The 72,089-nt window shown below is 37.5% G+C and overlaps 3 protein-coding genes and 1 pseudogene across 3 annotated transcripts; 2 read left to right on the forward strand and 2 right to left on the reverse strand.

Moving 5' to 3' along the window:
- Positions 1-4,432: 4,432 nt before the first annotated feature.
- LOC149820292 (AP-4 complex subunit sigma-like) lies at positions 4,433-11,358 on the reverse strand. The gene is made up of 4 exons (XM_089982722.1): positions 11,195-11,358; positions 8,376-8,462; positions 4,967-5,035; positions 4,433-4,868 (listed from the first exon to the last, which is right to left on the reverse strand). The coding sequence occupies exons 1-4, from the start codon at positions 11,333-11,335 to the stop codon at positions 4,734-4,736; spliced, it is 432 nt and encodes a 143-aa protein (XP_089838848.1). The 5' UTR covers positions 11,336-11,358; the 3' UTR covers positions 4,433-4,733.
- An 11,496-nt stretch (positions 11,359-22,854) lies between these two features.
- LOC149820293 (protein neprosin-like) lies at positions 22,855-36,309 on the forward strand. The gene is made up of 8 exons (XM_089981782.1): positions 22,855-23,118; positions 23,217-23,420; positions 25,249-25,419; positions 29,841-29,894; positions 30,111-30,251; positions 31,452-31,766; positions 32,600-32,661; positions 36,123-36,309. The coding sequence occupies exons 1-8, from the start codon at positions 22,855-22,857 to the stop codon at positions 36,307-36,309; spliced, it is 1,398 nt and encodes a 465-aa protein (XP_089837908.1).
- A 19,123-nt stretch (positions 36,310-55,432) lies between these two features.
- Positions 55,433-58,787, forward strand: LOC149820294 (protein neprosin-like). The gene is made up of 6 exons (XM_089981783.1): positions 55,433-55,489; positions 55,611-55,697; positions 55,820-56,029; positions 56,124-56,312; positions 58,134-58,277; positions 58,389-58,787. The coding sequence occupies exons 1-6, from the start codon at positions 55,433-55,435 to the stop codon at positions 58,785-58,787; spliced, it is 1,086 nt and encodes a 361-aa protein (XP_089837909.1).
- Positions 58,788-70,240: 11,453 nt separating this feature from the next.
- LOC149820295 (heat shock factor protein HSF30 pseudogene) overlaps positions 70,241-72,089 on the reverse strand; it is a 4,862-nt pseudogene continuing 3,013 nt past the window's right edge.

Here is a 72,089-nt window from a genome sequence, read left to right on the forward strand (position 1 = left end):
ATTTTAATCTCCATCCCCAATCTAAACGAGGCAAGGCGAGGTGGGGGCAGGGTGGTGTTTTCCCCTGATCCATTGTCATTCCTAAAAGAGGGCGAACTGTCGAAGGGTACTTTAATTATTTTACTAACAGGGATCGAGGATAGGGTAGGGAACGGCACCGACGGCGGTGGAGATGATCACGGAGAGCAGTCCCGCCTCCACGGCCAGGCCGGCCTCGAGCTCCCCAGATTGCTAGGCATCTACAATACGTCTGCACGCTCGCCATTCCAGCATACGACCCACCTATGGGGCGAATACGTACAGGAAATCCCGATGGCGAGGAGCAGGCATCGCGAAACCCGAATCCTACCGCCACCAAATCCCCGAAAAATCGAAGAGGATACAAGGGAATTGCAGAGGAGAAGAGGGAATCGAAATGGGGAGGTCGATTTCTGCTTCTTCCGATTCCTTCTATGAGAGAGAGAGAGGGCTTCGGAAAGGAGGGGATCGTTGGGGTGGGGTAGCGATCGTCGTGGGTTCCGTCGACTCTGCTACGGCTGCCCAGCCAAGGAGAACGAGAGGGGAGAAGAAATATGGATTTTTGGCTGAAAGGGTTTGTGAAAAGAGGAAAATAACAGAAAAAGGAGGGTCGGGTGCGTGAAATGCCCTGGGCGCAAATGCAACTAATCCAAACCGGGTCCCCATTTGGGTCCGGTTTGGTCCGGTATTATCCGAATCAAAATGTTAAATAAAAAAAATTAATAAAAATAAAAATATTTCGAACCTAAACTAATTAACTAATACAATTTATTTTTAAACAATATTTGTAAAAAAAAACACAATTAGGATAGCGTGAAATGTTCGTTTAATCACTTAAAACCCATAAAACTTTATGTTTGGTTCGATCCGATTGGATCCAACCCGTATAGAGTTCAGATCCATTTTAAATCCCAAAATTTTATTTTTGAAATAGTTTCTTACATTTATTCGCAATAATTAATCATCTAAATTTAAATAGTTCAAAGTTTGGTATTTTCTAATATAGAAATTTTATTGATTAGAGTATTTTTCATAAATTATTTTATGGCCAAAATACCCTTTATAAAAATTTCTTTCGCCACTAAATTGCATCTAGTTAAGTTCAAAAGACATTGAAAACACCCAGATGAGGTTGTGACTCTCAAACAATTACTTTTCATGATCATTTGAATATTTTAACAATATTTTATCTAAAGAAATTCTTGAAATAACTATTTTACCCTTTTTTGTTAAAAAGATATAATTAAGCGTATAAAATACCTAAATTTGACATTTAAAAGGTAGAAGCATATTTTTAACTTGAAGATAAGTCTAATCCTTTATTTATTTAATATTTTAAAAATCTATAGGTTTGAGAGAGAGAGAGAGATGCTAAATAGGTTTTAAAGGTTTTTCATTTTATATTTAAATTCCAGCCATATAGATGTGATCTATGTATTTGACTTTATAGGGATCAGCTCTTGAAGTATTCGATTCGACACATGGGTGGGTTTTTATAAAGTTTAAAAAATCCATAATCTAAAATCTTTGTAAATTTTGGACGCTCCAAATATCAATTTTTTAGGGTGAGGATTTCTAGTAAATCGACCATGCCCAACACATTTATGGGCTAAAAAACATGAAAAAAAAAACACCTAGAAAGCCAAAAAACCTTAACATGTTTCATTTAGCACATGCTATTTGTGCCTACAGCATGCCTATTGGGCTTTGAAAAGATTGTTTCTATTTTTTCTAAAATCTGACCATAAATATGTGATCTACACAGTTGATTTTACGGGAATCAACTTTTGGATTGTCCAATTCCAAGACCAAGTTAGGTTTTTATAAGATTCAAAAATCAACGGTCTACAATTTAAAAAATATTCAATGCTTAAAGAATCATCTTTTTTCTCAAAAAAAGTATGATCCATGTGTGATTTCCTAGCAAATTGATCATGCAGAATACATCTGTAAGGTCAAAAACAACCTGAAAACCCCCTATTCCCCGCTAGGCAGCGTCAGACACCTACCCATTACTCTCTCTCTCTCTATCTAGATATCTATCTAGAATAGAACATATTAGGCCTCATTTTTTCATTCTGACAGATAGTTTTGAAGTGTTTTATGATAGATTTGAACCATTAGATGTATTTAGCATGCTTGATTTACTGGGAATAGACTCTTGGATCATTTTTTGACTAAAAAACATGATTTTATGAGCGAATAAAAACTGGTACCTTCATAGCCATTGATTTTGGATTATCGAAAAATGTATACAGGTCAGATTCCGGTGATCCAAAAGCCAGTTCCCACTAAACAAAACCTATAGATTACATCTATGGTGTTAGATGTGAGAAAAAAACCCAAAAACGATATTTTTGAGTGGGCAGAATGAGAAGGTGGGCATGAGAAGCATATATATATATAAGAACTGAACATATGAGACCCCATTTTCTCGTTCTGCCCCATTCTACCCCCATAGTTTGAAGTGTTTTATGATAGATCTGAACTGTTAGATGTGTTTAGCAAGCTCGATTTAGTGGGAATAGACTCTTGGGTCATATTTTTTCGATGAAAAAATATATTTTTATGAGCCCGGAAAATTGATGCTTTCATAGCCATTGATTTTGGATCACCGGAAAACCTGTATACATGTCAGATTCCGATGATCCAAAAGCCGGTTCACGCTAAACAAAACTTATAGATCACATGAGAAAATTTTCCAAAAAACTACAATTTTGAAGGGGCTGAAGGATAAAGTAGGCAGAACCAGCGCATTACTCTCCCTCTCTCTCTCTCTCTCTCTCTCTATATATATATATATATATATATATATATATATCTCCTAGAGTCCATGCGATATGAGCAGGGATAATTTTCAATATTCCAAGTCATGTTTTGCAAATCTAACTCTACACCTATTGAGCAAGATCAAGCAAGGAAGCCCCTGCCAGCATAACACTTTCCCATGAAAAGCATCTGAAACGAAGGGGCACTAAGTCTTTCCTCTTGTAGAAAGAACTATGGGAAGTTTGAAACTTTGAATAGCAAGCATTTTACAGCCAATAGATTCAAATTCAAACTATCCTAACGAAGGGGTGTGGGTTCGAATACTATGAGGGTTATCCCCCATATGGCATGAAACTGGATAGTTTAGAAAACCTAAAAGGTGGGTTTCCAGGAGTAAGCTAAAAATCAAATTCTACAAGCAAACATCATGGTCAGACAATTGTGCTAGTTTTTCACGGAAGATGAAGAGCACTCCAAGACATGCACCAGCTAACTTTGCTGACAAGAAGCTGATGAGGTTGCTAGACATCTGATACAAGCCAATATAGCATTATGAACAGTTAAATCATGAAGGACCCTAGCAGTAATTTCAATCATATGAACAGCATTCATCCATTTTGAAGTTACAAATGCTTTAGGGAGAGTAGTAGGATAGGTTACATCTTGGAAAATGTACTTTTCATGCCTCAAATGCAAGATTGCCTAAAATGAAATTATTGAATATCCGTGGTGTATGTTGTTTGCTGATGATATTGTTTTGATTGATGAGTCTAGAGCTGGGGTTAATGCTAAGTTAGAATTATGGAGACAGACATTGGAAGCAAGAGGTTTTAAGTTTAGTAAGAGTAAGACATAATATATGGAATGTCGGTTTAGTAAGCAACGAAGTAGTGATGGGAGTGTAGTGAAGCTTTGTGAGCAAGAAATACTGGTGGATGATTATTTCAAATATTTGGGATCTAGCATTCAAAAGTATGGAGAAATTGATGGAGATGTAAATCATAGGATAAAGGTTGGGTGGATGAAATGGAAAAGTGCAACTGGAGTGTTGTGCGATCGTAGAATGCCATTGCGGTTGAAGGAAAAGTTTTATAGGACGATTATTAGGCCCGCTTTACTATATGGTACAAAATGTTGGGCTGCCAAGAGACATCATATTCAAAAAATGAGTGTAGCTGAGATGCGTATGCTTAGATGGATGTGTGAAAATACAATAAAAGATAAAATTCGGAACGAAGAGATACGTAATAAGGTAGGCATTGCACCCATTGAAAATAAGATGAGAGAGAATCGTTTACGGTGGTTTGGACATATTCGGCGAAGGCCTAATGATGCTCCAGTTAGAAGGATGGAGAAATGGAAAAATATATTAGTTAAAAGAGGTCGGGGTAGGCCTAGGAAGACTTGAATGGAGATAATATGAAAGGATATGAAGGCTTTGAACCTCACCGAGGACATGGCATTGGATAGAAATGGAGGAGAAGGATTCATGTGGAAGACCCAGAATGATTTTTTTTGTTGGTTCATATCGCCGACCCCAATTGTTTTGGGATGAAGGCGTAGTTGTTGTTGTTGTATCTATGTAGTAATGAAAATAAAGTTTGCTAGCTCAAGTGACACAGATAGATACAATGAGTCAGTAGGATACACGAGTTTTAAAGCCCCAAGGCAACAAGTTTCAATGAGTTCAAACCATGGTTGAAAAATGGACAAAAAATGTACAGAAGTAGAAAAATCTGTCCATTACATTTAATAAACATCATACATTTCCAATTGGTCCAACTATGTGCACCAAACATAGTTGCCAAGAAAATAAGGTAACTAATCATAACACTCCAGAATGATGAAGTCAAATCATCAACTCATCACATTTTTCACTCATCTTATGCTAGCAATGCGGCTTACAATCCATGGAACTGTCTTCTTTTATGGGTCTATGGAAATGTCTAGGAAGCTTTATCCATGAGCTGAATTGGTGCCAAAATGTTTGATTTGTTAGTCTCAACAATACAGCCATTCATGACCATCTCCTCAAGCATGAAATGAGCCTTCTCAAGGTGGAACATAATATCCAGTTCACACTACAGTTGATAAAAAAGAAACTTAGATTTTTAAGTATAGAAAATAGCTCTACTTAAAGCTTAGCATGGTGCATTTAAAAAAGGTTTCAGAATCATACCACATTACCAAAGTGGCGGTCCATAGTTTCCACTAGTAGGTGTATAAATTCCAGAATTGCCAGTTCGTTCTGTGAAAAAAACAAATCATCTCACCAGATATCTCCTCCAATAGAAATAAGCAGTGACAATATCCTCAGAGATGGCATTAATTGATCAAATCAATAAATAAACATTAAAACAGAAGAAAAAAACAGCATTAATCATCATCTTTGTGCATAGCCTGCACCATATATCGAGCCAAACTTTAGCAGACACTGTTTGCTTCTACAGCAGGTAAATGAGCTCGACATCACATAAGCAACTAGGGTTCAGGCTGTCTACCAGCCTGTTCAAGCTCAGACTCGTTCCCAATCTGGAGTATAGAGACAATCTGAGCTCACGTTTTATATGCACGGGGGTGCAATTCCCATTTTGCTCAAAGGATTTGAACCTGAGCAGTCACAAGCACTGTCCAGCCGAGCCTGCACATCAAAGCTCAGCACAGCTCATAAACCCTAACTATTTGCTTAGATGAAACATATGAATCATCAGCAGCAAATAAATAGCAATAACAATCATCCATAACTGCATCACAAATGCAACAGTGCATGGAGTTTGGAGATAATTGGTTTAGAGAAAAATAAAAGGCAAAGAAAACAAATGTGCAGACACCATATTAACAGTCCTGGCAATATCTTGGCAACACAATTTCTCATAATATTACAGGATTTTATATAAATCTTGGAAAAAATATCAAGAGAATTTCATTATAATTGGAAAAAATATATAAAATGCAAACAAGTTTTTGAAACATAGGAAAGACAGGAAATAATAAAAAATCATATTAAATTTCAAAAAGATTATAAATATAAATTATTGTGATAGTATAGTGATTGATATTTCAAAAGTACCTTGTGATAGTATGGTGATTGATATTTCAAAAGTATCGGCTATATCTATAACCATGACATGCGCATATGCATAGAGATACAGGCTCATATACACACGACGCATACACACACCCAGTACATGCAAGAGAACTTTTTTCTTTTGGAATGACATATAAGAAACTAGTGAATGCCAGCTGCCTAACACAATCAACAAGCAATGCAAGAAAATTATTGTTCATGGCAAGCTATTTAATTGGTTCAGTCTGATAATATGAAATTTTCCGTGCAATGCCGAACTATGAATCTGATTGTCACCGAAAAAAAGTAAGGAAAACTCAAGTAACAGGCAAGAGCTACAACAGATTATAAAGGGAACTTGCACTCACCAAAATAAAATTCTGTTACTTGACAAAAATGCATGCATATTAAATGGAAAACCATATCCAAAATGATTTGTCTGAACATTGTTCTGTGACCAGTCATTATCATCATTGGACTGCAAACCCCAGACATGTATGGACTAAGTATTAGGGATTTCTGGTACTACATTCAGGTTAATTCATCTCGATGTGTAATTACAGTGCAAGGCTGAAGCATGGATAGTACAATGAGTCTCTTATGTATTATCAGTTGATATAGCCCTTCAGCTAAAAGAATCATTGTCCCAAGATAGGCTACTGATGAACAACAGACAGTTAGAGCACCATGGAGACTGGTAACTGAAGAAGGATCGATGGAACATCAAGTGGTAACAGGAAAATCTGAACAAGCCAGTGGAATAGAAACATGAATTGACACACCCTTGAAATAATGGCATAATAAAATAACAAGGCATAAGGACAGAAGAATCGCAAAAAAGAAATTTCAAATTCAAGGAGGATGGTTGTTGTGAAAGATGGAAAGGCCAAATGGAGTGGATAAAGCCCACATGATCAAACAGTAGAACAAAAAATCAAACACATGCAGATTCAAAAGAAGACTCAAGAATATGACTTATCGCTGCACTTACAAGCACCAAAGCACCCAACCTTGAGGTTAGGTGCTCTACTGGCATGATATCCAATTCAAATGTGATTGGATATCAGCTTTTCATGTTGAAAATGTTTGAAAAGCAAGAACAATTTACATTTTTAGAAGTAAACATTGGATAGTATATTGTCACATTTTTGCAAGACATGTATAAACATGTTAATACAAACGGATAGCATGAAATAACTGGAAAACAAGTTTTTTCCGAAGATGGCAAATAAACACATTGCACAGTTCAAAGATAGCAAATAAACACCTCATACTGTGACATATAATTTGGAAACCTGAAGCTTACACTTCTAATTTTCAAGATAGAACAGGAAAGAGGGCATAATAAAATAACAAGGCATAAGGACAGAAGAATCGCAAAAAAGAAATTTCAAATTCAAGGAGGATGGTTGTTGTGAAAGATGGAAAGGCCAAATGGAGTGGATAAAGCCCACATGATCAAACAGTAGAACAAAAAATCAAACACATGCAGATTCAAAAGAAGACTCAAGAATATGACTTATCGCTGCACTTACAAGCACCAAAGCACCCAACCTTGAGGTTAGGTGCTCCACTGGCATGATATCCAATTCAAATGTGATTGGATATCAGCTTTTCATGTTGAAAATGTTTGAAAAGCAAGAACAATTTACATTTTTAGAAGTAAACATTGGATAGTATATTGTCACATTTTTGCAAGACATGTATAAACATGTTAATACAAACGGATAGCATGAAATAACTGGAAAACAAGTTTTTTCCGAAGATGACAAATAAACACATTGCACGGTTCAAAGATAGCAAATAAACACCTCATACTGTGACATATAATTTGGAAACCTGAAGCTTACACTTCTAATTTTCAAGATAGAACAGGAAAGAGGGCATAATAAAATAACAAGGCATAACGACAGAAGAATCGCAAAAAAGAAATTTCAAATTAAAGGAGGATGGTTGTTGTGAAAGATGGAAAGGCCAAATGGAGTGGATAAAGCCCACATGATCAAACAGTAGAACAAAAAATCAAACACATGCAGATTCAAAAGAAGACTCAAGAATATGACTTATCGCTGCACTTACAAGCACCAAAGCACCCAACCTTGAGGTTAGGTGCTCTACTGGCATGATATCCAATTCAAATGTGATTGGATATCATCTTTTCATGTTGAAAATGTTTGAAAAGCAAGAACAATTTACATTTTTAGAAGTAAACATTGGATAGTATATTGTCAAATTTTTGCAAGACATGTATAAACATGTTAATACAAACGGATAGCATGAAATAACTGGAAAACAAGTTTTTTCTGAAGATGGCAAATAAACACATTGCACGGTTCAAAGATAGCAAATAAACACCTCATACTGTGACATATAATTTGGAAACCTGAAGCTTACACTTCTAATTTTCAAGATAGAACAGGAAAGAGGGAATAATTGACTAGTACATGCTGCACATTACCTATTCAAATATGATGTCATACGGATATTCTGTTCTGGACAAAAAGAAAAAAAGACTGCTCACCTCATCATTATCTACCCCAACCAAGAAAAAGAGTGATGCATAGCGCCTGTAGACAACTTTATAATTTCGGTGCTCAACAAATGAACACTGCATTTAAAAAAGATAAAGCATATCAGAGATAAGAAGAGCCACTGACATATGCACATTCAGTCAATCAAATACGCAGACACACACATTTACACATAATATTACATAAGCAATCACATCAAAAGAGTGTTGATGATGTTACAGAAAGAGAACCCACCCCTCTCCGCCAACCTCAAAACAGAAAAGGAAAAATATATATACAAGTATACAAGTGATACGAATGATAGATCAACCACAAAAGCTTGTTAAACAAAACAAATCCAGCCGTATCTAATAAGTAAACGATATATCACCAAAAAAGGAACCTTTTTTCCTTACAAGACTATCTTAGGTTTTCACAAAACAAAGGAAGATACTTAATGATGTCCTCAATGATCGAAACAAAGACCCTTGTACTGCAAAACAACAAGCATAAAAAATATACAGATCCAAGGAGTTAAATAAATAGATATTGGATGAGTCGTATATCTATCAATGGAAAGGAGACACATAAGCATGAGTAATAATAGAGAACCACAGAAACCTAACAAATATAGAAGTACACAAAGCAGATCCATGGCTGGCTTGAACAAATTGATCCATCGTGCATGACTAATATTAAATAAATAGACATTGAATGAGCCATATATATATATATATATATATATATATATATATATATATATATATATATATATATATATATATATATATATATAAGGGAAAGGAGACACATAAGCATGAGTAATAATAGAGAACCACAGAAACCTAACAAATACAGAAGTACATAAAACAGATATATGACTGGCTTGAACAAATTGAAGCATCGTGCATGACTCAAAATGTCAGAAGAAGACTCTTTCTGTCAGAAACTTCTTCTGAAAGTAAGTTGTTTTGAACTCCACAAAGCGCTAAACCAGAAAAATTAATACAATTATATTGGCATATTTCTTTCACTTATCTGTAATCACTCTGAGAAACAATTGCTGTAAAATCTAGGTCAGTTATCTGTATAACAAAAGCCAAACCTATCTTGAGAATAAAATTCTAAAAAAACAGAAATTTCCATATTTAAAAAGAAAAAACTTAAAGAGATATAGTAAATAAAAAAACTCAGTGTTTATCTGTGACAGAATTAATTAAAAAATAAAAAACTTGATTAAAATTAGAAAAAATCAACTAATTCAACATATTCTACACACTGAGATTTTGTAAAAGAAAAAAAAACAATGCATATAAGAAATGAAGATCAGAGGATATAGAACCAACAAAATCATAGCTAATTAACATATTTCTATGAACTTTAGAATCAGGCAGCCATAATATCAAGTAATGGCTCATTTACTGGAAGGCAAACTGCAATGGATGCATTTAAAAAAATAACCAAAGGTCTATAAATATGAAGTAACGCATAAAGAGCATATTAGCCATTCGGTGCTGTATAAGCAATTTGCTCATTTCACAAAGTTACACAAATAAGGATCTAACAAAATATGACAGCATAATTTGTCCAGCATGAACCAAAGAAAAGCAATATAACATCATAGCAGACATGTAAATCAAACAATGTTAAATATAAGTAGCAACTGAAGATTATATCCGCAAAAAATGGTAGTTAACATTCATGATCAGTTCATCCATGATGATTAGGTTGTAAATCATGGTCTTGCTATTTTAATACAGATGAGGATGCTCCCATGAACTCCAAGATCTTAAAGCAACAAGTGAATTAATGTGAGATCTAAAAGCAATTCACATGACAGTAACGTGATGGAAAGTTACACATAGCACCAGGATCTTGATTTTTTTCCCCCATTTGTGTGATGGCCAAGTGGTTAAACTTTCTCTTCCTCTTTGAATTTTCAGATAAATTACTAGAAAAAGCTCATAGAATCTGTCAATGCCCAGAATTACCGATGTTCAAATAATAAAATTGATAAAAGATCCAATGCAGGAAAAGCTGGATGGATTCCTGCCACTTCAGACATACAAGTGATGATTAAAATTGAATGAAGCTTGTGATCTTGTTGAATGCCATCCAGTTCTTCAAGCCACAAACGTGGCCAATGATCCGTGCTGCAAAAGATCCTCACACACCGTGACACTTATTCCTCTATTCCCAAAAAACTAAGCTAACCTCTAAAACAAAGATCACCGAAAACTTTTTTCCAAGCACTCATTTCCCATCGTTCATGCAACATTCAATAGCTCTCAATTTCACACCATCCAAATAAGCCAATTGGACAACGAACTAACAATGACTTATTTACCAATTTCTTCAAGAATGAAGATTTTAGTCAACACCAAACATAAAAAAGGAGCCAAGAAATAATCAAAGTGCCAGAAATCCCCTCTCCTCTCAAGACCAACGCAAAATGACAGATACCCAACGTGAGGAACGGCGTATCTTCACCAACCATTATGCAATTTCCGAAATTTGAACCAATTTGTAACTCAAAAGGCAAAACAAATCACAATTTTGCATTCCCAAAACGAAAATTAAGCAATATACACCAAAATTATATAATTAATGCATCAGCAAACCAAAAAGAAAAAGAAAAGAAAGAAAAAATCATCAATAAACGCTACAACCCAAATTTTCGCATGAATTAACCAAAATTCTATATGAATCCTCTCCAAATTAGAATTCCCTGACGCACAAATCTAAACCATCCTAAAACGAGCCATACCATCTTCTTCAAAACGTCAATTAGAGAAGTGAGGAAAGACCAATAGGAAAAGAAAAAAGAAACCTGTTGTTCGGTGCGAGTGAGGCATTTCCTGACGATCTCTCCCTCGAGGGCCCTTCTCTCCTCCACGTTGAGGTATTCGTAGTATTGGGCGAGTCGCGTCTGCCCTTGCTTGTTCACCAGAAGGATGAATCGAATCCCCATCGCCGTGATCTCTCTCTCTCTTTCTCTCGGGTCGTCAAAGACATGGTTTTGTCCGGGGGGGCGTCAACGGGTCGGGTTTGGTTCGGAGCCAGGTGAGACCAAACTCATACTTGATTTGAGTTGCTGGTACCGGGTCCCGACTCCCGTCCGATCGAACCTACCATAAGATAATGCGTACCCGAATCCCATAAGGATTACATGAACCAGACCCAGACCATACCCGTTAAAGTAATATTTTTTAACTTTTTTTAGATTGAAAATTTGTGGATCTTAGTCGAAAAGGCTCGAGTCTGGTATGAAATTTCACAAACCATATCCGGATCCAAATATTAATAGGATCCTTTGACTCTGACCTGGATTCTAAACGGATCTCCTTGTTTATTACCAGAACCTGACCTTATAAAGTTTAGTACGGGTCAGGTCGGGGTAAAGCCCAACCAAATTGACACCCTTACCTGCTGGGAAGGATGTCAATGGTCCTTTTAGTCGGGTTAGGTAGAGTATGATTCAATTTGAGATTTTTACATCCAAATATGAATCTGAGTGCGAATCGAACCGAAATGTGATGGATATTTGAATCCCACTGCATAACCATTATCCGATTAACTATTTTAGGTCAATCAGATTTGGATTCAGTACTATTTTTTTTTTCTATCCGATGAAGTTCAGTTTCAAGAAGGCTTACATCTGATCCGAACCCACTCATTTCTTCATTTTGCTGAGGGTGCAGTGAGTTTGTGGACTGAAGCCAAGCCTAGAGCATTCCAAAATGCTCGAGTCAAGCAAATACTTATCAGAGCAAGAAGAAGCTTGAACACTTCAAACTCAACTACTTTTAGCTCATTTACCAGCTCTAAGCACAAGGCATGCATGGCATGTTTGGTAATGACTCTAGATTCAGACTCTCGTTCACATTGGCAAACCAAGAATTGGAAAATGAGTGGTGAGAAATTGTTGATTGGAAAATTTTACCAATAAGTTTTTGAAATATTTTGAAATAATTTAAAAAAAAAAAATATTAACTCGCCTCCATTTTCAAGATGATTGGATTTGCCCACTTTGTACAAGGTTAAGTCATTCCTTCCCAAATAACAAGGTATAACTCAATCAAGGTTGAGATCTTTTATACGAGAAAGTTATTTTTCAAGCCTTCTTTTAAACACCTTATAGAGCACGTGTAGTAAGCTTGGATAGTGGACCCTCCCAAGCAAAACCTAATATAAGAAAGTGTATGTTTGAATTAGATAAAGTGTGAAAACAACCAAAATTCTCATGAAAAATTGAGAAAGTAGGAGAGAGAACTTACAAACCATAGCTCCTTCTTTGGCATCGATCAGATAGCATAACTGCATCCTGGGATCGATCTAATGTGAATTCAATAGAGTTTATAGACTCTAAAGATTTTCTTATGGGAAAAGAATTTAAAGTGACACAAAGAAGCCCATGAGAACCGAAAAACTCGAGAGCGCCAAAACCAATGGATTGTTCGAGTGTAACATATTTGGATTGATTCCCTAGTGTCGAGAGATGTAGAATGGAACATTCTTCTGATCCAGGAGCATCTCATTTTGTACACTATTCCACACAGCCATCAAGATCGTTTCTTTCTTGTTGGGCCTTGGTTCATCATTCCATATAATCTCGAGAGGTGTATGAGGCAGATTTCAAGAAAAGCAAGGAAATATGGATGAAAATTGAAATTTAATTGGAAATTAAGATTTTTTTAAAATTTACCTTAATGCCCCCTCCCTGATTGCAATGGTTGTATAGGTTGGCTTGATCTGAGCTCCTTGGCGGCGCTTCGAGATAGTAGAATGAAAAGAGAGAAAATTTAAAAAGAGAGGGAAGAAAAATGAGGTTTTGGGAACCCAAGGGAATGATCAACCCAAAAACCTTAAGAAAAGCCCTTAAGAGAGTACTCAAGAGTTGATTGAGTTGATATGGAGTGAAATGGAAAAAATAAGACCACTTTATAGCCCATAAGACCCTCCACACACACACACACTAAAATATGCAAAAATGTGCAATAAGACAGATTTGCTGACACTTATCTATCGACAAGTATAAGACTTGCAGACATATGTGTGACGATGATATTGATGCCTTCTCCAAGCACCAGGCTGAGGTTGCCCCCGTCGTGTCAGAGATGGTACAAGTAGATCTCTCAATTGTTCACGTGCCAGATCTCGAACCGCTTGGCCCATGTCAAACATTTCTAGGGTTATAAGTGTCATTGTTGTGATAATATGATTCTAGTGGTTAGACACACCGTTGTTGTTACGATCCTCTATTCCTATCAACAAAATGACCCCGGTTAATAGGTATCTATCTATTGGAGACTTAATATTTTATTGAACCTATGATGAATGATGGAGTTTTTATGTCAACCAGGTTTTGATATCAATTTGTAACACCCTAATCCGGGACCTCTTGAGTCCGGGTTCGTATGTATTACTTTGCAGAGAGAAAAATTCAAAGTGAGCACAAAAGAACCATAGCATAATTTTTTTTCTAAGATCACATCATAGTTTCATAATCACAAGCCCTCTCAGGGGAGCATTATTCATACATATAAAGAGTTCAATAAAATAAAAACATAAATGAAAGTCTCATCTCAATCTAGCTGCCTAAGGACACCTTCTGAAATAGTGGCAACTATGATCACACAACTGAATCGGCCGATGTTTTGCGACGGATTGTAATTCGGCGCAAATCCGTCTCTACAATAGCGACAGACTTAACGACGAATGTGTATCTGTCGCTAAACCAAATCTCTGTGGATTAGAGCCGGCCTAACGACGGAACATAGCATTCGCTAATCCATCACAAATTAGCAACAGAAGCAGCGACATGTATATTCCGTCGCTAATTAGCGACTAGGAAATTGCGATAAAAGGTATTCGTTGCTAAACTGTTTAGCGACATATTTGTGATAGATTAGTCACAGATTACGTTCGTCGCTAATCGCAGATTTCTTATAGTGTCAGTCTTTGATCAATCACATGAAACCTACAATTTTAATTATTAAAAAGGGTGTGAGTCTACAACTCAGTAAGAATATTTATAAACGATTGAAGACTTTGAGTTACAACTATGGTGGGTTCCAAGCCCCTAGTCTTAGTTTAGTTTTATACCACATAATACACATGTTTGTTTCTTTTAAAACTTCTCCATTAATCTTCTCAAAACTCAAGCTAGCATCCACTCGATGCTAACTACTATACTAAATTGGCTATACTGATAATGACCTACTTTAAAAGTAGCAATTTGTGTAGAATACCCCAATTCTATGGTGTTGGCCAAACTATAAGCTACTCTTTGTGATCTCACGGGAGTCACAAGACACTGTAGTAAAAGGGGATACACTGGTAGCTAGCTGGAGAGTCAGACTAGAGAGCTATACCTGCTCTCCAAGGTTCGTGGTTCATGCTACATTCTGCTCTGCCTAGAGTCCCAATTATTGTATAAAACATATATCCTAGGATGTATCAAGCAACTCATTGCTTTCTCACATGAACTACCTTGAGTTTACTATTTTCTCTATAACTTAGCTAAGTTTCGCAAGTTCTTCCTAGGATTTTAATATTCACAAAAAAATTATGCATACAGATGATGTAGTGACACTACATCAATAAATCATCGGTGGCCCACGCTTATGATGGCTCTCACTCTGACGACCATCAGGTCATTCTTTTCATCCATCGCATCTTTTGGGATTTATGGGGTTAAATCTAGCATGCTAAGTTGACTTAAACTTTCAGTAACCTTAACTGAAAGAAGGGACTCCAAGGACTTTACTCAACAACTCAATTTTGTTTTCATGCATGTGGTTCTACATTCTTTATATGTATTTTTGTCTAAAATATCATAGCTCTTTAACATGCAATTTATATTGAGAACTTATAAATACATAAAATTATTCTTGGCATTATAAAAAATTCATATGTATTTATTTTATCTCTTATGTAGCATGAAACACATTCTAGAATGCAACTGAATCAAATTTAATATATAACTATGTTCTCAAACATATATGATTTCATGTAAGCTAGCTCATACAAGTAACAAACAAACTATGTATTATTAACTAAACATGTTTATAATTTTTCTCACCTCGAATACAATCACTGAACTTATAACCTGTAGTCGAGTCACTCATTGCGATATTAGGATATGTTCAATACATAAAGACTTACTTAATTGCTAAACATACATTTCTCAACTTTTATAAAATTATTAAACTACCCTCCTCAAGCATTGTCTATCAATATTCATTTTTTTGTGTTGTGTATTTGATCATGAAAACATGATAGTTACATTTATTTTTGAGTCCTAAATCCAACACACCAAACCTCATCTGATTCTGAGATCAGAAAGAAGGGTTATCTTTGTTTGATTGAAGTAGGTATAATAAGGGCAAAAAGGTCATTTCACTTTTTAAACGGGTCTGGATCCCCCAAATTTGAACTTTTCACTGAACCTAATCTAGAACTAGTCTGGCCTAAGTTTAATTCATACTGAACCTTCCTGGTTTTGTTCTTGATTGCCAAACTTGGATCCATATCCAAATTTACTCTATTGTGGATCCAAAACTGGATAGAGATCTAGTCTCTGTTTCAAATACTAGATTCAGATCTGATGTGACTAATCTGAACACGATTCACTTTGAGTTTGACACTAAATAGAACCAGACTGGTTCAGTTTGGGTTTGGGTCTGAACTAGATCCAAACCTGGTCCATTCTGGCTTGGTCCTATTGGATCCAAATTTGATAATTGGATTCAAACCTGATCCGGTCTTGATTTGGTTAATAAGACCCAAACCTGGTTCGCTCTGACTTAGTCCTAATGAATCCAGTTTATGGGAAGAGATTAAGACAATCTCTGTCTTTGTTTTCTTCATAACTATATATTTCTTAAAATTGCAAATGGTTTGAATCTCACCTAGACCAAGTTGGTCTGGGTGTGGACTCACCTGACTTGATTTGGGCTGCACCCAGCCTGGGGTCCTTGCTGACTTGGTCCGATCAAACCTGGAAAGAGTTGGTCCTAAGGCGCAAAAACCGATGCTCTGTCTCGTTTGATATGCTGACCAAACTCAATTTGTTCGACTACCCAAGACAGAGCCCCAACTCGTTTAGGGTGAACCCAGACCGAGTCAGTCTGGACGTTTCTAGCAGGGCTGAGATAAAGAGAAAAATCTCTGTGTCCCAACCTTCCAGACCAGGCTCGGTCTGGTTTTACCCAAACTGAGTCAGTCTGAGCCTCTTGGCTAGAACGAGATTGAGAGCTCAGCTCTCTGCCTCTTGGCTAGAATGAGATTGAGAGCTCAGCTCTCTGTTCTGTTTTCCCCCTTTTCAAGCTGAGCTCGGTCTGGGTTCACCCTGACTAAGTCAGGTGGGTGTTGGCTACTGAGTTAGCCTGGTGGCCGACTCTAACCTGGCCAAGAGAGAGAGAGAGAGAGAGAGAGAGAGAGAGAGAGAGAGAGAGAGAGAGAGAGAGAGAGATTTCTCTATCTCATCCCCCCATTCTGGTCAAACTTGGTCAGGCTGCAAACACAACGACTGAGATAGAGAACTCGTTTTCTGTCTCGCCATCTCTCTAAATAAGAAGAAGAAGAAACAAAAAGAACAAAATGGGTGATTGAGACCGGGGACCCATGGGAAATGAGGGTTTCACTCCCCATTACTTTCCCAATAACAAGGAACCTCTCCCTTTCCCCCACTACTCCATGCGTGGGGGGTGGGGAGGGGCAAGGGGAAGGTCTCATTATTGCCATAAAATTTGGGGGCCTTTCTCCTCCCCACCACTCAGTTACATGGGAGAGGGAAAGACACCCCTCATTGACCCAACCGAGAGTGGTGAGCTCGAGCCCACTTGGCCAGCTAGCTCATGTATTACACCACATTCCCAGAATTAGTACGGCCACTTTCTATAAATAAATAAATAAATAAATAATAAATATATATGAGTGTAACTGAGATGCATATGCTTAGATGGATGCGTGGAAATACAATAAAAGATAATATTCGGAACGAGGAGATACGTAAGAAGGTAGGCGTTGCACCCACTGAAAATAAGATAAGAGAGAATCGTTTGCGGGGGTTTGGACATATTCGGCGAAGGCCTAATGATGCTCCAGTTAGAAGGATGGAGAAATGGGAAAATATATTAGTTAAAAGAGGTCGAGGTAGGCCTAAGAAGTCTTGGATGGAGATGATAGGAAAGGATATGAATGCTTTGAACCTCACCGAGGACATGGCATTGGAAGGATTCATGTGGAAGACCCAGAATGATTTTCTTTTTTGGTTCATATCGCCGACCCCAAGGGCAGATTGAGACAATGAAGTGGATGATGCTCTGAATCTTGACGATGATTAGATTCATGTGTTGAATTTGTTGCACCTTCTTATTGTTTCAAACGAAACTCTTTGTACATGTTCACTTGTAAATAATTAGAACTTGGTGAGCATTATAGTGGATCGATAAAATTTTTCCCCTTGTAACTTATGTTAAATTTTTTCACCTGCTTTGTATGTGTATTTTTTATGTGTACTTTGTTTTTTATACATAGGATATATAAATTGTATAACGAGAAAATTTTTCTCTCTATTTATATTTCAAACAATTTTTTTTGCGACGGATTAGCGACAGATAATATTCGTCGCTAATTAGTATCGACCTCCAATTTAACAATGAATTAGGGATGGATATTTATTCATCGCAAAACTGAATCGGCTGATGTTTTGCGACAGATTGTAATCTGTCGCTACAATAGCGACAAAATTAGTGACGGATGTATATCTGTCGCAAAACCAAATCTCTGCGCATTAGCGATGGCCTCGCGATGAATCATGGCATTCACGGATCCATCGCAAATTAGTGATGAAAGTAGTGACAGATATATTTCGTTGCTAATTAGCGACTAGGAAATTGCGATGAAAGTTATGCGTCGCTAAACTGTTTAGCAATGGATTTGTGATGGATTACGTCCGTCGCTAATCCACAATTTTTTTGTATTGTACCCATGGTTAATTGCTTTCACATCTATAGAATTTTATTGACAAAAAAAAACTCAAAAAAATTGAAAATTCTATTAGGTGGATGTAGATTCATCCAGAACACATACATACAATCATATATATATATAGGAAGGAAGGGAGACTGTCCAATAAAAGAAGGTTCAAAATCTGCAACCAATGATGATTGGATGACTCAACTTCTTCAATGTTTGAGTGTTTTATCAACCAGACCTTACATATTTCTTTTTTATAAGTTTATTAGCAAAAATATGATTTACACGAAGTCCTTACGACATCTAAACTTGTTTTTTGGAATAAAAAAAATTGACAACTCACAATGCAGTTAAAACTTTGGGCCATTGATTTATAGTACATTTGAAAAACTGCTTCTGAATATCGAAAGTTCATAAACTAAAACATGTTGCTTACTAAATAAATGACAAAATACAATATGTAAATCACATTTTTACATAAAAAAACATGATCCAAGGCTTGATCCTTAGCAAAAAGACCTTGCTAAGCACATCTATGTAGTTAGATTGAGTCAATACAACTTGCACCTATATGCTTTTCAGCTCTTTAGTTTCGTACCTTCATTTGTAGTCAATATTTACCCATATATATATATATATATATATATATATATATATATATATATATATATATATATATATATATATATATCAAGTCTTCTTTCAGCTGTGCATTGCTTTCGTGAAGCCATATGCATACCACATACCAGAATCCCAACTAAAAAAATAATTATTATAATGACCAAAATGTTTTTTATGCCAGCTTTTTAATGCTTATAAAGCAACATTTTAGCTATTACCGTTGCATCAACTTAATATATGGTCTGGTTTGGCCACCTAATGGACCGGTCCAACCAGACCGTTCCCGGTGAATGCCTGATTCAGGCTGGTCCATTGGGAAAACCCTAACACTTGGCCTGCTCATTAAGCCCGTTAGCCTAAATTAGCCGGTTGGGGTCATTTTGGGCTTAACACACACACACACACACACACACACACACACACACACACACACACACACACACACACACACATAGATAGATAGATTGAGAGAGAGAGAGCATAGGTGCTTGAACATTAGGTGCTTGTGATACATGCTTGATGGGTTTTTTTGCTCTTTTGATATTTTTCACAGTTTTGACTCTATAAATATGTTGGGTATGGTCAATTTATGAGGAATCCACACATGGATCATGTGTTTTTGATGAAAAAAATGATATTTGGAGCCTCAAAAATTTACAAAGATTTTGGATTATTGATTTTTTGAACCATATAAAAACCCATCCATGTGTCAAAATTAAACATTTCAAGAGCTGATCCCTATAAAATTATGTACATAGATCACATCTACACCATTAGAATTTAAAAACAAAACAAAAAACCTAAAAAACCCATCAAGCACGTATCACAAACACCTAATGTTCAAGCACCTACCCTCTATATATATATATATATATATATATATATATATATATATATATATATATATATATATATATATATATATATATATATATATATATATATTAGGGGTGGGCTAGGACGGACCATGTTAGCCCGATACACAATGGTACCACCTCAAGTGACATATATGTTATTATGAACAAAAGAGCTCAGGCAGTCTCCCGTTACTCAAAGGTTAGGAGACTGGGTTATCCTTAAGATCTAAGAATTGAACTCCGCTACTGCAGTAGAATGATACATTTGAACTGACATAATGAGGTTTATTTTGTCATGAAAACTGCCATCCTACCATTAACAAGGTCATCATGCCTCTAGGGTATACAAAAATATATAGCATAATAAACCCCTAAATGATCGTGTTGATGCTAATGAATGGTTAATATCAAAACAATGCATTTTCTATAAGTACAATGATGAATGAATGAATAAATGAATGTGTTAGTGTTATTCATGCATCACCTTATAAAAGGTATTGATCTCGGTACATTGTTGGATCGATCGGGTAAAGGACCCAAATTGTATTTGTATGGCTAAGCTAAGCTCGAGGAGCTCTTGCTTCTATTCATGGGATAACAATACGCTAAGTTGTGGAGACTTAAGCTACGTTGTTTTCAACTGTGGCCCTAAAGTGGCTTCTTATGTTTTTAAGTATTATACTTATTAGAATTCGAATACTTTTTTACCAGACCAACAATGAATTCGACCCATTTTATGGGGGATACAGGTATTGAACCTGCAGTGTGATATACGGAGCAGGGCAACATCGAGATTCAAGGTACCTGTGACTTTCTCGATATCTTTTAAAACCGATGACTAACTATCATCTATTTTCGTTGTTAAAAATCTTTTAAATTTAACTGCAAAAAAAAAAAGAAATTCGTGAATTTTTTTACCAAGTTTTGTTTTGGAAAACCAGGGTATTACAAGAAGTCTCTTATTACAAACCAGATAAATGCCCCATGAAGCTCTCTAAGAGATCTTCTTGGCCCAAACAAAAATGTTTCACTGGTGAGCCAAGCCCTTCTTGTGAATAGAAGCCCAAATATCTTTTCTTGACACACTTTCAGAGCTACAAGTGCCTTTCCACCAAATCTGGTCCCTCCATTGAGATAAATTAAAAGTATAGTATCATTGCCATACGTTATCTAGAATAGGAAACGGAGCATATACAGAACTCCCAAACACTTCAAACCCATCTCTAACGGATATCCTTTTGATATTGAATAAACACATTTGATCTCTCTTAGATAAGAGAAATGAGTGGTGGGATCAGTCCAAAACTTAGAACAAGATCTATCAAAAACCTTGTAAGACAAAAAGATTTTGATCTTTAACTATCCTCATAATATACTTTTCCAAGCACCTAACCACTTGATGAACTTGCACCCCAAAACCTTTTGTTTCATATAATTTGCTCTCATAAATTCAGCCCACATGGAATTGCTGAAATATATATCTAACATGCTAGATATGCAATATTCTTCTCCTCAATTCTCCTAAACCCAATGCCACCTTTCTATTTTGGCTTACACAGGCCTTCCCATGAAACTAGGTGACTGAATTTGAGTCATGCCATAGAAATTTAAAAAAAAAAGAGATTCCAACTGATTCAAGACTTTCTTAGGCATTACTAGATAACGTATTCTAAATAAGCAAAATCCTCCCGGAATAAGACAACTTCGCCTTTCAACTTTCAATACGTTGTTGAACCTTGAAAATAAATTGTTGACATAACACAACATTTAATTAACTTGCCAATGCATAGAGGAAGTTTCAAATATTTAATGGGCAACTCATGTAGATTCCAATCAACTAATAGAGAAAGCCGAGAAACACTGGATTTATCAACATTAAATGGAATCCATACCTTTTAAGAGTATGGATTTGGTCCTCCCCTAGAGAAGAACATTACCAGCAAAAAACAAGTGTGATATATGTTTTTCATAATGCGAAAAGTTAATGACCTCCAGTTGTTTTTGGTCTATACTAAAATTCAATCTTCGAGATAATCTTTCCATAATCACCAAAAATAAATATGGAGAAATATGATCCCTCGGAATAATCCCGAGCTAGAAAACTTCTTCACAAGAACTCCATTCACCACAACCCAAAAGGAGACAGTCGTGACACATAATATAATATGGTGCACCCATGTAGGATGAAAGCCCAAACAAAGAAGGAAACTCTCCAGAAAACACTAAGAAACTCTATGGCTTTAGGCATAAGGTTGAAATCTTAAGTCTAGCAATAGAATTTACAATTTCATGAGCAAGTAAAATTAATACTCTCGGATATCCTTGCCTTTAAGGAAAGCAGCCTGATTTTTTAAAATAATTCTCATAAAAATACCACGCATTCGATTTACCTTTACCTTAGAGATGATTTTATATAGTAAGTTGCATAAGGATATGGGCTGAAAATCCTTCAACTAATCATCTACCCAAGCTTTTGGGGATGAGAGAAACAGGGGTGGAGTTCACATTCTTGACAATTTTTCTTTCACAAAAAAATCTTTTATAACACTAATGCCATCCTTTCCCATAATGTCCCAACACTTTTGGTAGAACAATCCTGAAAAACCATATGGACCTGGCGACTTTTCCCCATTAGCTTGGAAAATAACAATTTTTATCTCATCGTCAAAAATATGGGCCATCAAAGAATCATTCTCATCTTGGGAGGATAGCAATCTCCCTTGGAACAAGAAGACATCGATTTTATCTTCTTGACAGAGGAATGCACAATAACGTCATACATGGAGGAAACAAAATCTTATTGCCAGTTAAGCAAAATCTTATTTGCCTTTGAAAACATTCCATATATAGTTTATTTTCACCAGATGGGTCTGCATCCTGCACTCTGTACATATCCGCCCCTTTATTTCTGTGCAAAATCTTATTGCCGATCAATTGAAAACATTCCATACTTAGTTTGTCCATGATGGTTTTATGCATTGCCGCTGCAAGGCATCGAAGTTGTTTTTTGTCCTCTTATTTTACAGAAATGACTGTTCTTTTGGTGATAGTCTCTCTTCTTCTAAGTCATGGGGTAGATGGGAGAGACCCTCCTATCAAAAGCCACTCCCCCGTTAAAACCATTTATGTTAGTGTCATCATCATAACCATCATCATCAACATCTCATGTCTTATGGCTAATGGTGTGTATATGTTTGCAACGCAGAGCGAAGATGGGGATGTGATCGATTGTTATGATATCTACAGACAACCTTCACTGCAGGATCCTTTGCTTAAAGATCATGTCATACAGGTTTCTTGTATATCTTTTTTCTCTCATCCTTGAAATGGTTAAAAAGATTTCAAAGCCTATTTTTGTTTTCATTGTGAAATACAAATGATGAAATGCAGATGAGGCCTAGCTTTTCCACAACAGGAGCTGAACCTACCAAGACCAATGGAGCCCTCCAAGCGTGGTCCAAGAGTGTGAAGTGTCCGAGTGGAACTGTCCCCATCCTTAGACCTCGCGATAGTAAAAAGGAAAACAGTACTTATCCAACCACCAAAAAGAGTTATGATTCACTATCAGCTGATACCCGACAACCTGTTCGTGAGGTAACATCATGATGCGTGTGTATATGTGCTATATATATATATATATATATATATATATATATATATATATATATATATATATATATATATATATATATATATATATATATATATATATATAACTAGAATATGTAAATCACCAAAATATGTAAATTGGTATGCACCTAGATTTCTCATAGGGTTTTTCTATTTTTATGGGATCTAGATGCTTGGTTTTATAGAAACAGACTCTTGGATCATATGATTGGGATGTATAAGAAGGATATTTTAAGGTTTGAAAATCAACGGTTCAAAATTTCCGTAAATATTCAAGCATATATACAAAATCACATTTCTTGATCCGATTACTATGATTCAATAGTCTATTCCAGATGTCAAATTCATCTCTAGGGTTAGATTTGCAAAAAACCTATGAAAATCTCAGTTTATATATACTGGTTTGCACATTTTGCTGGTTACATATTCCAGTTTCCTATATATATATATATATATATATATATATATATATATATATATATATATATATATATATATATAGGGTAAAAATCTATGCATAAATGAAATATGCTAATTGGGTTTTCGGCTTCTTCTTTTTTTTGCAGTCCTGATCTAATAAACGTGCTGGACCTAGGAAACCAAACCTGAATCATGTGTTTTCAATGAAAAATTGATATTTGGGACCTCAAAGATTTACAAAGGTTTTGGACCGTTATATATATATGGAAAAATTGATTTTTCCTGTCCATATGGTGTAGACTGCTGATTACAATGTTCCAAGCCATGTTTGGCAAATCTGACCGTACAGCTGTGTTTAGCATGTTCTATTGGCTAGGAATCAACTGTTAGATCTTAATTTGTTGGTAAAAAATGAATTTATGAATCTTTAAATGTATAAAAATTATGAGCCATTGATTTTTGAAGCTTCATAAAAACTTGTTGACATATCATAATCAGATGGTACAAAAGCCTATTTACTAAATGTATCATGTAGATTTTATCTATAAGGCTAGATTTCAAGAAAAATAATTCAAAGGTGAAAATTAAGGTTGTTTGGAGGAACCAATCTCTCTCTCTCTATACACACACATAAATATAGCAATATAATAAAAAGCTTTGCACATGCAAAAATAACAGAAAGAAAAGATCCATCATTTAAAGTAACATTTTTGCATGTGTTTGCTGATAATTACCTATTTTAAAATTTTATTGATATTTTTGTATAGATTGAGCTATCAAAGCCAACTAGTTTCCAAGGATTTTGTAGGATTCTAGTAAACCCTTTGTTGCTTTAACATTTTTATTTATATACAGGTCTAGACCCTAGTGGGAACCATGTCGCAAAATATTGGCGACCATTTTGGAAATATCATGATATTTTCATCTTGAGTGTATCCCGATATTAACCTGATAAAAAGACTGTCAATATTTTCATATAAATACTTTTTTGCTCACAGTTTAACATATAGTTTTTTATATGTATTGATATTATTCTGATATTATTTTCCCAAAAGATCCAAAAAAATTAATTGATTGGGAGATTTCCCTCATCGAGGAAATTCTCGAGAACATTTATGACACTGATTAAGAATGTAGCCTGCACTAACATCTAAAACCATAATGACTTCAAGGTACATGTGAAGAACCCAAATGCAGATTAACTTTGGAGCTTTATGCTTGAATCTGATGGACCTCAATCTGCCTCTGTTTACACACACTTGTTATTTGCTTGTCATTTGCACAGAGCTACCTACAATGAAAAATTAATGCAGTTGGTTCAGTTCATATTTATCATTTCTCTAATTATTGTTTGGTTGTTCTTTTGTTGCAGTTCGCTACCATGGCACCCCAAAACCCTCCAAATTATGGGTACTTTGGAGCGCAAGCCAGTATAAATATTTGGCAACCAAGTGTAGCATCACCTAACGAATTCTCCAGTGCTAGGATGGCTCTCACCAACCGTGGTCCTGCAGGCGAAGATGCTATTTTTGTTGGGTGGACGGTCTCTCTCTCTCTCTCTCTCATTTACTTTTAGAATTAAAGCACTACCTTAATAATGCTTCATAAATGATGATTAGATAATGATTATGAATGAGTTTTCTTTTATTAATTAAAAGATAAGAATTGCATTAATAGTAATTTAAACTAATTACACAATGCGGCTAATGAAGAATCAGCCAAAAGAAGAAGAAAAATACACGGGAATCCTGAAACATCAGCCCCGGGTCTATGACAGGCAACCATGTGGAATCCGTTGTCGTGTATAATTGCTCATTAATGATTTAGACTGCTATATTAATCCAATGGTCAAATTATTCTTCTCTCTCACACACACATACACATGTGGGCATTGGGCCGGCCAGCCCAGCCCGCCATGGTCTGGGCCGGCCAGCCCAGGGCCAGTATATTTGGCCCTGGCTCGGCCCAAACCGGACCTCTGGCCCTGCCCCAGCTCGAAGCGTGACACGGGCGGCCCGGTCCAGCCCATTTTATATATATTATATATAACATAAAACATAAAACATATTACAATGCATCATATATAATATAATACTTTATATAAATAATATATGTTATATTTTATATAAAATATAATATATATTATATGTATTATATAATAGGCCCGGCCCATCATGATTAGGCCCATGGGCCTAACGGGCAAGCCATGGACCTGGGATTTCAGAACTGGGCCAGAACCGGGCGTTTTCCTTCTCCGTAGTTGATGGGCTGGGCCGTTGACCAGACCGACCCGGTCAATGGCCCCATCGGCCCTGTCAATTATGCTGCTGTATGTTTTCAACATAAGGGGGCCCTTTGGGGTAATGGTCTTCCAGCGCGTGGCTCTACCTTCGCTTGGTTAATTTTGGAGGACAAATTAAAGTTAAAACGGATTCGTATTTGAAGTCGAAGGGTTTCCATCTAACTAGCAAATGTAGGGTACGATAAGAGTGAAGAAACGATCACACATCTCTTTTTAGAATGTAAATTTATATCAGATTCACATTGTCTCATGTGGGGTGCGACTGTCCTACATAATGCCCCTGATACTTCCTTCAGGGATTTGATTATAGCAAAAGAACTCCTTGGGAAAGGTTCACAGTGGGTTTTTTAAGGGGTTGTTGGCTGCTACTTGTTTGGAGGGTTCTTTGGCTTGAGCGGAATGAACGGACCTTTCATGGAAGATTCAAAAAATTGGGGTCAGTTTTGGATTCAATTCGATGGGAGTTTAGGCAAAGCTGTAGGTTAAAATGGTCTGACTCGGATCTTAATTTGATGCATCTTCCTGGTTTTGGCCGTCAATGAAGATGGTATCTCCATTTCTTCTTTCGAAATTTAGGTGTACTGCTGAGATATTGGCATTAGGGTGACACCTCGTCCCAAGCACATTTATTGTAAACTTCTGTTATATTTCCCATCAATGAATTGTTTTCTCTAAAAAAAGAAAGACAACACAATAAAAATAAAAAATAAACTAAAAAAAACTCATTCCAACGTCATGACAACCTGACCAAATGTTTTATATATATATATATATATATATATATATATATATATATATATATAAAGGTAATTCATTCTTGCTAAATTGGTACAGTGCTAAATGAAACATGATATTAGATTTCTGGTATTTTTTTTCACAATTCCAACCTTATAGATGTGTTTGACATGAATGATTTACTAAAAATCTACTCTAGGATCATGCATTTTGTATGGAAAAAATTGTATTTGGAGCCTTAAAAATTGTATGTTGTTGATTTTTGAAACCTTATAAGAACACATCTACTCATGGGAATCAAATGCTCCTGAGACTGCTTCCTGCATTTCCAGATCTTATCACATGCGATAAGATTAACTTCAGACGACGGAATGGGTGCAGGTCATGCAGACTGTCCTTGGCTTGAAATTTAACGTGGTGCAAACCCCACACCACCGGTCACCAGCCTTGCCTGTACAGTTTTGGGCCTTACGAAGGAGCATTTTCAATGCTTTGTCTCTCCTGCTTTGTACCCTAATCCAGCCTGGTTCGGATTCGTTCAGCACCTGTTGTTTATCAAAGAAGTAGGGTTGAGTTGTGGCCTTGACCCCATTCACAATGAAGACCTCACGATGGATTTGTTTGATGAATACAGCTACAACCATGAGAGATAGCGCTCTGCTTCGCAATCAGGTCTGAAACAACTTAGAGAGGTCTCCGAAAAGCTCCAGGTTTAATGTTATCGGGGATTTGTCTAGCCTACATATTTGGTTTGTTAGGTGCAACATACCCCAGTCCTTCAAGGTTTTAAGTAGGCTTGCATGGTTTCAGTTGTTTACCCTCATATGATACGAGGGTGAGATACTCCAAACTTGGTTGGACCACAGCCCCTATTCCTTAATCGTCATCGGTAAGTTATGGGTCGAAGATTTCCTTCGGCAAGGCCTGTTGTACGATTCTTGCCTTCACAAAACGTTGTAGTTGTTTGATGAAGAAGAATGAGAATTCCAGACAACTCCCCACTCCACATTCATCCAACACCCTTGGTGGAACCATCCTAATGAAAGCATTTACCTCGAGAGCTTCCAGCGACTGACTGTCAACACAGTCTATCAATGTCCTTGCTAGGATCAGGAAGAGGTGTGTATCGAAAGACCATCTGTCATCAGCTCTGGAGTCCCAAATCTGCAGTTTGCTAGCCAGCTGCTTTAAGCAAGCACTGTTTACCCTGGGCTCACACCTCCAATGAATGCCAAACAATGCTCTGTTCGGCAATGGGAGCTTACGGTTTCCTCTCTCTCTCTCTCTCTCTCTCTCTCTCTCTCTCTCTCTCTCTCTCTCTCTCTCTCTGCAATCAACCTCACATGAAACCCTTCTCTATGTAATTATGTTCTTTCCCAACATAGAATAAGAAACTATTTTCAACATCCCGACCCTTTAACATCCTTAGATCGTTTGAGTGGGTGGTCCCTCTGTTATCTGGTGTTGCTCAAAGAAGTTTGAGGATCTAGTATCCGATATTGAGCTAACCTAATGAAAGAATGAACATATTTTCATCTTTGGGCTTAAACCTGGATCTTAAGATGTTAAATAAGTTTTACAAGATTTTATGAGGGCAATCAACGTGGTGGTTATGCGGTATGGAAGGGTTGTTGGATATCAGTTTTACGTGATTTCATGGGGGCAATCAAAGTGGAGGTTGCAAATGGGCAATGACAAGATTGCCCATTTGCAATCTCAATTGCTCCTGGGTCCTCATACCCTGAAGCTTCTGCTTGGTTGGACAAAGGTTTGGAGGTGGCAGCTGATATCAGCTTGGTGGCGGATTTGGGGAAGCACAAAATAATACTCTTCAGAGGGGAGAAGGTGTCGCTTGCCTCTTTGATACTGGCCATTCAATCAGACGTCCTTCTTGCTGCAAAGGATTCTGATTATTCCTTGATCTTTTTCAGAAATAGTACTTCTATCTCTACGTAAATGTGCTTCATTTTGTGCTGCAGTTTGACAATTTCTCGTCTTAATTCTGCTTTCTTCATTTAAATAAAGCTTTTATCTTTCTCTTAAAAAAAAAAACAAGATTTTGGAAGGATGTCTGGTTGGGTGAAACGACATTGAAGGATAAGTTTCCTAGACTATATTTGATATTCAGGAATATGGAGTGCATGATCAGTTCATTCATGTCATTGGAGCGTATCTCTGGGACTTCACTCTTAGATGCCATTCCTAATTTGAGTAAAGTTGAGGAGTGGATAGAAGTCATGAACTGTCAAAGATCAATTTGACTTGGGGCGGCTGATGACGCTTTTTTCTGTAGGCATTCTTCTCATGGGAGTGGGGCCTTCTCAATAGCCTCGTGTTATAGAGCCTTATGCCCGCCCATTTATTGGATGGCTGCCAACAAGGAAGCTTGATTTGCCGTGCATGTATACCTCCTAGAGGGTCTGCTGGAACAATGTTGCTCACCTAAGAGACTTACTGGTTGCCAAAGATCTGAGGAGGCTGGGGAAAATGTGGTATTTTGTATGGAGGTGTTGGTTGCTTAATTATTACTTAGAGATGGGTTTGTATGGAGGGTGATCATAGAATATTCAGATCCCTTTTGTCTTATCTGAACGCACCACTTTCGCGAATTAGATGGTAATTAAGCAGCAGAGCGCGTCTGGAATGGCCTAAAGACGGTCTTAAATGGATGGTCAATGCAAGGATTGGCCCTTGGTGTCATATTGTATTCGGATTGTTTGTGTTTTGTATGGAGGTGTTTCAGAAAACAAAATGTTGAATGATAAGACACAATGTACCTCAGAGACTATTTCAATCTTTTGAATGCATTTTTGTATTTTTAGCTGTATGTATGTATTCTGCGTGTTTCGTTAATTGCTAGTAGTTGGCTATTTCTAGCTGGGGCATTGTTTTTTCTTTCATGTTAATAATTTTTTTTCCATCATCAGGTACACCCCCATCATTATGGTGACCGTAATACGAGATCGTTTGTTTTCTGGAAAGTAAGCATCAACCTTCCTGCTGTTCATATTCCAAGTTGCCAGATTATATTGCATACACAGATATAAAGATTCTATGCCCAAAAGGGCTTGGCATACCTAGCTTTAACCACTGGAGGTTGGGCCCCACCACCACAATTGGGGTTTGCCCTCGTTAAATATTAAAAAAAAAAAAAGATATTGTGATTGTGCACTTATTCCAATTTACTTCCATGACAGGGTGCTAACAAACCAGGATGTTACAACTTTGACTGCCATGGTTTTGTTCAAGTAGATAATAGCTTCACCCTTGGCGCCCCCTTACGGCCGCTTTCCATTTATGGTGACGTTCAATATGAGTTTCATGTGCGTGTAGAAAAGGTGAGTGAACATCTCTCTCTCTCTCTCTCTCTCTCTCTCTCTCTCTCTCTCTCTCTCATATGTGGTAATATTTGTATTGGAAACAATAAAGGTAAGATACTAAAGAACATTTAAACTTGGCTTTGGTGACTTAATTTAGATATAGGATTTGGACCGAGTAATCAACAATATCCTTTTAGAAATAAAGGTCTTCGGTTCGACAGCTTTGCACTATTTAGTAGCTAGTTGTTCAGATACATTAATCATTACCACTCAAGTGTTAGGACAAATCTTGGTATCACTACTGCAAAAACAGGTTAGTGGGGGAGGCTATTTTTCGTAAGAAAAATCCATGATTCCATATAATCAAGGTTGTCTCGGTCCCTCCATTTCATTAAGGAAAAGCAATTTTAAAAATTCCATTCTACTTCCAATAACTTTTTTGGGTTATTTACAAGAGTTATATGGTTGTTATTTTAATTAAAATTCATACCTAAAAATTTGAATCACGGGCAGCTATCCTTATCAAAATTCATATCCCTAGTAACTATTATCCCTTAAAGTTTGATTAATAGTTACCACATATTCGAAATTATAGCAGTCTTACTCTCATTAAATTAATGTGTAAAATTGACTTTTTAAGCATTAAAAATCATTATTTGAGTAAAAATAGGAAAGGCTGACTTAGTAATTAGTATGCCTTTGGTTGACCATAAAATAAATGACGTATGCATTTGAATTACTAAACTTTTTGGGTATTATTCTGTATTAAAAAAAGTTTTGGCTATGTCTTTGTAAAGGGTTAATATTTGGTGTTATTGAAGGAACCAAATCATATGAAACTATTGAGCTGAAAATCATAGGTTGAAGCTTTTTTTTTTTTCCAAAGCATAATCTTGGATCATGCTATTTTCATCAAAAAATATGATTTTCTGAGTGATGGAATTTTAGTGCAGTGTAGACCCATAAATTTTTAATCCCTTAAAAAACCTACTTATGTATCACAATCATATGATTGAAAAACTCATTTCTCACTAACAAATATTGTTGATCACATCCATAAGATTTAATTTACAAAAAAAAAATCTAAAATCTTTGATTTTGAGCTCAATAGTTTCATATAATTTGGTACCTTTCAATAGCACAACCCTTTTGTAAATAACCCTAACCTTTTTGTTTTGCATAGAATACTGAAGCTTGTAATTTCCATTTCATTTACAGGACCAGATTACTAACAATTGGTGGCTGAGTATTGATGGCAACCATGTAGGGTATTGGCCAAGCACATTATTCAGTTACATGAATGGGTGGGCCACCCAAGTTGAATGGGGAGGGGAGCTTCTGAATACATATCCAGGAGGAAAGTTCACCAACAGTAAGATGGGCAGCGGTGAGAATCCATGGGGTCGCTGGAGAGGTGCCGATGATGGCGAAGTAGCTTACTTCAAGGATGTTGGATACATAAATGGTGATGGCAAATTTAAGTTTCCAAATGGAGAGCTCACTGACGTTACCACGCCTAGCTGCTATGGCTACGTGAGCTACGGGAATCAAAATAAAGTCCTTATTAATTACATTTTCTATTATGGTGGTGGTGGGTTTTCAGTCTATCCTTGCAACCCAACCTAATTACATGTTCATATTTATTTAGCTGAAACTTTTTCAATTATTTTGTCAAATGTTGTGGCTACCAACCAATAAAGCCAGGAATTCATCTCTAAACTATTTGTCGATGCTGTTTTTTTTTTTTTCGTTTAACCTTTGTAATATCTCATCACTCTTTGTCTTAACCTTATAAATCCATCTACACCTTATAATTTTTTTTCCTTTGGGTAAAGTTTGAATCTCTCAAGCGTTTAGCCTTTTCTAGAAATTCTAATTCACCATTCATAACTCTAAACCATTCTTGACTTTTAGCTTCTTTGTGAGATGAGAGTTCTACATAAGAATAAGAATGTATGGTCATAAGACAAGTCCTATAATTAGGTTCAAAAGAATCATAGGGCTTTTTTGAGATGGGAAGATATATTTCATATGAAAGGTATGTTGAGTTTTGTTTGAGAATTATGCGCAAACTTGGTCCGTGTAGCCCGTTTACCTAAGTTCACATTTTCGAGGACAAGGATCCCCTTTTTTAAGACTTTTGGTCCTATCTTATTCAAGGAGAGAAACCACGATAAGTTTATATAGCCTAGAGTCTCATTTTAAGAAAAAGATCTTTGGAAACATATGATTTGAACATTGAACTTTAAACATTAGACTTGGATTTCACGTTGGCTTTGGTTCCGGTACAAGCAAGCTCAGCATGAATTGGTCTTAGATAGGTTTGCTTTGAACTTGTCTTTTTTGCAGTTTGTTATGGTCAACAGCTGCAATTAACCACCTTTGTGTTTGACCATGATTTGGTCAAACATGACCATTTTGATGAACTGTCTTTACCTAGTCTAAGACCACATTGTTGGATGTCTAACTACGCCTGTGTATAACTGTTTAGTTATACACTGCCGGTCCCAAGCCCGGATAAAGGAGGAGGGTTGCGGTAGGCCTGTGACAGCCAGCATAAAAACTTTGTCATATCCTATGAAAATGAACCAATATGAGAATTTCGTTGGGGCGTTCCCTACTAAGCGACGCGCTGTACTCAATAGGCCCGGAGGCAGTGATAAATGGGCAAGGGTTGCTAGGTCGTCGCCCAGAAGCGACGCGTCACACCGACGCCCGGGTGTGGTGTCAAATAGGCAAGGGTTCCCTCACTTTGTTGGACGGGTGGGGGTAAAGAAGTTAGTCCAAGACCATAAAATTAGGTTAGCCACTTGGAACATAGGGTCTTTAACTGGTAAGTTGGTAGAGTTAGTAGATGTTATGTGTAGGAGAAAGATTGATATTTTATGTCTTCAAGAGACCAAATGGGTAGGTGAGAAAGCTAAAGTGATAGAACCTTGGGGATATAAGATTTGGTATACAGGAATAAATAGGAATAGGAATGGAGTAGGGATTGTTATGAGTCGTCAGTTTATAGATAATGTAGTTGAGGTCCGTAGGAAGGGTGATAGAATTTTACTTATTAAATTAGTATTAGGTACGGATATTATTAATATTATTAGTGTTTATGCACCTCAAGTAGGTTTAGATGATTCCATTAAGCATCAATTTTGGGAAGATTTAGATGGAGTAGTACAAGGGATATCTTATGGAGAAAAGCTTTTCATCGGCGGTGATCTTAATGGACATGTAGGCATTAGTAGGGATGGATTTGAGAGTATCCATGGAGGCTATGGTATAGGAGAAAGAAATGAAAGTGGGGAAAGTATTTTAGATTTTTGTTTGTCCTATGATATGATCGTAGCAAACACTTGGTTTAGGAAGAGAGAGTCTCATCTAGTAACATTTAAAAGTGGGGTTAATACAAGTCAGATAGATTTTTTCCTACTTAGAAAGAGAGATAGGGGTTGTTGCATCGATTGTAAGGTTATACCGGGAGAAAGTGTAGCTACACAATATAGAGTCTTAATTTTAGATCTTAGAATTAGACAATGCCGCAAAAGGGATAGACATAGGATAGATCCTAGAATTAAGTGGTGGTCACTGAAAGGAGCTAAACAAGGAATGTTTGTAGAGCAGGTAGTTAAGGAAGCTAATTGGTGTCTCGAGGAGGATTCAGAATCAATGTGGAATAAGATAGCGGGTGGCATGAGAAAAGTGGCTAAGGAGGTATTGGGTGAGTCTAAAGGCGGTGCACCACTAGGTAAGGATACATCATGGTGGAACGAGGATGTCAAATTAGCTATTAAGGTTAAAAGAGAGTGTTATAGAAATCTAAGTAAGAGTCGTGATAATGAGAATTTGGAGAAGTATATGATAGCAAAGAAGGAAGCTAAAAAAGTTGTTCGAAACGCGAGGGCTAAGGTATATAAAGAGGTTTATGACAAGTTGGATACCAAAGAAGGCGAGAAGGATATTTATAGGCTTGCAAAGATGAGAGATAGGAAATCGAAGGATTTGGGTATGGTTAGATGTATCAAAGATGAAACGCAAAGGGTTTTAGTCAAAGATGAGGAGATTAAGGAGAGATGGAAAGATTATTTTGATAAGCTATTTAATGATAGTCATACTCAAGATCTTGGAGACTTCTCCATTCCTTTTCATGAGATAAATTGTGACTTCATGCGCAAGATTCAAAAGAATGAAATTGCAGAGGCTTTGAAGAAAATGAAATCAAGAAGGGCAGTTGGCCCAGATGGTATACCTATCGAGGCTTGGAAATGCTTGGGAGAGAAAGGTTTAGAATGGTTGACAAAACTTTTTAACTTGATTTGGCGAACAAATAAGATGCCAAATGAGTGGAGGAAGAGTACTTTGGTGCCTTTATATAAGAATAAGGGTGATATACAAGATTGTACAAACTATCGTGGTATAAAACTCATGAGTCATACTATGAAACTTTGGGAGAGGGTGATTGAGTCTAGGTTGAGGAAGGTTGTCACGATATCGAAGAATCAATTTGGTTTTATGCCTGGTAGATCAACTATGGAAGCTATACATCTTCTTAGACAACTTATTGAAAGATATATAGAGAGAAATAAAGATTTGCATATGGTTTTTATTGATTTAGAGAAGGCATACGATAGAGTACCTAGGGACGTTCTCTGGTGGACAATGATGAAGAAAGGTGTTTCTTTCAAGTTGGGTTACATCAAGGATCTGCTTTAAGCCCTTTCCTTTTTGCGATAGTGATGGATGAGCTTACGAGATCAATTCAAGAAAATGTACCGTGGTGTATGTTGTTTGCTGATGATATTGTTTTGATTGATGAGTCTAGAGCTCGGGTTAATGCTAAGTTAGACTTATGGAGACAGACATTGGAAGCTAGAGGTTTTAAGTTGAGTAAGAGTAAGACTGAATATATGGAATGTCGGTTTAGTAAGCAACGAAGTAGGGATGGGAGTGTAGTGAAGCTTGGTGAGCAAGAAATACCGGTGAATGATTATTTCAAATATTTGGGATCCATCATTCAAAAGTATGGAGAAAATGATGGAGATGTAAATCATAGGATAAAGGTTGGGTGGATGAAATGGAAAAGTGCAACTGGAGTGTTGTGCGATCGTAGAATGCCATTGCGGTTGAAGGGAAAGTTTTATAGGACGACTATTAGACCCGCTTTACTATATGGTACGGAATGTTGGGCTGCCAAGAGACATCATATTCAAAAAATGAGTGTAGCTGAGATGCGGATGCTTAGATGGATGTGTGGAAATACAATAAGAGATAAGATTCGGAACGAGAAGATACGTAAGACGGTAGGTGTTGCACCCATTGAAAATAAGATGCGAGAGAATCGTTTACGGTGGTTTGGACATATTCGGCGAAGGCCTAATGATGCTCCAGTTAGAAGATTGGAGAAATGGGAAAATAGATTAGTTAAAAGAGGTCGGGGTAGGCCTAGGAAGACTTGGATGGAGATGATCGGAAAGGATATGAATGATTTGAACCTCACCGAGGACATGGCATTGGATAGAAATGATTGGAGGAAAAGGATTCATGTGGAAGACCCAAAATGAATTTCTTGTTTGGTTCATATCGCTGACCCCAATTGTTTTGGGATGAAGGCGTAGTTGTTGTTGTTGTTGTATTTTGGACCCATGGACTTATCTCTAATTGGGTTTTGGTCCATATATTACAAAGTCTACCTGCATTCTACTAATTGAGATCTCTCTCTCTCTCTCTCTCTCTCTATATATATATATATATATATATATATATATCAGCCGGCTATTATAAACATTCATAACATAAACAGTTCAAGCAACAAGTATTGATGAACTGATGTCACAGGGAGGTCAACGGAAGCAGATCAGGTCATGCTGAACATGAGCATTTTTTGCTCAATGGCAGTATGACCAGCCGCAACAAAGGAGTTAGCAGGGAGAGGGGTGAAACCCCAATTTTTGTACTACCTCCTTCAACCCGGGATGTCGCGGACAAGTTCCCTATTTCTGCAAGTCATCGCCGGCGGCATCCAGGACTGCCCGTCGAAGGCAACCGGCGGTGGAAGGTGTTAATGCAGAAATCAGGGAGCTGAGTTCCTTGATTTGCAGTCTTCAGCCACTACAACCCCAACCTCCACTGCAGACCTTCGGGCGGATGCTGTCGCTGGCAGACGGAGGTTGATGCTTTCCGTGGGACGCCGTCACTGACGGCATTCGAGACCGACTGCCAGAGGTAGCCGGTGGTGGTAAGCGTCACTGCAATAACAGGGAACCGAAGTTCCCTGCTTGCAGTCACTGCAACCGCCGGCGGACGACGGTGGCCGATGGTAACTGGTCGCCATCGACTGTAGTGGTCGACCGCTGATGGGGAAGGCAGCCGACGTAGGGAGGAGGTTGTCTGTTAAAAAAAAAAAGGGAGCTCCTCCTTACCTTCTTCACCAGGGCAGCTAGCAGAGGGAGACCGGCGATAGGGGGGGTCGGCATCGCCGACGGCATTTCGGCAGGGCACCGATGCTGGTGACCGCAGGTAAACGGAACGAGCGAGGGCAGCGTGGTTTGAGGGCGTTTGGTTGCTGTGTAAACTGAGCGCCGTCAGGTTCCCACTCTAGCTATCTATAGTGGAAATCCGATTCGACCCGGGCCCGATCCAGGACCCCGATCCGTTAGGATCAGGTTTGGACCTGATCCTCGGGACCCAATCTAGACTGGACCCATTTGCCATTTGGTGTTTCAGATCTAGATCTCACCTGATTTGGACCCCGACCCATTTTGGGTTTCGGGCTTGTGTATGACATGATTTAGACAGAATCCAGATCCAACCTGAATCCCATTTGGATTGGGTCTGGATCAATATCTGGTCAAGAATCTGGATCTAACCTGTTATCCGGTTTGAACATGGTCTGGATCATGGGATCCAACACGAGACCTGATCATGATCGGGTCTGGATATAGATCAAATTCAGATCGTAGGATCTGACCCAAGATCCATTGGAATAGGATCTAGATTCGGACTAGATCGGATCAAGTTTGAAATAAGGTCCATGTACTCACTACAAGAAAAAATCTAATTAGCGACGAAATTTTGTGATGGATTTTTTTTGTCGCAAATTTGAGACAGATTAGTCGTATTATTTTTTTTTGCTCAAACCTCGCACTGCATATGAAAAGATACACATTAACAATCCACTATCAATATACATTTTTTATAAGTTAAATATTGAACAAGTGACAATGAAATACTTATGGTCGACCATCGATATACACTATTTGAATTACTTGTCGTGGGTCACACGGAGAAGACCTTGCATCCGGCGTATGTGGGTCACGTGTAAGCAAAACAGTACCTACAAAACAATGAGTTAGAAATTCATATAATGTAAATTTCAACTAATCAAATATATAATTATTTAAATGATATACCTATCGAAGGAGCCCATGAAGATGAAGGCTCAGACTGGCTACCACTGGGTGCTCGATGACTGTGTCCTCCATGAACCATATTCTAACAAATTAAAATGTATTGGCAATACATTCAAAGATTGCATTACATTTCAATATATTCAAATCATTCTAATCATTCAGATCAAATCGAAAAAACTTTCATGCAAAACATTCAATAATTGCAACACATTTCAATATATTCAAATCAATACAATATATTTCAATACATTCAAATAATTCATATGAAATTAAAAAAACTTTATGCAAGACATTAAAACATTGCAACACATTTTAATATATTTAAATCAATACAATATATTTCAATATATTCAAATCATTCTAATCATTCAGATCATTCATATGAAATTGAAAAAGACTTCATGCAAGACATTCAAACATTGCAACAAATTTCAATATATTCAAATGAATACAATACATTCATATCATTCTAATCATTTAGATCAAATTGAAAAAACCTTCATGCAAGACATTCAAACATTGCAATACATTTCAATATATTCAAATCATTCAGATCATTCATATGAAATTGAAAAAAACTCCATGCAAGACATTCAAATATTGCAACACATTTTAATATATTCAAATGAATACAATACATCCATATCATTCTAATCATTTAGATCAAATTAAAAAAACCTTCATGCAAGACATTCAAACATTGTAATACATTTCAATATATTCAAATCATTCTAATCATTCAGATCATTCATATCAAATTGAAAAAAACTTCATACAAGACATTCAAACATTGCAATATATTTCAATATATTCAAATCATTCAGATCAAATTGAAAAAACCTTCTTGCACGACATTCAATAATTGCAACACATTTCAATATATTCAAATCAATACAATACATTCATATCATTCATATGAAATTGAAAAAAAAAATTATGCAAGACATTCAAACATTGCAACACATTTTAATATATTCAAATCAATACAATACATTTCAGTACATTCGAATCATTCTAAGCATTCAGATCATTCAGATCAAATTGTATTACAAGTTGTATTTCATTAGCTCATGAATGACTCATCATCACTTGTCTGACTTTCATAGGCTTCTTCCTCCTCCTTCTCTTCATCATCATCTTCTTCTTCTTCATTTAGCGTCCATCGACTTTGTGTATCATTTGGATCACATTCTTCCATGCATGTGCCATCAGCCAATGGAGATATGACATGCATACCATGTGCGGCATCGTGATCATAAAAGAAGTCATACATATCATCTGATTGATAGTATTCATCATCTGCATCAATCTTGTCTTCCTGTAACTGATCATACTCGAGGTATAGTTTAGACTTCACCTTACAAACTGCCCACCATTCATTTCTATCTGACTTCCTTGTAGTCGGATATGATGTATAGTACACTTGTTGAGCTTGTGAGGCTAATATGAATGATTCATATGTTCCAAACTTTGACTTACCATTCACCTCCATAATGCCTGAGACTTTGTCGACTCTAGTTGTTGTGGGATCAAATCATTGACACTTGAATAAAGTTAACCTGTTATTTGTGCCTAAGTAAGTCAACTTCATTATTTCTTCTATAACACCATAGTAGTCATGTTCATTTTCACTATAGCTGCTACCCTTGATGCACACGCCACTATTCATCATTGACTTGTTGATACCGTAATCTTTTGTATGAAAACGATAACCATTTACAATGTACCCGTTGTAACACTGCATAAGTTTAGACGAACCATTATGTAAATCATATATTCCTTGATCTTTAACATCATCATGGTGGACCTAGAAGCACAAACAAGAACTATGATCACGACAAGTATCTTATTGTTGTATAAAGAGAAAAATGCATACAATCGTCCTTACCAACTCTTTCAGTGAGTTATGAAATTTTTCTTCGCAATTCTAGATCAAATCATCTATACTTAACATAAACATATTTTACTGAACCATGTACACACATATAGAACTTAATGTTACGTATTAACTATACTTACTCATTGTATGGGTCGATTGCTGAGCAATTGAAAAGAATATATATTTATGTTGCGTCTTGCTCTTTATCTTTCAAGAGTCTTGACCGACAATTGCCAAATGCATGTCCAAGTGGTTAAAATATAGACAATTTGTAAGTTTCAGTTAATTGTTCTTCATCATCATTACGAGGTGGCTTGTTACCCCTTATGTTGAAAACCCTAGTTCAAAACCCCACGTGCACATATTTTTCTTTTATACACAAAGGTTACAATTTTTACTTTAGAAAATAAAATAAAGAAGAAGATGCTAAAAACGTGGGATCTTGGCCAAGCCTACTTCTTAGACCTTTTCAGCTCACTTTACCAACATTGGTGGGGAATCCCACCAAAAAGGAAAAAGGGTACCCATAAAGCAATCAAATGGGGAGGTTAGAGAAAATCTTGCCAAAGGAGAAGGGGGGCAATTCTGGAAAGTCGGTGCACCCACCAAAAACGTGGGATGGAGATGGAGCTTTGAAGTTTTAAAGTTTTTAACTCCCCTAATTAAGAGCAGTTAAAGGAGGGGCTCAAGGGAAACCGTGTAACTCTCTCTCTCTCTCTCTCTCTCTCTCTCTCTCTCTCTCTCTCTCTCTCTCTCTCTCTCTCTCTCTCTCCCTCTCCCTCTCTCTCTCTCCATCTTCTCTCCCATCGTGAGTGCAGACTCCATTGTTGGACGTGTGGACTCCATTGTTGAGGTGGTGTGCCGCTCCGCGAAGAAGAAGCGTCGCCTTGGTCGCTCGAAACTCCAACAAGAGGTAAGGGGTACTATATCTTTATGGGTGTGTTTGATGCCCTGTAGCACAAGTATATTGCAGCACCATGCACATCTATGAAAAAAATACATACATCCATTTAAAATTAAAATGACGAATGGGAGATCCAATCGGTCCTCGTTTGCCCTTCTAGGGAGATTATATACATAGTTTAGATCACCATGTCATAGACATCGTTTTTAGTTTGTTATATATATATATAACCCCGATTGTTTCTATAGCGGGTATATTCAATTACGTTTGGAAATGTTCATGCAAATACATTCTGGAGGAACCCATCACCAGTTTCTTTTTTATCATCAGAGTCTATACACTCTTATAATAGAATCGTGTTTATGTAAATACATTCTGAACGACCCCATCACTTGGCTTCTTTTTTTCACATGGGTCTAATCATATAAAATGTTCACGTCTATTGATTAGGATACATAGAAATTTAGCTTTTTTTGAATTTTTCCTAGGTATAAATAACCACGTTCATGCATATTGATCTGGTCATAAAGAAGAAAAAAAATCATACACATGAGCCATACACTCATGTCGTGGTTTGTGCCTTTGCAACCGATGATAGGTAGATACACACGTTCTACCCCTTGAGATTGAATACTTTGACTGCTGAAAATGAAGAAAAGAAAAACAAAAAATTTATTTTTTTCTTCATGTTTGTTGGTCTTGCCCCTATCGTGAGTGTTTGGAAGTTAATTTGAAACAAGGCAGGTTGCATTGGACATTAAACAATTATGCACTGGTTGCTGATTATTTTTTTACAATACGTGGCTGAGATTTTTCCTTAGTGAAACATGTTTTAAGTTGGGAAATAAAATATTTAGTGGGTAGTTTAGTGGTTGCTAATTAATTTTTGACAATACGTGGCTGACATTTTTCCTTAGTGAAACAACGTGTTAAGTTGGGAAATAAAATATTTATTGGGTAGTTTAGCGGTTGCTGATTAATTTTTTACGATACGTGGCTGAGATTTTTCCTTAGTGAAACAACATGTGTTAAGTTGGGAAATAAAACATTTAGTGGGTGATTCTCAGAGGAATATTGGCTGCACCCAGACATACAAAGGTATGTTTAAGAGTTTCAAAAAAAAAAAAGAAACAAGGAATGAAACTAACGTTTAGGAAAGACTCATATGCATTTTATTTTATTTTGAAACAGTACATGTGTTTCTTTGTGACAAAGCTATATGCTGTTTTGTTTAGGCATATATGAATTAATATCATGTGTTAGACGTTATATATGAAGATAATATTCTCGTATTGTGATTTGGTGATTTTTCTTTTTTGCCATATATGTACCTGTGAGTTTATTTGCACATTAATATAAATTTGAAAATGGTGTTGCATGCACCTACACACTTAAATGTGTTTCCAACATGTGAATAACTTGCCTACATGACGTGTAATATGGTGGATCTTGAGAATGTGATCTGAACCACCTGACCTGCACACACGTCATCGAACCGGTTAGAAAGGAAAAAAAAAAGTTTCCAGCATGTGAATAACCTACATACATGAGGTGTTAGTTGGTGGCTCTTGCAATGGTGCCGATGAGCCTACACGATATGCATGCACATCATTGAATCAATCAAAATAAATAAATAAATTCCAGATTTCAAATAGTTGTAGCAAGTGTGACTCCACTATGAACGAAAACCTGTCATGGGATTCATGATAGTTACATTACAACACATGTGAACCTACAACTGCCATTGAACTTATATAACTATCATGTGATAGCATATGAAAATTCTCGTAGTATCATATGGAAGCACTTATGAATATGTCATATGCCATGAGGGCGTACGAATAATAGGGTATGAAAGCGTACACCCTAGCCTAGAGAAAAAATAAAATACAGAATATCAAGCATATATATGCATATACTAGATAAAATACATTTATACAGGTCTCAACAGCCATTGCCAAGTTATCACAAACAGTGATTGTTAAATTGTCGCACGTGATTGAATATGCATACATATCAAGAATGTGTGATCTTGACCATGACACAAAGGATGGTGAAAAATATGATAGTATAGAGTATCATTTCAAGCGATGAATACAAATCTGTTATCTAAGTTATGACGGTCATATTGCCAATTTACTATGAACCTGAAGGTGTCATAAGATTTTCTTATGAAATATGTATTACATCTCAGATTCACTATTATGCACATACTCAGAGTGGGTCAGAGATTTTCTTTTAGGTATATACATCAACTATGGTAAAAGCACGTTGCAGTACACATGTTTAGATAGCATGATGATTTTATTATATGCTTATGAAAAGAATGTGATATGTTGATGAATGTGTCAAGTGAATGGGATATCCATGATGTTTTCATGTTGAGCATAGTTTTGTATGTGGTTGAAATATAAAGGTTGCGACAAATGTTTCAGTGCATGAATCATCTGTTGTTAAATGTATATTTTTGTTATAATTGCATAAAGAAGAAATATTACAAAGGCACGATAATACAAATTGAAACTGAGCATGTCAAATCCTTGTAGTGCCATATGGGCACATATGATACTAAGTGAATTGCATATAATTGAATCATGATTGCATGTAAATGTTATGACATGTCTTGTGCTGATTGATATATGCTTATTCTGTAAATATTTGCCTAATAAAAGGGCATGTGAAAGCTCAAAACAGAGCTTGCGGTCTTGCAAGGCCAATACAGTGTCATACGAGCACTTATGAAAAGTGGTACTTGAGACATGCCTTATGAGTGCATGATCAGTGGGGTACGAAACATACACCCGAGCTTAGAAATCAAACCTTAAGATGCTGAAAGTATAATTAAGTACCCGGCTCAGAGTTGAGCCAAAATTCTGAGAAATTTTGGTTGGTGCCTATTGGGCATTTGATGGGTAATGTGTATACACTGAGATCACCCAGAGTATGAGTTGGGATTTTGGAAATCCCCTGTGGTACAATGACTCGCACCGAGAAATAAATAAAATATGAAATATGCATATAATACAAGTGTGGGGTTTTGGGTACACCAGAAAGACGGTGTATGTTACTAGACCCAAACAAATAAAATGAAAAATATGCACACATTACATAAATATGGGATTCTGGGTATACCTGAAAGACGATATATGTTACCAGTTTCTAGGGATACTGGGTATACCTGAAAATAGTATATGTTACTACTGGTTTCCCAGAGCTCTGGGTATACCTGAAAGACAGTGTATATTACCGGACCCATGGTCTACCTTGGAGAGGGTAGGTGGTACAAGCTTCGTGGACATTCTTGTTTTTTTTGTGAGAGCTAAGCGTCTCACCCGGTCCCCAGTCCACGGAGTTAGGGGGCCAGGACTATCAATGTGTCCTAGGTGGTAGATCCAAGTCTTCTGCAGAAGTAAAGAGTGTATCCTAATTCTAGTTCTAGCCACTGGGGAGTACTCTCTCGGTCGTGAACCGTCCTCTTTGGATATTCGTACGGCTAGTCACACGAGTTATAAAATAATAGGCTCTCGTATGGTCTCGGTCCGCTACGATGTCGAATGCATGTGCGTACCCACAGGGTAATTAACAAGAGAAACATAAAGTCAGTACACTGTTGAAAGTCTTCAAGTATACACATATTGCTTGATGTTACATTTGTTATAGTATGATCGTTATTTACTCACATGATGCATAGCTTAACAATGCTTTACTTTACATTCAAATGTGAGAATCTAAATGTGATTCATTAATATGATATGACATTTATGAAGGTTTGTTCTTTATATAGTGAATCATGAAATACTTGCAGTTAGTGAACTGTACATTCAAAGCTTGTTCAATTACTGTTAGATATTATATTCATGTGTTGCACATTTACTTGTACACATGACACTAAGCACATTCATATAGATATTTTGCTTCTTACTTAGACAGGGGAGTCTGACCCCTTCTGAATTAATATTTTTCAGGAAACAAATAAAGTTGGGCAATTGCAGTCGTCGTTGCGGACGGACCATGAGACCATATCTTCTTTGGATGTCTTGAGGAACTCTGTCTTCAATAAATTCATTAAATTTGACATTTATGACTTGTAAAATTTCAAGGCAAGGTTTTAATTCGCCTAATGTTATTAAGTCTGTACTATCACCTGTAACTTGCCCAAAGTATTTGACTGATGGATTAATAAAACATTTCCGCTGTGGTTTTAAAAAAAAAATTATTCCAAAATTTTCAAGTTAAATATTTGGAGCGTTACATCCAAAGCGAAGTTCTGATGAGTACGATCAAAGTGTCTCCAAGCTTCTGCGTCAACAGGATGTGTGATCTTGTCTTCATCATGTCGAACTTTATTTGCATGCCATATCATTTGTTTAGCTGTCCTCAAAGACATATAAAGACATTGCAATCTAGGGGTGAGAGGAAAGTAGCGGAGTGACTTATACGACACTTTTTTTGACCTTGTGCTACCATTTTCCTTTATCTTTGGCTTGAACCAAGGATGTCCACATGATAGACATGATCTGCTTTTTTCTTGATCTTTAAAATACAACATGCAGTGATTGGGACAAGCATCTATCTTTTTATACCCCATACCCAGAGCATTGACCATAACCTTCACACGGTAGAGATTTTGTGGCAATTTTTCATCTTTGGGCAATATACTCTTCACAATAGAGCACAGACAGTCAAAACATGATTGACTCAAATTAAACTCACACTTCAAATTCAGTAGTTGAAGAACTGCATACAGGATAGTGTGACTTTCGCAACCATTCCACAGTGGTTCATCAGCAACTCTAAGTAAGTCATAGAATGTACTAGCTGCATCATTTGTTGCTTCTTCCTCTACCCCAATTGGTGTATCACTATGTCCCAAAGCAGAACCCATTTTTGATCCTGCGGCATCAAATATCAGGTCCACATATGGATTATCGTGCACCATATCCACCCTTGCGTCATAATTATTCTAAAATTCTTCACCATGAAGTGTTCAATTTTGATAACTACTAACAAAACCCTTCCTGTATAGATGATGTCTAACCCCATGAGGTTCTACAAATCGATTGTTCTTACACATAATGCAGGAACATCTAATCCGACTGATAGGATCTACTGTGCTGACACTTGCCGTTGTGAATTCAATAAAACTGTCAATACTATCCATATATTCATGTGATACCTCATTATCAACTATCCCACGATACATTTATTCACGGTTTGCAGTCATTTTATCCTAAAATATTACAGATATTTTCATCAATAGTTAAAAGAAAATCTTAATAATGCTATGATGATACAAATATATTCATTTGAACAAAAAACTCATGATACAATTTCATATAGAAGACATAATCAAATGAAAAATAACTTCATGCAAGCATGGATACATAAACATCAAATATTGTAATACATTCAAATCATTCATATCAAAATAATACCAAACATGTATCTACAGCAAACACACTCCAATATCCCACTAACTACTACCATGCCTAGCATGAAATTTGTACTCCAAAAATAAAAACACTTCTATTCTCATACATTAAAGTCATGCTCAACATGATCTCTAAACTCTATCAAAGCAGTCCTAGATATCCATAACTAAGTGAGTGTGTGAACAAAAAAGTGTTGCATCTAATAAATTAAATAACATGTGATGCACTTGCATCACTTACTCACCTCGGGTATTTACCCAATTTAAATTGCTTTTCATTGGAAATCCTTTAGAAGCACAATGCTCAGAGATCCTTATATTTATTGAAAAACAGTAAAAACCTGTTGAAAATCACATCAAAAACTTAGTTGAATGTTAAAATAGATTAAAACAAAATAATACAAAAATCGAGGCACCCCCTGCTTGTCAAAAACACACAGAGACAGGGGGGCTTTGTCCCTTGCCTGTCGAAAAACCCGTGCGGCAAGGGCCGAGCCCCCTACCAGACTGTAGGATACATGGCCTCGCCCTCCCTACCGAAAATCCTGAACGGTAAGACTGAAGCCCCTGTCAGACGGGAAAAGGCAGGGCCTTGCCCTCCCTGCCTCACGAAGGAAAGGGTGGCAGAGGCAGGGGGCGAATCCCTGCCTACCGAAAAATGAGGCAAGAGGAAAGAGGCAGGGGGCTGCTGAAAATCCAAAGGCGGCAGGGGGGCTCACCTCTGCATGCATAAGGAAAACAGATTCAGCGGCGAGGCCCCTACCAAAAAAATCCAGAGGCGGCTAGGAGGATCGCCCCTGCCAGATGAGGAAAAACATGGGTAGGGTAGGCCCCCTACCAGACATCCCAAGGTGGCAGGGGGCCTCACTCCTACTTGTTTGGTAAATAAGGGGGCAGGGGCCTCGCCCCTGCCGAAAACTGCAAAGGCGCCAGGGGCATTGCCCCTGCCTGCCAAAAAAAATAGAGACAGGCAGGGGCTCTACCCCTGCCTACCATAAAAATGAGAGGGGTAGGAGCATCACCCCTGCTGGAAAATAAGGCGACAGGGGCAAAGCTCTGCCTGATAGAGAGAAAAGAGGCAGGAGGGCTCGGCCCTGCTTGACTAAGGAGAAAGGCAGCAGGGGCATCGCCTCTGCCGGTCTGCTGAAAAATGATAGGTGACAGGGGCGATGCCCCTGCCGAAACAAGATGAAGAAGAGGAAGGGCGAGAAGGAGATGAAGAAGAAGAAGAAGACTGGGAAAGGGAGTTACCTGAGAGACTGAGGGGCGGTCGTCGGTAGCTGGAGAGAGGGACGAGGCGATAGCCGGAGGGCGGTCGCAGGTAGCAGGAGAGAGGGAGGGGGCGGTAGCCGGAGAGAGGGAGGGGGCGGTATCCGGAGAGAGGACGGAAAGCGACGCGGGTGAGAGAGAGAGAGAGACAGAGAGGCGCGGGTGAGAGTAAAAAAAAAATCGATTTCGTGCCCTAGGAAGATTTACATCGAAAGTTAGCGATGAAATATTTTCATCGCAAACGCCACCGCTAACTAGCGATGAAATTATTCCATCACTAAGTGCAACGTGTTTTGCGACATAAAATTTCACTCGTTAATCTATCGCTACTTAGTGACAAAGTTGACGATGAATGTTTTTTCGTCGCTAATTTTGTAAATATTTACAAGCGTAATGACGGATGTTTTTCTCTCGTTAATCCGTCGCAACTTTGCGACGGAAAAATTCTGTCGCAAAAGTCAGTCGCTATTTGACATTTTTGTTGTAGTGTATGTGTCATATGTACGGTGTGGAAACTTAAAACATATATACGTAGGTAATGATCTTATGAACTTCTAATATCATATCCTATGTGGGTAGAGATTTTACGAACTTCGATTCATATCCTATGTCAAATACTGACGGCGTTTTGAAAATATCATGATATTTTCAAACTCGAATGCATTCTTCAAAACATGCTATATTTTCATAATATCTATTATCCTGAACATATGAGTTATAATCCTGATAGAGTTTGTCAATATTTACATATATTCTTATACTTTTTCTTGACAGTTTACCATGTAGTTTTTTGTATGTACTGATATTGTCCCAACATTTTCCCAAAAAGAACAAAAAAATTTAATTGATTGGGAGATTTACATCAACAAGAAAATTCTCGAGAACAACATTTATGGCACTGATTAAGAACGCAGCCTGGACCAAGTTAGGTCCACAACCATAATGACTTCAAGGTACAACTGAAGAACCAAATGTAGATTAACTTTGGAGTTTTATGTTTGAATCTGCTGGACTTTAGTCTGACTCTGGTTAAACAAACTCTCATTCACTCCCTCCACGGCCTACCTGATTTGGACCTTATTGCTCTTGAATAGTACCAAGTTGCGTTGGGTAAAACCTTGTTTATTCAAATATTCGGGAGCAGTAGAAGGATTCTAATGCAAGGCAGCTGGTTGTTTCTTGCTTGTCACTTGGGCCCTAGTGACCACATCTTGAGCACTTTACTATGGCACCAAAGTACTGGCCCTCACTGTTGCTGTGGTTTCTTTGAGATCATCTAAACCTTCTCTCATAAAGTCCCAGAAATTCTGACTAGACAGGAAATTTAGTGCAGGTGGTTCGGTTCAAATTTATCATTTCTCTAATTATTATATGGTTGTTCTTTTGTTGTAGTACGCGGCCATGTGGCCCAGTGACCCTCCAGATTATGGATACTTGGTGCGGGAGCCGAAATAAATATTTGGCAACCATATATTGTAGAAGTACCAAACGAGTTCACAAGTGCTAGGCCGGCTCTCAGCAACCGTCCGGTCCTGCAGGCGAAGATGCAATTTTTGTTGGGTGGACGGTCTCCCTCTCTCTCTCTCTCCCGTCCTGCAGGTGAAGATTCAAAACCTGGTGCATAAAATCTTGGTAGATGTTTATGCGATCTTGCGTATGCATCTTAGTGATCTTCCACTCCCTCCTGCTGATTCTACCTATCCTTTGTCGTAATCTGGGCAGGCGGCTCCGGCGTGAGCCCATTTTATCTGTCTAATGTTCTTTTCTCTTGTGCTTTCTTTATTTGTTTTGGCTTTTGTTCTTGTTCAGTTCATGGGTTCACCATTTTGTTGATCTTCATGAGTGGTAATGTTGAATTACTTTCGGCTCTCTCTCTCTCTCATTTACTTTTAGAATTAATGCACTACCCTAGTGCGCTGCTGCACTTGATCACTCTAGAGGTAGGCAATGGGAGGGGCAGCCAGCGAGCTCACCTGCAATGGTCATGCCTTGGTTCAGTAAATTAGACCAAAGCTAGGCCCAAACTGGGCTACCAGCCTGGCTTGGGGAGCTTTTAATGGTTTTTTCTATGTTCTCCTTAAATCTGACCGTACAAATATTGTCCATACGCTAGAATTTATAGGAATTAATTATTGGATTATTTGATTCCCATAAGTTGTCTAAGATTGTCATAAATATTCAATGCTTAAAAAGTCATATTTTTTTATTAAAAAAAAAGCTACTATTTTTTTTGGCCTATATTTGATCCGGACATACAGGTAAGTTGTCTAAGATTGTCATAAATATTCAATGCTTAAAAAGTCATGTTTTTTTATTAAAAAAAAACTACTATTTTTTTTTTGGCCTATATATAGAGTAGAGCGGTAGCTGCTTGATCCATGCATGACAGAAACTTGACTTTGCTGAGCGCTCATCCCTTGAGCTATGGACGCTCAGCATTTTTCTGCAAAAAAATGAAAATAATATTTTTGGCGGGATTTGGCTGCACTTTAAAACGCCGCTAAAAGACCTTTTATAAAATGCTGGGTTCCATTCTTCAAAAGTGTCACTAAAGGCCCGTTTTAACATTTTTACGTGTTTTTCATGCTTTTTGCTTTTTTTGTCATTTTTGCATGCTGACCGTCCATCACTTGCGACGGTCAGTGTGATTAAACATGGGTTAAGCAGCTACTAATTTTCTTATATATATATATCGTTCTGCAGTTGGTCTTGACTGGAGCTTATTATGATTTAATTATTTTCAACATGCCATCCCATTTAATTCGCAATATGGTGAAAAAACATTAATGAAGGCGACAATGCTTAAAAATAGTCCAACGTATCATGTTACAGTCAACTTTTAACACATGCAAACGGCAGCAGATAAGGTCATGCTGAACATGAGCGTTTTTTCTCATGCCGACATCGTGGCCGTCTGTTTGCATTTTGGATGAATGCCACTTGGTTTTGTTGACTTTTGAGGATGTTGGCATGAGCAAAAACGCTCATGTTCAGCATGACCTGATCTGCTTCCCATGCAAACAGTAGAAATGATGCATTGAACATGATTCATGCATTCAGTTTTGCTTTTAAATGTCAGATTTATGCAAATCAAGAGTGTACCACCAGAAGCTATTGTTGGAAAAAGTTTTAAAGTTTTTGGTGATTTATTGTTTTTCATCAAAAGTGCTTCTTTGAAAATTTTAGTCTCATATTTAAAAGGAAGAAATTTTTCTAGTTGTTTAAATAGAGTGTTTGTCCTTTCTTCTATACTTTGGTAAACCTTTGTGTGTTATGGTGACTTGCTGCACTTCACGCATGAACGGATGTGCCGTTCGCATGTGGCGGTGTGTGTGCAAGGGTGTTTGAGGCATAATGTAGCATGCGTACTTTGGGACTTGAGGTACTATATGGCATTTTAATGGCACACTTTGCACTTTGCACTTTGCATGCTCTCAGCGATGCGAGGCATATATTAGATGCTAAGGTCCGCTTTGACCAAGCCGTTTTTTAACTTTTTATTTTTTGAATGGTTTGGCCATTTGAAAAACTTTAAAAATGCATTTATATATCATTTATAGGGCATTGTGACTGTTGGACAGTTTTGAAAGTCCTTGATCATTAGTGAAAGGTAGGTGACCATTCATGATCATTTTCGTCCAATTTTTAAATTGTTGAATTTATATAGCTTTTAATTTCATTTATCACAAAAACAACTTGACCTTCCTAAAGTCTATAATTTTTTTTTTCGTCTTTTGGTTTTTTATTCTTTTGTTCTTGATTCGGCTTGTCAAGATCAAGTGTGGGAGAGGTCACCTGATCTTGCAAAGCAGTAACTCTCTTGAGATTCAAGCCTAGTTGTATCTTAAAAAACTCAATCATAACAAACCCTTTTCGCATCTTCGAAATTCTTAAAGTGAGACGATTGAAGTTCTAAGGATAATGATCTTAAGAACATACCTCTAGGCTTGTGATCTCGATTTCCTAAATCATGCTTTTGGTCACCAATTGTTCAAACAGCTATAACATAGGCTTTTTTTTTAGGAGCTTACTACAAAAATATTAGGGTCTAATATGCTAAATTTCATATTATCCGTGAAGGTTGAAAGTCACAAAACTATTCTAATGGGTTTCTATTTAACAAAATTCAGACATTATCGGCCCCAATAACTTTAGATATAAGTTGGTGAATTTTTTACCATGCTCTTATCCTAATGCAAATTAGAGTTAGATTACCACTAATTAAGCTCAAACAGCACATCTCAAGCTTTTGCCTCATGATATACAGATAATAAGTTGCTAGTCCAAGTTTCAACCAAGTATCTTACATTTAACTAACCAAATGACACAAAATGAGCATATTTTCTTCTTGGACTTTTTCCCGAAATCTTAAAATGTTAATTAAGGCATAATGTACCTCAATGATCTTTTCAATCTTGAATTCTTTTTTGCATTTATAGCAGTATGTATTCTGCATGTTTCGTGTATGGCTAGTAGTCGCCTATGTCTATAGCTTAGGCATTGTTTGTTTTTTGTTTGTTTTTTTGTGTTAACAAAAATTGGTTATGTCGTCAGGTACATCCCCTGCATTATGGTGACAATATTACGAGATCGTTTACTTTCTGGAAAGTAATCAACAATCCTCCTCCAATTCATATTCCAATTTGCCAGATTAGATTGCACAGTTCTTGTGATTGCCCAACACTGCTCTAGCAAGGATCATGTGCAATCACTTTTTTTTTTTAGAGAAAGGTGCAATCACATTGGACACTAAAAGTGTGCCTCTGCACGTGATAGCCCACCATCTTGCTGTTTGGACCATGGCTAACAGGCTGCAGCTCAAGATAGTCAGCTCTCAGGTGCAGCATCACACCTTTAGTGCACAGTCTGATCCTCACTAAAAGGGTTCGGCATACCTAGCTAGGTGTGTCCACTAAAAGCACTCAAGCCGAAGGATGCCACCAGTTTGCTACCGGAGTGCACGTCCCTTTCTTTAACGTCAAAGTTGCAGGCCCTCTAGTTAGCAAGGGAGACATCTGAGGGGTTTCAATCTCTCTTGAGCCTCACCACCTGAATGGGAGGGTAGATCAGGTGCAATCACATTGCACACTGTGAGTGTGTCGTTGTACCTAACTGTCCTTCATCTTTTGATCAATTGGTTTCCTATGAGTCTGAAAGGAGAGACACTAGAATGGTTCACCACCCTGAACCTCTAGCAGGTCAGAGAGTTTAAACCAGTCATAAACCTTTTTATGAATCATTTTTGCTTTAATCTTGAAGTCCTCTCAATCATAAGTCAGTTGTATGACCTAAAGCATAAGAGAGATGAGAGTGCTCATGAGTTCATAAATAGCTGGTGGTTCACGGCCAATCAGATGAAGGAGACAATCTTAGACTCTCATGCCCTTATGATATTCATGAAAAACTTCTCTCAACCTCTAAGTTGTCTAATAGCATGGCTTAGGTTAAAATATATACCAAACTCATAAAAAAGGCTATCACCTTTGAGGTAGGCATTAAGATGAAAGTATATGGCAGGTTTATGAAAAACAACAAATACAACAACATTTATCGAAAGTCAGACTTATCCAAAGGTCAAGTCAACACTAACCAAACCTCAAGGCAGACTCCCTAGAAAAATGACAATCAAGGCACGAAGACAAACAACCAAAAGGTAGCCCTAAGGAAGTTGAGCTCTAATTTGAAAGGGTATGGTAGCAACTCTAAATGAACCAGGGACCAAATATTTTATGTATGAATTCAAGAATTTTAGAACTTTTTTTACTCCATGAAAAGTTTTTTGATAGAATTTTGCTTGAATACACACTTCACATTTATTATAATGATAATGCTTACAAACAAGAATTAATCCTAACTTACCCATTTTCTAAATGAAAACAAAATCTACATGACCAAGTCTAGCATGCCATACTTAAAGAGAGTTAAGCAAGTAAACATAAACAAATTTATTACATTTAGCTTTAACATGGCATCATAAACAAAGCTCTTTCTAATACGCACGCAATTGTTAGATAATATTAAATTGTCGAATTCAAGTTCAAGCTTAAAGTCGTGTTGTTAGTAGGAGTACTGATACGGTGTTTATAGCCATGGTGGGTACATGATAAAAATTTGTGAGGGTAAGACATTTTTTTTTTATGTGAATTAGAGTTTAATTATCACTTTTCTTTAACCTTCGTAGGATGAGAGTCTCTCATGTAAACTCGATTGTCTTTCTCTACGACATTGTATGTTTTAAAGATACTCTGGTCATTACAAGTATGAATTTTAAAATATGAATCCACATACCAACCTTTATCCATTTAAAGCATAAAAATAGAGCTTACAACAACAACTAGGTTCTCTTTAACAGCTTCTGCCTTGGTACCTCATTTTTTTGAGGTGACTACACTCTCTCACATAGTTCCCTAGTTTGCCATACATAGCAGAAAATAATCTCATGTTTGGATTTCTTAAAATATTTATGTTTCTTGTTTTTAGACTTCAAATTGAGCTTGAACCTTGGCCTGTGATCCATCATATTCACCTTGGTGCTAATTTTTAAACTCTTTTTTTTTATCTATATGATGAGCTTCTTCTTTATTTCGAAGATGAGAAAGAAGTTGATCCAAAGTGAAATCTTTATTTTTATGTTTTAACATGTTACAACAATCTTTCCATGATTTGGGTAATTTTTTTATTATTGCAGTCACTTGGAAGGACTTGTCAAGATTCATAACTTCTACCTTAAGTTGTTGAGCCAACAATTGTGTTTTATCAACTTAAGATAGAAGAGGCTTGTCATCAAAACACTTGAATTTCATATATTTTCTAACAATGAACTTATAATTTCATGTGTCTTCCTTATTGTATTTGTTCGGAAGAGCTTTATTGAGCTTTTGCGCAAAGTCCACTTCAGTGTAGAGATTAAATAGGGCATTCAGAATGTGCTGGCAGCACACATAGTTATCTTTTTCTTGCACTCGTGATGCTTCCTGTTCTCATCAATGATTTCTTCTTCTAGTTCAAGAGGACATGATTCAGTAAGCACGTACACCTTGGCCACTGTAAAAAAGATCATTACTTTATTCTACTAGTGCTTGAATTTGGTCTCATCTAATTGGGAGAGCTTATGAATCTACTAGTTCCTGACCATCACAATTGACACCATGGAGCTAGGTTGTCCCTTATAAATTGTGGATTTTTTGAATTTTTCTACTCTGCAGTAATGTTGCTTTCTTTAAAGTGATAGTTTTTCCATCGAGGTTGAAATCGGGTGCAGTAGAGTTGGACACAACATTGCTTATGAGATACACCCGCTTATGAGATACAACCAAGCCTACACCTCACATATAATAGCAATCACTTCTAGTACTGAGTAGCCACAATGACATGGTTAACCTTGAATAACTTCATAAAAAATAAGAGATAGAAAGAAACAGATTCAAAGCATGAAGAAGTAACGAGAAAAGAACTTAGTTTGCTTATGGATCTGAGTTGAGGCAAATGAAGGTTCATATAGACCCCAATATGCACGGATCCATAAAAGCTCATTATGGACCAAATGGGTAGCATGCATCCATTGGTCCAAACGGTCAACATGCACTCATTAGGGCTCAAACGACCACCCATAATGGGCTAACTACCTATGTCAAAGAAAAATAAAAGCTAATTAAGTGGTTTTATGAGGTACAAATTTGTCCAAAATAAGTGATAAAAAGTTTGGTCAAAGACAAACCAAAACCAAGTTCAATCTAAACCCGGGCCGGGTAAGAAACCAAGTCCAATGTCCAATCTCCAAAGTTTAATTGACAAGCCAATTAAGGACCTTGTCCCCTATGGCAATTCTGCACATTTTAAACTCAATGCTTTTTTTTAAAGATGTTCAATTTGGGACTAAACACTTTTCATGAAGTGAGCTTTTCCCTAAAAAATGTATTCTAAAAAAATTATGCAAAGAAAGGGTTATTTTGCCAAAGATCCTCGTTAAAAAAGGATATAAAGTAATAAGACAAATAAATGTTCAACACATCTTAATTTCCTTGCTATAATCGCATATCTCCTAATAAGTTTTGGTGATTGTAACTTCCAAATAAAGGTTCTAGCACATCTTTCCTTGCTATAATCGCATCACCTTTTAAGTTTTGGTGATTGTAACTTCCAAATAAACGTTCTAGCACATCTTTCATTGCTATAACTGCACATGGCCGGATTCATTTTAGGATCATCAAAATTTATTTTATATATATAAATCATAAGAATCAGCTCAGAACTTACCTTCGAGTCTGCACTACTTTTTCTCCTGTCGTATATCCCCTCTTCTTTCTCTTAGAGATGGCCTTTCTTTTACTAGTACTGGCACTTTTCCTCTGTCACGGAGCAGATGGAAGGGTCCCTCGCACTAGACTCAACTCCCCATTGAAAACTATCCATGTTGGTGTTAAATATAATCATCATCACAAAAATCTCGTTTTACTAAAGGCTAATATTATCTGTTTGGTTTGCATTGCAGAGGGAAGATGGGGACGTGATTGATTGTTATGACATCTACAGCCAACCTTCTTTACAACATCCTCTTCTTAAAGATCATGTCGTTCAGGTTGTTTCGCATATATAACCTTTGTCTTCCTTGCTCTTCCCTAAGCATTTTCCAGTATCTTTGCTCGTTTGTTTCATCCTAGTTTATCCTGAAATCATGTGTATGGGATTCATGAAATGAAGATGAAGCCCAGTTCCTACCCAGATGGAATCAAGGAGTGGTCCGAACAAACCGCCGGCGCCTCCAAACTAGCGGTCGACAGCACAGGGTGCCCTGATGGCGCTATCCCTATTCTGAAGCCTCGAGCACACGAAGGCGCAAAACCTTTTTATCCGACCACCATAACAAGCAACATGACCAGTCTGTCTAATGGCAAAGAAGTTCCTCACGAGGTAAACCTCTCTCTCTCTCTCTCTCTCTATATATATATATATATATATTGGGTTTTTTTGCACTATAACAGGTTTATGTGATATCTTGATGCAGTTTGTTAGTATGTCTCCAAGAAACCTATACCCAAATTATGGATACTTTGGAGCTTTGACCGCTTTGGAAGTATGGAATCCAACTACAGAAACACCTAACGATTTTAGCGCTGCGAGGTTGGTACTTATGAACGATGGACCCGATGGAGAGGGGGGAGGGTCAGCAGATGCTGTTTTTGTTGGATGGACGGTCTCTCTCTCTCTCTCTCTCTCTCTCTCTCTCTCTCTCTCTCTCTCTCTGATAGGATCAAATGGAGTTTGTCCATAAGTTGAAGCCTTAGCCTTGCAACACAAATTGACATGCATGAGTTGCTGAACTCTTAGATCTGATCTTCATGGTTTGTTGATTTAGATGAAATTGAGTTCTAGATCGTTGTTAGCGATGTGCATGCTGGCTTTTTAGGTGGCCAAAACTCAAAGGGTATAATATACCAAAATTTTTAGTAATGCTTTTTACGTCAAAAAACATTCGCATACAAATCTAAGAAGTGATCTCTAGCAAGCAGACCAAACTGGACACATCTATGTGGTCACATTGAGTCGATTCAGCTTTTGTATGACTTCTAATGCTATAGTTTGGTACTTCTTTAGTAGCCAATATGTCTCACACTCAAAACACATTTGGTACTAATGAAAGTAGGAAATTATTGAGCTGGAAATCCTAAGTGCAAGTTGTATGGACTTAATCAGATCGCATAAATTTGTTCAGCAAGGTTTGTTTGCTTAAGGCTTGTACTTTGGATGATGTTTTTGTGATGTACAAATGCAAGTTATTGAGTTATCATATTTTGGTACCGTTGATTTTGGAAACCCTTGAACCACGGCAGGGATCGCCCGCGCGGCCAGTGGGGTGATTGTGAAGGTGCTGAGATGAAAGCACTGGATCAAACCCCACTGGCACAAGGGTGTGTCCGTAGCTTTCAGAGGTGCGCCACGTAAGGCACGGTGCTCGTGGGGCCCCACCTGGGTTTTTTCTTGCTTCGGCGAGGTTTCCTTGTCATCAAAAAAAGATTTTGTAAACTCTTGAAAAACCTCTGCTTGTCACATTAACATGATTCAAACCCCATTTCTACTAAAAAAACCATGTAAACCATATCTATAGGGTTTGATATAAAAAAAAACTGAAAAATTATGGAAAGATCGGCTATTTATAGTCAGTAGCTCCATAACTTCATTAGCACCAATTATTTACCAGTCCGTATCTGTATGTTCAAGTACGTGTAGGGTTATTTACAGTCGTCAAGTGCACAGATATTAACCACATATTGGTTTGCGAGTTACTGTTTTTTTGTGCACACAATGCAAAGTAGTAAGAGCACATGTTTGGTTTGTGTTTTCTAAGACAAATCAATTACAATATATTCTGACAATGTGTATGAGTTAGTGATACTACAGCTTGCTTTCCTTGATCTCGATCCCATTCGCTCACCTAGCTTTAGTCTCTCAGTGGCATAGTCCAACCTAAAATCGTGTAACTGCCAGGTTGTTGTTGTTAAACAACAACCTGCCTTTAGTCCATATTTAATGAGCTTTATCTTCTGTATTGGCGTATCTTTTGTGTCCTAACATTCATGCCTCTGCCACATCTTCAGGTAAATCCAGCCCTATATGGCGATAATAAAACAAGGACATTCATTTATTGGACGGTAATTATCTAGTCTCCTCCAAACTTCTTATACAAGTCAGCATAAATAAATATATTATGATCAATAGAATTTTTCAGAAGGCAAAAATATGTGGGAAGTACAATTGAACCATGAGTTTGGTTGATTCTTTTGTAACTGATATGGTGGTATAGTTTTTTGAAACATCTTCCACATTTGGGAGATAACATGATTAAAATGATAGCAATAGATTTAGTATCATAAATAGCAACATGCCCTACGCATACTTCTCAATTACAAAGGAGACTGATTTTTTTTTTTTGAGCAATAAGGGGACTGGTTTTTTAATTCAACAACAGGAATACATTCTTTTTTTGTTTTATCTAATCAAAGTTTGTGCATAGCAGGGTTTCGATAGTAACCCAAACGGATGCTACAACCATTTATGCGCTGGTTTTGTTCAAGTCGACCCCACATTGGTTCTTGGGGAATCATTAGGTCAGAGACCTCCTGGAGAAGAGATATCTAAATTATATCTTGTAATACACAAGGTAGTGTACAAGCTCTCTCAGAGAGAGAGAGAGAGAGAGAGAGAGAGAGAGCTTAATCTTGCCAACATTGTTGGTTTCTCTGAATACATTATTTGCTGTTTTCTCATTCAGAGCCAGGACTCGAATGATTGGTGGCTGGGTATTAACGGCAATGCACACGTAGGATACTGGCCAGGCTCATTGTTTAGTTACATGAATGGATGGGCAACTCATGTGCAGTGGGGAGGAGAGGTCCGCAACACAAGGCCTGGGGGACACTTCACCAAAACCCAGATGGGCAATGGCCTTCAGCCTGACACAGAGAACAAATGCTTCGATGATAACGAGAGCAGAGTAGCAGCCTTCACTTACGTTAACTACCTTGATGGTGATGGCCATGCCAGGCAGCCAGATGGAGAAGTAGTAAGCACATCCCACCCCGAGTATTATTCCTATCGCAGCTGTGGGGATACCAAAACATACTCAAGGTACACATTCTTTTATGGGGGAACTGGGGGGACCTCATCTTAGTTAGGCTGCCCACAAAAGTCTTTTAGTCCCTTTGAAAATTGTTCACTCGAATTTCATAAATAAATTGCTTGCTATTCTCTGCTTCTCAAATGTGTATGTACATATATATATATATATATATATATATATATATATATATATATATATTCCGAGTTAATACTCTCGTTTGACAAGATTTATTTACTATGTCAATAGATTTAACCATTGCCAATATGCAGTATATGTTTCAAATTTTAAGAAGATAAAAGATTAATGGAATCACAGCTGATCAGGATACAGATGGTTTCAAAGTGGCTCAAAAGTTCATACTGGAGTCGCCTTTTTTGTTTATTTGGATAATCCAAGGTAAAAAAACTCCTCAATCACTAACCACATATTGGCTGGCCTCTTTTTGGTAAAACCCTGGAGAGTACACCCACCATGCCCCTTGTGGTAATTAGCGGCATCACTAGGGGGTTTCGAACTTGTGGCGTCCCGTCAACTTGGTGACATTTGCAAGCACCGCCTACCAGATGAACGGAGCCCTTGTGGGCCAAACTGCAGTCGCTTTTAACATATGGAAATAGGCAATTAACGAAGTATGGCAACACGATCATTTTCTTACTTTGGGAAAATTTTAAATACTCTCCCATTTTTTTTATTCATTTTTCTTTTTCTTTTTTTGGGATTGGCAAGCAGGGGTTAGGCAGACCCCCTACCAGTGAAACAGAGCCATCTCATAATTTATTCGGATAAGGAAACCACGTTCTTGCAAGGTTACAAGCTACAAAACTATTTATCATCTTTCTCTTGTCACGAACTATCCATACAATTAATATATTAAAACATGTATGTCTCTCACCGTGAATCCTTTTATCCAATTTTCTTTCAGAATGCTATAAAAATTCACTTTCACCGTATTTACATCCGGAGGGCCACCACCGGTTAGCAAGAATCCATCAATGATGAATTGATTCTTTACTCCCTTTACAAATACGCATCACATGGCCCCTAACTTCATTTAAAACTATGCAATTTGATCCTTGGAGAATCATATCAGCAACTTTTTTTTTTTTAACTCCAATTGTCAGTGATGGATATATCAATCATATCAGCATCTTTTTCATCACATGAGGTGACGTTAACCAAAGAATGCTTTCCTACCCAAGGATATCCATCCAAAAGTACACAGATTCTCCATTAGAGATCTTCCATTGAGCACACTATTCTATGATTTCAATGCTATAGTAGACCTCTCGTGTTATAACTGAACCAAATAGAACCACGTCTCTTGTATTTAGCCTTGACAAGCTGTACCCAAGGATTCTTCATACAGAGTTGCAACGGAGACCATCCCATCTTAGATAACATATATAGCCAAATTCGTGTCCAACAAACGCCTAGCTCCCAAGCCCAGCTAGCCCTGACAGTGGTTTTTGAGCCAAACTTTTCTAAGCTCGGGTCCTGACAGTGGTTTTTGAGCGGTGTTTCCGAGGATCCACATCGACCAGCTGCCATGCACTTGACGATGCAGCAATGGCCCAAGCCCTTCTCGATTTCTATTCAGGTTCAAATTTATGTTATTCTTTAACTTTTGGGTCATAATTAATTCAATAGCATCCCATTCGATTTATATTTAATGTTAGATCTTACCCAACATTGATGTAACCCGAATCCGAAGGATTCAATTTGACCCATGACCTCCAGGTCATTTTTATCTAAGCAAAGAGTCGAATGACAGTTCCCGACGACTTTATAGATGTAAGGCTGAATTTTTCACAGCCCGCACCAAGTTTGGATTCAAAGTCTGGTTCAACTCAGGTGCTCGACCCTTGTTTCGGGTCGTATCAGCCTTGCGTGTAGGAGCCCCATACCTATCCAACCGTGTGCACATTCAGTGCTACCTAGTGTTGTCCATTGGATTTCTAGTTATGATCCTATCAACCAGATCAGCCTCCAGCCCCCGTTAGTCTTGTGTCTTTCTAATGAGGGCCTAAGCCCTTCTTGAATCTATATATGTAGATTGTTCTCTGTCCTAGACCCGTCCATAACCTTGGATACCCGAGACATGAAGCAAGCATATGATAGGGGAGTTATGAACAAAGCTGCAGACTCGCATCGACGAAGTGGATGTACAAATCACCCAATTGACGCAGAGCCTAGACATGGTTCACAAGCAAATAAATGTGCTGAACAAGAAACTGGGCGAACATACCTCAAAAAAAAAAACATATGGTGTCAAGATCCAATACTAGAGCTGAATACAAGGCTATTGCAAATGCTACCGCTGATGTTACATAGGTACATTTTCTTATTCAAGAACTTGGAGTTGACTCTATTTCTGCTCTAGTTGTTTGGTGTGAAAATGCCAATACAACCTATCTTGTTGCATATCTCACATTTCATAATCGATGCAAGCATATTGAGATTGATGTGCATTTCATTCGAGGCATGGTTGCAAAGAAGAGTCTTGAAGTAAAAAATCTTTTATCCCAAGATCAAATAACAGGTATCTTAACAAAGTTTTCTGCTAGCCAGTTTAATATATTCTGATCCAAGCTCAATATCACTTACTAGACTTTTCATTTTAGGGAGGTCGTCAAAGACCAAGGATTCAGATACCATATGGTCGAGTTATCTAAGGCCAACCAAGGACGTGAAGGATCCAACTCATGAGTTGGTTCTAGAGGGCTGCCAAGATAAGGACTCAACACACTTAGAAATTCTAACGTGTAATGTTTTGTGTTTTGCAAAGGATTCTGAAATAATGAATCCTTCTTTCATTAAGCCTCTTCATAATTTTTGAAGAAAAAATAATCAAAATATTATTGAACATAAAGATAAATAATACATTAGGAATGATGAGGTGTCAATTCCATGAATGAGTCATGTGTTAATATCAAAACAAAGAGCAAATGGTTTAGTTAACTTTGGTCATTTGAAGAGAATCCATTGCAGAAGTTCTCGAAAGGCAACATTCGCCAAAACTATGGGGGGAAGCTGAAGTTCCATATGTCATCGAACATTCCTTTGGAGTGAAATAAGCCTCTAGATAATAAGCACAAAATATCTCTATAAAAAACTAGTTTTACTACCCCCACTCTTGATAAAAGGGGCAATCAACACATTCCTAGGTTTGCGAACACTTTTTCATAGATGATGTGGAAAATGTCACACCTCTATAGAACATTCTTTAACAAAAAAACCGCTCCAAAACAAGTGATTGACGTCTTCCTCATTGCATTTAATTACAAAGAAGCATTGGCTTGGCAAGGAGAATCATCTTCTCTTAAGAGCTTGGTCTATGACAAGTCGATCATGCAAAATCAACCATCCCGTAAGAGAACCATGGATCAAGAAGGCAAGGTCCCATAGAGACTTGTCAGGAAGCCATTGGACCATAGGTGGCCCAAGATATCGATAACTAGAATCCATGGAGAAGGTACCATTTTGAGAGAAGTTTCACATTGGAACATCCATATTGAAGGTGGGATGGATTGAAGACAACTTTCTCATAATAGACATCTATTCCTCAAACATTATTGGGGATGCTTTTTCCCTAAGTCGGATCTCCCAACCACAATGTTGATCCCAAAATGAGTGGATCATGCTCTCTTTGACTCTTGCAGCCCAATAGAGAGCCGAATAGGAGTCCTTCAAACATCCAACTCCACACCATTTATCTTTCCAAAACTTACAATAGTATTTTCCCCATTTTTCAATTAAATCTGAGTGGCTTTAAGGAAGATGGAAAGTAATTTGATCCAACTTTTCGAAATGCCAGATTCACTAACCTACTTTGCCCCACCCATCCATTCCCATGGCCAGCCCTTTAGAGAGTATTTGTGTTTAACCATCATTGCCCAAGAGACATCTACATTAATTAATAGTCATAACCATTTTAACAAGAGTTTTATTCCATCTTCCAAGTTCAAGAATTTTCAACCCTCCCTCGCCTTTAGTGCAGGTGATAGTATACCAAGAGATTAAGTACATCCTTTCTTTTTGAGCTTTTCCAGACCAAATAAGTTTGAAAGGCTCTATTGACTCTTTTTCTTGTGGCTCATAGAATTTGAAAATTTTGCACATAATGCAATAGGAAATGAGTGAGGACATTTTTTACAAGGGTAACTCTTTTCGCCAACGACAAATTGAATCCCGTCCAAGAATTAATTTTTGCCAAAATTTTATCTTCCACACCTTTGAAATACATATCTCTTGAGACCCCCAAATAAAGTGTCAAGCCTAGGTATTTAATAGAAAGCTCACCAATTTGACACTAAAACATGGTTGAGGCAAAGGAAGCCACGGATACATCATTCATAGAACATAAGGGTACAAAGGCGATTTTTAGACTTTTGATTGAGATACTGGATATTTCAGATAAAACCCGAATCAATGTCCATAATTTGGCAACATTCAAATGAGAGGCATGGCCAAAGATAATGACATCATTGGAAAATAAAATGTGAGAGAAGCTAGGATATCTAGGTATATCTACTGCCTCATATAACCCATTTGAGGTGACCGAGTCAAGCATAGAGGTAAGTGCTTCCATAACAATAATAAAGAGAGAGGATACCCTTGATGCATCCCCTTATTCAAGTTAAAATACATACTTTGAGTACCATTGATGCATATGACAGTGTTAGAGATGTGCAAGAGTTCCTTGGTCCATTGACACCACTTTCTTTTATGGTTCAAACCGTCCAAACATGCAAGGAGGAAGTCTCAATGAACCATATCAAAGGCTTTAGAGAGATACAAATGAGCAAAAAAGAATGTGCCTTTGAAATATGTATGGAGTGAATGACTTTATGAGCTAAAATGAATCCTTCATGTAGTCTTCTACCCATGATGAATGCATATTGATTGGGAAAGAATTATTTTTGCAATAACTTGTTGGAGTCTTTCGGCCAGCACCTTAGAGATAATTTTATAAACTACCTCACTTAAGGCAATAGGATGGAAGTTATCAATAGAATTAAGAGATCCATCCTTAGGAATTAGGACCGTCATAGATCTTCCCATAACTCTTGACATTTTGGCATTAGAGTGAAAGTCTTACAAAAGATCACATAGATCATCCTTAGATGCATCCAAAGAAACCCTAAAGAAATCGATAGGAAAACCAATACATGGAGTCTTCTCCAATGGCATGGACTGCACAACATCATGAATTTCAACTTAAGAGAAAGGTCTTATAAAGCACTTCTTTTAGGCCATTATCCAATGTCCAAAATTGCATGTCGCCCCCAACCTGCCAGCCTCATGGTTGACCTGTGCACTCAACTTCTTTCTGTTGCTCGACCAATTGCCTTAGGCCATCATTGCATCACCTCTCCTTGGGTCCAACGCATGTAAGTTTCTTAGGAAACACGACCAAGTCTCATCAAAGGCTTAAGTAATTAAGCCTTGAGAGGGTAGTACCATCCATGTTGCACTTCTTAATCTTTTGAAGGGACTAAGGTCGTCTCAACATGTCGCAGTGTGCTACTTCATCTTGGGCATGCGACTTTGCCACTTTGTTGCAGCCTCATCCTCGCTAGAACGCTCTGTGGGCTGACGATCTATCGCTTTCGAAGGTGTCGTGGCAACGTCCCTATTGTCATTTGTTGCGGGTGCACAACTCACCATAGAGCTGTAATAGCCACCTATTGTTACCTCATTGTAGGTGCATGGCTCGACGAATCACCATGTTACAAATTGCATGCTAAACTTGTAATTTTAATTGAGGTATGATGGATGTTGTAATTTAGTGTACCATATGTTATTTTAGATTTTTACTTGTTAAGAATTTTAGGACCATGGTTTTGTATTGCCCAAAGAAAGTTTGGGTTCTATGCATACTAGTAACCAATAAATTTCCTCCCTCTAATTCTGACCCCTAATAGTGCATCATCCATGGGCAATTTTTTTTTTAATTTCAAACCTCGCTTCATGACTACATATCTTGGGTATGCATGCATTATCTCAACATCATCACCACTACAGTAAAAGGGAAAACAACAAAAGGTCAAACCAAAGAAAATGAAGAAGAGAAAGGAGATATACAACGTTCCATAAAAGATTCTAGCAAACTGTTGCTAGAGCACCTCTTGAGTGACAACCCCAAAGTATCCACCTTTTTACACTCTTATACGCAGGCTCCATTCAATTGCTTACCTTAAGTCAAACTTTACAAGGCAAAGCCCAAAAAAATATAAGCTAGATATATGAAAGAAGAAACATAGCAAAAGCAAGCACTGAAGGTGCTACTTATCATGATTTCTAAAGATCATGAACACAACAACAAGATCACCACATTCACCCCCTGTATTGCTCATCATGCAGTATGTATTCACAGTTTCAGGAAAACAACCTAAAAACTAGAGACTAAAGTCACTAAACCACTGTCTACCACTTTGACAAGTGATGATGGCCCATGCATAGGTGGAAAGGAGTATCAATAATGGAACCCAAATTAGATTCTTATGCTTTGTATGCCATAAATTCTACTTGATCAAATAAGACCTTCTTGTTTGTGTCATCACCCCAATCAACACTAATCTCCACCAAGTCTTCCATCCCCACATTCATTTCTGGTTGGCCTTCCCCGTCGTACAGAAGAAATGATTTCGTGGTCAAGAGCTCTTCCCAAACATTATTATCGACATATGACCCATATCATGAAACCCAACAATTGATTCCTGCCACCCTGGCTAGAACTGTTGAATTTATTGTTAAGTGCAAAGAAGAGAGTTGCAATATCCATCGACCCCTCTGTTTCCTCTCTAACCTGATGGCCATAGTTGTCAATATGTGCTCTGAGTTCTTCTTTGATCTCAGAGCTTGGTAGGCTAATTTTTCTCTTTCTTCCACATTCAATCTCCATCAACTCGGGTTGGTACTAAAGCAAGTTGATGATGAATGTGGGGTTCCCTAGGGCTCATGCCAAGAATGCCATCATGTGCTACTATTTGCTCTCAATGCCTTGTATCTTTTTTTCTATGGCCAACATATGAGCCCTCGAGCTCAAGTGTTGCTACCTCAACCCCGCCACTTCTAGCATCAATGCATTACGGTCCATCCTCAACCTCTCCATCTCCCCCATGTCCATCAAGCCGAAAATCTCTTAACTCAAGGCAGGTGCCCAGTCCATGGTGATGAGGGTTCAGTGAGGCAGGCCTCGGCCTCTTAATGTTCCTTAGTAGATCCTTTTGTCCTCCTAAAAATCCTTCGTTGGCAAACTCCTAACAATTCAGATCTAACTTTTTGAATCTCTGCCACCAATTGTTGTTTCAATAATCTTTAGCTAGAGCATTCTCATTCTCGTTCAGACTACGGCTTTAAAAACCAAGTTTGTTCTAGACTCACTCAATGGTAAACATGACACATCTATAGTACATGTAGAAACAGACAACTTGCTTAGAAATCACTTTTTTCCTTAAAAAAAAATTATTCTTTGTAGATCAAAATGGTGGGTCCCCATTAGAAAATGGCCCCTTTCCTCAGATAGATGCATGCCCCCACGAGCTCAGTGTAACAGACAAGGATGTGAGGAGCTTTGCATATATGGTGGCATTGATGCCTACGCCCTTGATGGATAAATCCTTCATGAGTTTCTACTTTGGTGGAAGGCACCACATCATAAATTTGTCATTGAGTTCTAGAGGGTTACAAACGGGTCAAATCTAAAATGAATATCTGACCTGATCGGAAGTAATCTAACTCATAAAGGCCTATTCATTTTCTAGTCGAATGCTTTCGAATCTAGAACCAAAGCTGATTTCACAACAATATTTGATTGGATCTTAGTAGAGTTTTGTGACCGGTTCTGAAATCGGAATCAAACCCCAATTGCCAACCTCTTGCCCCGAATTGCAAATATCTGACTTTTTTTTTAGAATCTGCCAAAAAAAAAGTCTACATACATTTATTATTGTTATTTAACTCAAGTTAAGTCACAAGTTAAATTATAATAGTAACCTTCATTATTAAGAGTTCAAACAGTTTATTTCTTCTTTTTCTATGAGGGTGAATGAGTATTTTTTTAATAAGGCTTTCTGAGGCGATATGGAATGTGAGATAATAGTGAACGGTGGCAGACAAGCCAACAAGGAGGAGTGGCCACCAACATCTCCATCGGATCGAGGAAAGCAACCACTATCACTCTTGAATATTAACAGACAAGGTCCTAGCTAGTGCTGCACGAGAGGGAACCAAGGAATAAGTCCTGGGCGCATGTGGTATATGCAGGGTACATCCGTGAGGCCTCTTAGGTAGTGGAAGTTAACAAAAGTAGTTCATAGAATCCCTCGCCGAAGGTGTGGATTCCAGCATGCAAGAACTCTCAGCTTTCAGAACCGATGAGTTTGACAATCCTCACTAATTTTATTGGATGTTTATTGGAAAGGCAAATGGACTATCAATAAATGATAAGAGTGCCTTAAAGCGCAATAGGGTAGACTAAAAGGAATCACATTTTTTACTTTCAAATAAGGTCTATTTCTCATCAATGCGAGCATGCCGGAATAGCTACGCTATATTATGCGGAGGGGGCATGACGGGTGGCTGAGTGCACACTAGTCGTGAATCTATGGAGACCGATGATGCCAACGAAACTCAATAGCAGTTCGGAAGTTCCTATCTGGATACACCTACCAGAATTCTCTATCGAGTGAAGCATGGCCCATTCCCTTATTGTCATGCCCCGCTCTTTTAGATAGTGCAGATTATTTTCTGGACTTGCACTCGGTGAAATACGCCATATTTGCGGCTGGGTATCCTCAAAGAATAGGTCAAACAGATGCACTATATTGTTTTCTCTATTGCTACGTGGCCTACGATTCAAAGTGGGCTTCTTGACGAAAAATATATGGAAACGATAACGATCTAAAGACTTTGCAACTTTTGTAAATGACTAAGCAATAAATACTATTCACCTCTCTCACGTTGAATGTGAGTGAGAGAGGCATTACCGTGGACGTAGATCCATACGGATCGAACCACGTAAATCATGAGTCTCTCTTATGTGTGTGTGTGTGTGTTCTTGATCGTGTTCTTGCCCATTTTGGTGGGAAATTTCTTCTTTAAGATCACTCCAAGTTGCTGCATTTGTTTTCGTGTATATGATGCTTTCTGGGAGTTCACATGATAGAAAGTTTAACACCCACGATAAAACCATGTTGTCACACATTGAGTCCAAGAGAGAAAGTTTGATGAACTCGACTCTGGTTTTGGGAGAGAACCATCAACAAAAGCCAATCTTGTTTTTTTTTTGCCGATAACACTGCGTAAGGCAGGGTAGTTGTGGGGTCCCACTCCCGGTTTTCCCCGCTTGGGCGAGGGTTATCGTCATAAAAAAAACACCATGGTCATAGTTATGCCGGCACCATGATGGATAGTTATCCCCTATGAAAGGACTGATCACCAGAACTGGACTTGCCATGGGTTATCCGAATGATGGAGGAAGAAATGTATCATTGTTGAGTTCGGGCGGTTTCTAGTTCTCTAGGTTATGCTGATGAGATCAATGTTTTTACTCATGTTAGGCGATATGAAGAAGACTATTTAGATATTCTAAAGCTCTAATACCATGTCAAATGATATCTCTGAATGAATCTAGTATAACATTATTGAAGAAAAAATGAATGTATATAGTTACAAGTTTACAGAATTTACAATTACATTAGTGTTGTCTTCTCTTAATTCAAGGGATACGACTACATTGCCAAATAGAAACAAACAGATGATAAAACTTCCAAATATCATCTGCTTGATTGATGCTAATGCAGCCCAACGACTCCAACTTTTTCTAGATTGGATGTACCACTAGTTTACCATATTTCAACATAAATGATCCAGTTGGTTGTCTTCCAAGTCATCTGATTTAGGGCCAACTTGGTGTCTCATTATGGTCCTAAGCTCTGAAGGTGGGCATACAAGCTGAATCTAGAGGGCACTATAGCCATTTATTATGTATTTTCCTTCCTCTTATCTTTCTTTTAAACTACCTTGATTAGGTTTTAGTTTCTCCACTGTACATCTTAATCAAGTTAAGTATTGATAAGAGTGTCTCTTTTTTGTTTGTGAAATTGGACTTGTGTGCAGGATTTTTTGGCGATTAAAAAATCAATGTTTGATAGAAAATCTTCACTAAATGAATAAATGTATATCAAATCTATGGAGTTCGATTTGATCAAAACAACTTGTATCAATGAGATCCCAATGAGGGTTATGAAGATAGGGATGACTTTGGGGACGAGTGGAACCGATTTGGCCCGTGACTGAACTCTATATCTAAAAGCAAGTCGCACCAAATAATTTTATAGGTTTTCTCAGGATAACAACTTTCTTGTTCCAGTTCCTTTGAGGAGTGGGGAAAAATTAGTGATCTATGGCTGTGATTGAAGTATTTTTCTTCTATGAATACTTCCGGCTGTTGGTCGCTTGAATCTAGTGACTACTGTGTCACTCGGGACATGCCAATTTTGGCATTGTGTCTAGCGACACGACACGTGACACACCTATGACATGTATGGACCATAGTCACAAACATCACCACATTTCTGAAAATGAACCCAGTACAATTTTGAAAAACATGATATTTTCAAAATATTACATTTTTATTCCCATGTTATAGCGTTATGAACACAATATTTATATATTTTTTATAACTTTATTCATTTTCTTATATTTTTTATATTTCAACTTATATAAATTTAAATACAAGGATAATTTTTCAAGATTTTTTCAAAAACCAATTTGTTTTAATTTATCACCAGATTTTTCTGTCAAAAAATCTCGATAATGAGATTTGTGTCAAAAAATCCCGATAATTGGATTTGTGACAATGGTATGAAAAATACGTTATTTTTAATAGAAATTGCATTTATTTTAATAAATATAATTATTTTTATATTAAAATATAAAAAAATATCTGTAATAAATTAAATAATGAAAAAAAATCCGTGCCCTTGTGTGGCAATTCAGGGAAAAAATTGCCCGAGTCATGGTTCGTGTATCCTTGCCTGTTGGCATAGGTTGATTACTGAAAATTGACACTTCGATTTTAGGGTTTTAGCTCTTTATATTCGTCTTATGTGCCTTAAAGACCAGGTGTTATTGTCTTTTCCTTTTTTGCTATACACAAGCTGGAGCATCTAAGTGATTTAATGGTGCAGGGTCAATCTTATCCATGGGATATGAGCATGAGGTCCCACGGATATGGGAGTGTATATAGCACTAGTTAGCGAGATTAAGTTCACTTGATGAGATTATTAGAAATACGTAGGTCTATGGAGACTACGTATTAGTTTTGGGGTTTTCACCCCCTGCATTGCTCATCATCCGGTACACATTTCACAATTTAAGAAAAACAACCTAAAAGCTAGAAACTAAAGTCACTAAACCACTGTCTACCACTTTGACCGGTGATGATGGCCCATGCAAGGGCAAAAAGAAGTATTAGTAATGAAACCCAAATTAGACCCCTATGGTTTGTATGCCTTAAATTCTACTTGATCAAACAGGACCTTCATGTCTATATCATCACTCCAATCAGCACAAATTTCCACCAGGTCCTCCATCCCTACATGCATTTCTGGTTGGCTCGACCCCTCGTACGAAAGCAATGGTTCTTTGTTTAAGAGCTCTTTCGAAACATTATTATCAACATTCAAAGCCCCTGAGCCATGACCCATGTCACGAAAATCTAGCAGTTGATTCCTACCACCCTGGCTAGAACTGCTGGATTCACTGTTAAGTGAAGAGAAGAGAGTTTCAATCTTCAATGACCCCTCGGTTTCTTCTTCGACTTTATGGCCATAGCTGACAATTTGTTGTCCGAGTTCTTCTTTGAGCTCAGAGCTTGGTAGGCTCATTTTCCTCTTACTTCCACCTTTAATCTCCATCTTTTGGGCTCGGTGCTGAAGTAGGTTGCTGATGAATGCGGGGTTCCACAAGGCTCGCCCCAAGAATGCCATCATGTGTTGTTGTTTGCTTTCGGTGCCCTGTATCCTGTCTTGCATGGCCAACAACTGGGCCCTCGAGCTCTGTTGATGTTGCCTCAACCCCGCCACTTTCATCATCAACGCATTGCGGTCCATCCTCAACCTCTCTATTTTATCATCCCCATCAAGCCCGAAATCTCCCAACTCAAGGCAGGCACCCAGTCCATGGTGATGCAGGTCCGGCGAGGTAGGCCTCTGCCTCTTGATGTTCTTCAGCAGATGCTTCTGTCCACCCAAAAATTGTTCATTGGCGAACTCCCAATGATTTGGATTTACCTTTTTGAATCCCTGCCACCAATTATTGTTTCCACAATCTTTAGCTACAGAGCATTCTCATTTTTGTTTAGGCTACGTCTACAAAAATCAAGTTTGTTATAGACTCACTCAACAGTAAAAATGACCCATCTACAGTACATATAGAAAGAGACTCCTTACAGTAAATTATAATCTCTTTTATATTAAAAATTACTTTTTCCTCAAAAAATTTAAATGTTATGGACGCGATCTACATGGTTTGTTTAGTAGGAAACTTGTTTTGAATCATGTGATTATGACAAGTACTTAAACATGATTAGAGAAAAATGTGTAATGCCATAAAGGTCGAAACACAATCACCTTTTTAAAGTAAGGCTCAAAGAGACATTTCATAGGAAATTAGCAGATGAACTTTTTAAATGCTCTTTTGACCATTTCTCTAAAAAGAAAAAAAAAATACTTTTGAAAATATGGGTGGTTTTTCTAATAACCAAGGAAAATTTTGGGTCCTCATTAGAAAATGGCTCATTTCCTCATATAAAAGCATGTCCTCACAAGCGATCATCATAACGAACGAGGATGCCGAAAGCTTTGCACAGATGGCGGCATTTATGCCGATGATCTTGATGGATAAATCCTTCCTGAGTTTCTACTAAGGTGAAAGGAGCCACATCATAAATTTGTCATTGAGTTTCAAGGGGTTGCAAACGGGTCAAACCCGAACCGGATATCTAGCCCAATTAGAGGTAATCTAATTCATAAATTTTTATTTGATTTTGAGTTGGATTGCATATGGATTAGAAGAGTGAGATACTTTGGGATCTAGAACCAAAACTGATTTCATATCAAGATCTGATAGTATCTAAGTAAGCAATTTAGTGACCGGTTCTGAAATCAGAATCAAATCCCGATATTCAGTTTAAGGATAAAATTTGATTAAGTTGCCAACGTCTTGCTCCTAATTGCAAATATCATTCTCTTTTTTTTTTAAATGTGCCAAACAAAGCCTACGTACTAGGGGTGAGCAAAAAATTTATGACCAAACCAACCCAAACCGGACCGTACCCAACTGGCT

Source organism: Nuphar pumila, chromosome 12 (genome assembly GCF_984573655.1).
Source record: "Nuphar pumila chromosome 12, dmNupPumi1.hap1.1, whole genome shotgun sequence".
In the NCBI taxonomy this organism is placed as follows: Eukaryota; Viridiplantae; Streptophyta; class Magnoliopsida; order Nymphaeales; family Nymphaeaceae; genus Nuphar; species Nuphar pumila.

Bases quoted from the DNA above. Each gene is read 5' to 3' on its own strand.
- LOC149820292 (XM_089982722.1), bottom strand. From the start codon at position 11,335: ATGGGGATTCGATTCATCCTTCTGGTGAACAAGCAAGGGCAGACGCGA. The intron at 8,463-11,194 runs GTTTCTTTTTTC...TTTTAAATGCAG, and splicing joins TCACTCGCACCGAACAACAG to TGTTCATTTGTTGAGCACCG. The intron at 5,036-8,375 runs GTGAGCAGTCTT...TTTTTTTCACAG, and splicing joins TTGGGGTAGATAATGATGAG to AACGAACTGGCAATTCTGGA.
- LOC149820293 (XM_089981782.1), top strand. From the start codon at position 22,855: ATGACTGTTCTTTTGGTGATAGTCTCTCTTCTTCTAAGTCATGGGGTA. The intron at 31,767-32,599 runs GTGAGCTACGGG...TATGGTCAACAG, and splicing joins CGCCTAGCTGCTATGGCTAC to CTGCAATTAACCACCTTTGT. The intron at 32,662-36,122 runs GTCTTTACCTAG...GCTCAATGGCAG, and splicing joins CATGACCATTTTGATGAACT to TATGACCAGCCGCAACAAAG.
- LOC149820294 (XM_089981783.1), top strand. From the start codon at position 55,433: ATGGCCTTTCTTTTACTAGTACTGGCACTTTTCCTCTGTCACGGAGCA. The intron at 55,490-55,610 runs GTCCCTCGCACT...TTTGCATTGCAG, and splicing joins GTCACGGAGCAGATGGAAGG to AGGGAAGATGGGGACGTGAT. The intron at 56,030-56,123 runs GTAAACCTCTCT...ATCTTGATGCAG, and splicing joins GCAAAGAAGTTCCTCACGAG to TTTGTTAGTATGTCTCCAAG.